The 59,557-nt window shown below is 39.1% G+C and overlaps 2 protein-coding genes across 11 annotated transcripts; one reads left to right on the top strand and one right to left on the bottom strand.

The window, feature by feature from the left end:
- Positions 1 to 10,320: 10,320 nt before the first annotated feature.
- Positions 10,321 to 21,399, bottom strand: SSMEM1 (serine rich single-pass membrane protein 1). Of its 6 annotated transcripts, none has more exons than XM_042924632.1 (3): positions 21,317 to 21,399; positions 13,640 to 13,694; positions 10,321 to 11,171 (listed from the first exon to the last, which is right to left on the bottom strand). In XM_042924632.1, exons 1-3 carry the CDS (start codon positions 21,335 to 21,337, stop codon positions 10,675 to 10,677), a joined length of 573 nt encoding a protein of 190 aa, XP_042780566.1. In that variant the 5' UTR covers positions 21,338 to 21,399; the 3' UTR covers positions 10,321 to 10,674. The 6 variants fall into 6 exon arrangements, with proteins under 6 accessions (XP_042780566.1, XP_042780548.1, XP_042780557.1 ...); XM_042924614.1 differs by having other exon boundaries at positions 13,640 to 13,697; positions 21,317 to 21,398; XM_042924623.1 differs by lacking the exon at positions 21,317 to 21,399 and adding an exon at positions 20,936 to 21,052 and having other exon boundaries at positions 13,640 to 13,697.
- Positions 21,400 to 21,606: 207 nt separating this feature from the next.
- On the top strand, positions 21,607 to 58,564 carry TMEM209 (transmembrane protein 209). 5 transcript variants are annotated; one of them, XM_042924569.1, is made up of 15 exons: positions 21,607 to 21,683; positions 23,175 to 23,311; positions 23,469 to 23,527; positions 24,703 to 24,834; positions 25,361 to 25,602; positions 29,991 to 30,192; positions 35,107 to 35,282; positions 35,898 to 35,969; positions 37,971 to 38,067; positions 44,299 to 44,424; positions 46,996 to 47,093; positions 48,544 to 48,658; positions 48,752 to 48,849; positions 51,490 to 51,563; positions 57,284 to 58,564. In XM_042924569.1, exons 2-15 carry the CDS (start codon positions 23,175 to 23,177, stop codon positions 57,336 to 57,338), a joined length of 1,683 nt encoding a protein of 560 aa, XP_042780503.1. In that variant the 5' UTR covers positions 21,607 to 21,683; the 3' UTR covers positions 57,339 to 58,564. The 5 variants fall into 5 exon arrangements, 4 of the variants coding, with proteins under 4 accessions (XP_042780503.1, XP_042780493.1, XP_042780485.1 ...); XM_042924559.1 differs by lacking the exon at positions 21,607 to 21,683 and adding an exon at positions 21,947 to 22,029; XM_042924551.1 differs by lacking the exon at positions 21,607 to 21,683 and having other exon boundaries at positions 57,284 to 57,330; positions 58,151 to 58,564.
- The last annotated feature ends 993 nt before the right edge of the window (positions 58,565 to 59,557 follow it).

Genomic DNA, 59,557 nt, shown 5'->3' with positions numbered 1-59,557 from the left:
AAACGTATCTCAGGGTATTTGTCCAAATCTATTTAGTTGTTAGGTTTGGAAAGCAAGAGTTAAGCTTATTACGTGTGTTTATGCACAAAAATGGCCTGGAAATAATATACACTGAACTGTTAGCAGTAACCACATTTGGGGTGGAATTTTCTCTCTATTTTAATGTAACTGTGTTCTGTGAGTTTCTTACAATGCACCTGTGCACTTCTAATCAGAAAACACCACCACAAAAATGTCATTTTTAAGAAGAAGATTCTGGGGCTGGGGTGGGGGGGGGGTGGGGACCTGGCTGGCTCAGTTGGGAGAGCATGCAACTCTTGAACCCAGGGTCATGAGTTCAAGCCCCACGTTGGGAGCCTACCTAAAGCTAACTAACTAACTAACTAACTAAATAAATAAATAAATAAATAAATAGCAGATTCTGGAAACCTGGCAATCTAAACATACACTATTTCAATGAATATCCTGAAGTATGTACCTATTTTGTTTGTGTATACACCTGAAAGGGTATTTCTGTTGGACCAGTTCTTAACAGTAGATTGCTAGGTCACAGAGCATGATGATTTTTTATATTCCTCCAAAGAAATTATACCAATTTTCTTTCCCACCAATACTGCTTCAAAAGGGCCTTTCTTCCCACTACTGATATCATCAAACACTGGACCTAGGCTGGGCTAACATAAGAACAATACTTTGTTTTATTTTGTATTCGTTTAATTCATTGTGAGGTTGAGCATCTTTCTGCATATCATTTAGAATCATTCACATTTCCTCTTCTGTGAACTTCCTATCCATATATTCTATTCCATAGATCATTTTGCTACTAACTAGTTTGGCTTTGTCTTCTTTTTAAAAAATCTTTTACATCCTGGGGATATTAGGGCTTGTCCTAATTTTGTGTTCCAAAAAATTTCTCAGTTTGCCTTTTCACTTTATTTACTGAGATTTTCTCTCTCTCTCCCTCTCTCTCTCTCTCTCCAGAAGTTTAAATATTTGTATGTAGCCCAAGTAACACCCTTTTCTTTTAAGACTTCTGGATTTTAGCTATATTATGCTTGGAAAAGTCTTCCCAAGACTTCCTTGAGATTAGGAAACTTTTTACTAGTGCTTTTTTTCTAGTACTTTTGTGGTTTCCTTGTTTTATCTTTTAGTTTTGTTCCATCTGGAATTAACTTTTATATAAGGAATTGGTTCTCGTCACCTTTCAGACATATTCTTCAGGAATATGTTTCTCAGCATTTTATACGTGTTCTTTAATTTTGATCTCTTTTTTCCCCACAAATGAACAGAGTCAACCGGCTTACGTCCGAATAGGTGACTGATGCTAAAATGCACCACTTCGAGGATGTCTAATGATTTCCAGCTTTCTCTCAACTGAACTAAATTTGTAAAATCTCCTTTTCTTATCGCTAACATCAACACATTCACTTTTCCATGTATACATGTCAAGAACTAAATATTCAAATAGATATATAAACATTGACGAACAAAGACGGCGATGCCATTGAAAGGAAACAAACGCAGTTGCTTAAAATGTTCATCTGTGACCTCAGGTACAAAAATCCAATTTCTAAGGAGGTTAGGCGTTATCAATGCATCATGTCCAAAAATTCCAGTTATTTGACCTTGAAACATGAGAGGAAGAAGGATGGGGGTTCTTTATAGTACGATAGGATCAGGGCTACAACAGGGGGCTTAACTGTGGGAGCCCAGCATTCCTGGAAGAGCCACAGGAAATATTTACTAGAGCGGTGATCTTTGAGATTGGTCTTAATAGCGAGGAGGGCATCAACATTTGAGGAGTCTGACATCCGAAGAGTTGGTGACTGGCATTTCAGGTAGAGGAATCAAGTGTGGGAAAGGTGGTTAGGCCGGAAGGGGCTTCTTAAAGTCCTCTCATCCTCCCCTCACCAAAGGAGGAAAGGATCCACTGTCAGGCTTCTTCTTACTGACTGATCATTTGACCTCATTCATGATAAAAGTATTGTTTCAACCCCGCATATACATTTCATACCTTAAAAGCCTTTTCCCTCCTTAAACTTCAAACAAAAACAAAGCAGAGCAGCAGATTGTACAGGCAATAACTGAATGACCAAACTTAAGTCAGGTGTGGTAGCCTTAGCTTCTCACTCCCAGAATGCCTCTCCTCGCCGGCAGGAGGTAAACACTCTCCTTTGGGTCAAGGCCTAGATCCTGCCCTCGCACAGGTCACCTTCTTCCACATCTTTCCAGTTGCACTCCCAGCCTTTTTCCCTTCCTTGGTCTGAGCCCCCTACCTCCCACGAAGTCCCAATACACCCAGATCGTTATTACACTAAAAAAAGAATTTTTCAGTATTATTTAAAAACTTAATCCTACTTGCTCTACTCCCTCAGGCCCAAGACTCTGCACATTTGAAATTAATTAAAAACTTTTTTTTAATTTTTTTATTATTATTTTTTAATTTTTTTTAATGTTTATTTATTTTGGAGACAGAGACAGAGCATGAACTGGGGGCGGGGGGGGATCGTCAGAGAGACAGGGAGACACAGAATCCAAAGCAGGCTCCAGGCTCTGAGCTGTCAGCACAGAGCCCGACGCGGGGCTTGAACTCACAGACCGCGAGATCATGACCTGAGCCGAAGTTGGACGCTCAACCGACTGAGCCACCCAGGCGCCCCAATTAAAAACTTTTAATACCAGTATTCCCAATTTAGCAACCACCAGGATATATCCCTGGACCTCCTATATAACACGGATTTTCTGCCAAGTGTGTTGCGGGCTGTATTCCTCAGGCAGTGATGTTCTGGAACCGTCTCAGACCAGCTCGCCAGAACCCAACCTGCTCTTCCCTTCCCAACTCCACGTTCACTGATGCCACTTTGGTGGCTGAAATAAGCAATAGTGGGAGTATTTATATCATGCAAATCAGCAAGCGCTACAAAATCAAGGCTTTTAACAATCAGAGCCGATTGTTAAACGTTTACCAGCACACCACTGTTTTAATGATTCTTTTGGTTTCCAGTAATAGAAACCCACTTGAGCTAGAGTAAGCAAAAAGGGGAAATTATTATAAGAATCTGCTAGTGAAGTGTCGGATGCCTATGAATGCATAAACAAAGGGGTCTCAGGAATTAACTAGAATCAGGGACTTGGAAGCCATCACATCTCTCTGCCCTTCACTATCGGTTTCATTCTTATCTTTCAGTCACTACCTGCCTTCTCTGGTTCCCAAAGTAAAGGGAACCGTGGACCCCCAAAATCTGCCGCTAAGTCCAGTCACCTGAGACTGATCTCTTTCCTGGTCCCAATTCCAAATCTGCAGGAAGGGACTCTGATAGGAAGAAAATCCTTTTCCTTCTGAAATCCATGCCTGCATGGGGTGAAAGTGAGATGGGAACAAGCAGGATCACTATGTACCGACATTCATGAGAAGCAGGGGGAAAAAGAATCTCCTGGAATAAAAAAGGAATGAGGCTGTCAACTGAAAAAGGTCCACAGCATTTATGAAGATCTTTTCTCAGAGATTAATAGTTCCCACCATCATCATCACAGGCAAAGTCCAGCCCCCATCCAAGGAGCACACACACTTTATTAGAAGTTATTTATCTTCAAGGGGCCCGTGGCTGGCTCAGTTGGTTAAGCGTCTGACGCTTGGTTTCGGCTCAGGTCACGATCTCACGGTTCGTGGGTTCTAGCCCCACATCAGGCTCTGCCCTGACAGTAGGGAGCCTGCCTGGGATTTTGTCTCCTCTCGCTGCCCCTCCCTTGCTCAGTCTCTATCTCCCTCTCTTTCTCAAAAATAAATAAACATTAAAAAAATATTTTTCTAAATTTTTTTTTAACGTTTATTTATTTTTGAGACAGAGAGAGACAGAGCATGAACAGGGGAGGGGCAGAGAGAGAGAGGGAGACACAGAATCAGAAGCAGGCTCCAGGCTCTGAGCCATCAGCCCAGAGCCCGACGCGGGGCTCGAACTCACGGACCGTGAGATCGTGACCTGAGCTGAAGTCGGATGCTTAACCGACTGAGCCACCCAGGCGCCCCCCCAAAAAAAAATGTTTTTTAAATAAATGAAAGAAGTTATTTATCTTCTAGGTGAAAGGAGCCTCTCTAAGAATCACAGAGAACAAAAAGATGGCTAAGACCCTGTATTAGCTGCAAATCACAGCAAAACCAACTTAAAATGCTCAATAAGGCTAATTTTCTTGCCCCAAAAGAAGTCGAAAAGTAGGATGTTTCCAGAATTTGTTAATTCAGCAACTCAGGTCCTAATCTCTTCCATATTCTTGCTGGGAAGTGTTCAGAGTAATTCCATTTGGATACAGGTAGCTGTCACTGTTGCAGCCATCGCGTGCAGACTAGACATCTTTCACCAAATGAAAAGGGACCACTTCTTCCCTGTGCAGGTCTTTATAAGACTGAAGAAACCTTTCTCAGCATGCCCCCCACCAGCAAACTTCCCTTTCCAGAATTAGCTGCCATGCCCACGTGTGAACCACCCGCTGACAAAGGAATGGGGGCAAGAATGAAAACCCCCACAGATGCAAAGAGACAAGACGACCCTGGCCTGAGGTGGCATTTTTCCAAGTCCCTTTGTCCCACACTCAACTCAATGACCTGTTAGTCTTACTAACTCTGGCTGCAGACCCTTCCACTGGGGCCTGGTTTCTATCTCCCTGCTTCCCTCTCTTGATTTATACTAATTAGTAACAGAGTTGGCTCCCCGCCTGATATTCTCACTGCTAAATCAAGATTTTGAGCCCATGAAACTTCATGGTGACAGAAGGCCCTAATAAATGAAGACAATACTAGACAACAGGTCCTTGTAATAAGGCAGCTTGAGGAAGCATCTATGAAAGAGGCCAAGCTCCAAAGATAAAAGGTAAGAACTAGAAGAGGGCATTGCCTGGGATTATATAACATTTTTGTTTTTTAGAAAAGTATTTCGTGCATGTCCTTTGCGCACTTAGCTGAAATCTGCAATGAGAAATAAGTTATTCAAAACAGGACAATTCTATTTTTTTTTTTCATAATACATCATTCCTCTGCCAACTCCTCGAGGTCTCTCTAATAACTTCCAGTCTCCATACCAAAAAAAGCTCCGTTTTCTGTTTTTATCTGTAGCTTCGTGAAATTTAGGTATAAAGTGAAGCTCTTCTTTCCGCTAAAAAGTGCCTATCAACCTACCGTTCGGTTCACATGCAATAGATACTTTAAAAAAAAAAAAAGTATCTTCTCCTTTTCGTCTCCTTCACCATTCCTGCATGTTTGTGCGTAATTTGTATTTCCTCTTACCCTCCCGTGCACCTCTGTGACCACATGTTCCTGACAGATAGAGAAGATCCAGGTGGCCTGGTACTTGGAAACTTGTCAGATGTTATTCAAAGCAATAAAGAACACATCACACAAGTCTTTGGTATATTGTTACAGGGAAACCCTGTTTAGAATGTACTAATTGAGAATTTGCGATCATTTGAGGAAGGGCTGGCTGAAGTTAACCTTTGTACTATCTATGGAAGAAAAAAAAAAGAGTTCGCTGAAGTTCTGAATAGCGTAAACAAGATTGGAAGGGGAATAATTATCTACTTAAAAGAACCAGTTGTTTTGAAAAGCTTTAGAAGTATCCTTTTACATACAAACAGGGTAATTATGACTTAAACAAAGGCTGGCCTGTTTCTAAGCCTTCTTTGAAATGTCAATTACAAATTACTCTTGTTTATTCATCAAGGCAAAACCCACCCCTGCTTACCAAGCAACAGTTGGTTAGCTTGCTTCCACCTACTCTATTTGAAAATAATAAACCGAAGCTCTTTTAAAGCAGTATCGTTTAATTCAAGCTTTTCACTAATCTTGACTGTTGGTCCATCCTACAGTGTGGGTGAAGAGTTACTAAGTACTAGCATACAGCAATCGGGAACGCAGAGTGACGACCGCCTTCACTAACTTGGGGGAAAAGCTGCCTGACACAGAAAATCTACAAAGAACACTACTCCGGAGCCGCGGCTTTTATTTCTCATTTTGCCAGAGTAAGAAACACATTTTGCATGGCAACTCAGTACGCACACACTGAAACAAAAACAGTACTTACCCTTATTATGCGCAGTACACTGTTATTTTCTATTTATTTTTTCCTAAATGCTAGTCACAGCCCTCGAAAATTGATTTCACAATCTATGAATGGGTTGCTGTTTTGAAAACACGAGGATCTGTTGGGAGATAGCATTCCATCCTGAGAGAAAGGGGCTGGTGCTGGGGAAGAGCTGTGGTTGCTCCCAGATTTCTTGGCTCTCCTCTCAAATCCTTGGCCATCAACCTCACTGCTCTAGTCACTACTGTCTCTTCTTGTTCCTGGATGTGCTGTGCAAAGCTCGTTTCCTATCCTCACCAGCCCTCCCAGCCGAGTTTCCAGTTCCCTCCTTTTCTTCAAAAGGCCACCCTGAGTTTCTGCCTGAGCTATCAATAAGCTGGCCACGCTCACCAATGGCAGATGAGGCGAGCTGACGCTGTGAGGTCTCTCCGCTCCACGGTGGGGACCCTCCCCAGCTTTACCCTACTGCTCCCATCTCTGATTCTTGACTCCATTTTCTATGAACAGTCTTCCTCTGGTATCTGGGCTCGGTTTGATATTTAGGTCTCCCAAGTTCTTATCTAATTGCTCTCCATTAAGGACATGGATAATGTATTACCATCACGGTGAAAACAAAAATCTTTATGGCCAGACAAAACCCAAGACCCAGCTCCCCCACACTCACCACCTCCGTGACCTCGGGTATGTCGTTCAATTTCCCTGACCCTCAGTTTCATTATCTGTGAAACTGGGAAAAACACCTATTTTGCAGGCTTGTGAATCCTTATAAAAGGGCTTATGCTGGGGGCACCTGGGTGGCTCAATCGTCTGAGTGTCTCACTCTTGAGTTCGGCTCAGATCATAATCTCACGGTTCGTGAGCTTGAGCCCCGCGTTTGGCTCTGCGCTGACAGTTCTGAGCCTGCTTGGGATTTTCTCTCTCCCTCTCTCTCTGCCCCTTCCCTGCTTGGGCTCTCTCTCAAAAAAAAACAATAAACTTTAAAAGTAAAATAAAATGAGGGTGCCTGGGTGACTCAGTTGGTTAAGCTTCCGACTTGGGCTCAGGTCATGATCTCCGGGTTCGTGGGTTCCAGCCCCACGTCGAGCTCTGTGCTGTCATCTCAGAGCCTAGAGCCTGCTAGGGATTCTGTGTGTGTGTGTGTGTGTGTGTGTGTGTGTGTGTGTGTGTGCAGCCCTGGTTTCGTGAATTATCTCCTACCTCACAGGTTCTATTCCTCTCCCATTAATCCACTTCCAACCATGCCTGGCCATGCTTTGGATCCTCCCCTACCCCATCTTTGCCTTGTTCCATTGATTCTGTGCATTTCTCTCCTTGGCTTGGGATGTCCCCCCAGCTGTGCTGGACCTCTGTTTTGGTTTCATGTATTCACAAATTTACCCTAATCTCATCTTTATGGCCCCTGGTTTAACTCAATCCTGATTCCTTCTTCTACCCCCACTATCTCCTATCCCCCACTCTAATCTGTTCTAGCCCCCATGGATAAGACCAAGAAAAGTAGCAGTCTTTGATAGAACTCTTCAGATTATAATGTTTGTATTATATAATGTGATTTAAATTCTAAACCCACAAGCAAAACATCTGAGGCACGGGTCCTCACTCTGTTATCCAGAAAATAGTCATCATATTCCTTTTCCTGGTGAGATCATGTCGCTTGGACATCACTTCTGGCTGTGTGAGAGGTGGTGATTGACTTACCTTGAAATCAAGATCTTTTAGGGGCGCCTGGGTGGCTCAGTCGGTTAAGCGTCCGACTTCAGCTCAGGTCACGATCTCGCGGTCCGTGAGTTCGAGCCCCGTGTCGGGCTCTGGGCTGACGGCTCAGAGCCTGCTTCCGATTCTGTGTCTCCCTCTCTCTCTACCCCTCCCCCGTTCATGCCCTGTCTCTGTCTCTCAAAAACGAATAAACGTCAAAAAAAAATTAAAAAAAAAAAAAAAAAGAGCCCAACCTCTGAAGCCAGACAATGCGGGACTAAATCTTGTCCCTGCAACCTGCTACTATATTTTCAGCTTGTTCCTTTGTTTTTTGTGTTTGTTGTTTTTGGGGGGTTTGGGTTTTTGTTTGGTGCTATTTTGGTAAACAACAAGCATCTTGATCATATCAAGTTAGAAACATCAGAATCATTCACTACGTCTTGGATATTGGCCCCTGTCCTGTCCCGTCTCGGCTTTCCCCAACTCCTCCTTTTTGCAGTCATGAATCCTTTTTTGTATTCATTCAGCTGCATTATTTATCTGTCATGTTGCCTGGCACTGTGCTGGGTCATAGAGATACTAAGATGACAAATCACGGACTCTCCCTTAAAGGTGGACAAATATGTATAGAGGTCAGAGGGACATGCAAAGAAATCCATTCATGAAAATGTTAAGGATGCTGAGATAGAGAATGCTGCAAAGTACGCCAGGGGATAAGGGAGTCCACAGTGAGTTCTGCCTGAGGGAACAACGTGGAAGAGGGTGTCAAGGAGTTAGGGAAGTTTTCATGGAAAAGGTTGATGCTTCAGGTGACTCTTGAAGTCCTGCTCTTCGCTCATGGCCCCAGACCTGTTCCAAAACTCAGGCAATCTGAACAAGACAGTCTCCGCAAATAAGTTCAGAAATTTCACCCATGTCCTGGATTCTAGTGACCTAGTTCCAGTGGTTGGGGTTCCCACATTGCCCCCCAGTTCCCTTTGTTGCCATCAGTTAAGAAATCTACCATCAGGGGCGCCTGGGTGGCTCAGTCGGTTAAGCGTCCGACTTTGGCTCAGGTCACAATCCCAGAGTTCGTGAGTTCGAGCCCCACATCGGGCTCTGTGCTGACAGCCCAGAGCCTGGAACCTGCTTCGGATTCTGTGTCTCCCTCTCTCTCTGCCCCTCCCCTGCTCACACTCTGTCTCTCTCTGTCTCTCAACAATAAAGGTTAAAAAAAAATTTTTTTTTTAAAGCTACTATTAGCAGGAGTAACCCCTGAGCCAAAAATCATAGCTTGTGATCATAGCTTGTGAGTCATGAAGGGCTCAGTCCCCAGTATCAATCAGGTTTCAGTCTTTATCATATATAATATCTAAGTCCTTCCCCAAGATTCAAGGCCTTCTTTGAACTCTAGCCCAGGGACTACAGTCCCTGCTGTTTCTCTTGTCCTTGCCAGCCTTCTTCTCTGGGATCCGGGGCCTCCTTTCATATCCCAGCTGGGGTTCTGCTATCCATCTGGAGAATGGTCTCCAGAATGGCCACCCATCTACTGAGACCTGCCTGAATGTCCCACTGCTGGGGTTCCCACTTAACTCAAAAGCCCAACCTCACATACATCCGGATTGTGGCTAACTTTCCATAAAGACTCTCTCTGACCAAATTTTAGTCAGGCTCCTCTGAGCCTTCTTCACACCCAGATCTCAACTTTGGTGCCCGGCCCCACTTTTAGCAAGAATCCAGCTTAAGTAAGTTTAGTGAGAGCTCCCTACCCTTAATATCTGATCAATATCCTCTTCTTCTATCTTTGATGCCTAAATCCTTGACTATCTTTAGCAAGAATCCTGTTAGGTCAGTTTGTTGAGAATCCTCTACCCTTGATGTCTCCTCTTAGTAATTTTCCATTCATTAACCCCCCCCCCCATCCTGTTCCTTGGCTGTAAATCACCCCTCGTCCTTGCTGTATTTGGAGCTGAGCTTGATTTTCTCCCCAGTGGCAACAGATTTAACCCCTATTACAATAGTCTTTTTTTCTTTTCAAGCAATGGTTGATAGATTTTTTTTTTTTTTTTTTTTTGGTAGCACTTTGTGGCATAGTTTTTTTTTAATTCTTTAATCTCAACTTTGCTGAGATATAATTCCAACTTTACTGGCGTATAACATGCATAATCTATAACATGTATAGTTTAAGGTGTATAACATGATGATCTGATACACATATATATTGTGACAGATTACCACAATAAGATTATTTAGCACTCCATCACCTTGCATGATTACCATTTTGCTGTGTGTGGTGAGAACCTTTCAGATTTACTCTTAGCAACTTTCAACGATGGCATTGTAAGAGTATTGTTAACCAGAGTCCCTATGCTGTACATTAGATTGCCCAAAACTTATTCGGGTCTTTCTCCAGGCTTTCTTCCTCCTCACCAACTGTAGCTGATGCATGTGCAACAATGCAGCTCAGATAGAGTCACCTGAAAATATGGACCTGGAGAATGTGGTCCATTCCATGCCAACCAATGTCACCGGATTCATTCAGTCAGTCAGACCGTCAAAACATACGAATACATGTAAATGGTTTGTGAACATAAGTATATTTTCAAAGAGCTTCCTTGTTTGTAGTACAGACATAAACAAAATACAAATACGCAAGGAATAATATATGTCTTCGGCTCTTTTGAAAAAAAAAAAAAAAAAAACCATAGGAGATGCAGACCTTTGATGTTCTAACGGTGCCATAAACAAATTCACTGGCCTGTTTTTGGACAAAGGATTATCAGAAATTTTACCTCTTGGGTTCCAAGTATGTTTTTGTTGTTAGTAGAGAGACTCTATTGTAAAAGCCACCCTACCTAGAGCTCTGGTGATTTTTTTGTGTTTTATTCGTCTCTTTCATTTGGCTTCGCGTAAGGTAAGGACTTGATAAAATTCAAATTTTGCTGTATTTTGTGCTAATGTCAGGTACACGATTTTCCTCTTGAATATCTGCCTTCGTGTGGGTTGTCCCTGAAGTGTTTTGAAGGAAATGGCGTGTCAACCACTCACTGGTTCTCATGGCTTTGCAGTGGAGGCAGGGCCTTTCCCTGGTTTGGTAGCTTCCCGCATTCCTTTGCCTCTGAGCTATTTTCCTCTTCTGAATACTAGCTGGCGATGGGTGATGTTCACTTTCACTCTCCTTCCACGAAGAGGCTCCCGAGTTAGATTCTTCACCGTCACACTCGGTAGAATCACTATCACGTTGGGTCTGATTCACCCGGCTGAATTGAGAATGGAGCCTGGCTCGTCTTTGTTCCAGAGAGGCGTTGACCAAAGCCAGTTCGGACTCAGTTACAGGGGTGAGTTGGCTCTGCTTTGGTTTTTTCATCATTTGTAAAGAGGCCCAGTCACCATCTTTGCTTTGCCGCTTAAAGGAAGTATCTTTGCTTGCTAACAGCCAAGGAAACAGATGAATATGTTAGGCATATTATTGGTCACCGGAACTTCATATTCCCTAAGGAAGCCTATGGCACGTGTGGACTCACTCTCAGTTGCCATTTGCCAAGCCACCACTTTTCTCCACTCACTTGCAAGTGTTAGCGTCTCCCTGCATCTATACCACTTGTACACCAAATCTCCTGAAGACCAGAAGGGTCAAATGGAAGCTTGACACACGGCTTTTGAAGTTTTGTGGGCCCCCAGTATAAGACCAAGGGAAAGGCCTCTAAGCCTTTCCAGAGAAGGACCCTTTTTTTTTTTTTAACGTTTATTTATTTTTGAGACAGAGAGAGACAGAGCATGAACGGGGGAGGGGCAGAGAGAGAGGGAGACACAGAATCCGAGGCAGGCTCCAGGCTCTGAGCGGTCAGCCCAGAGCCCGACGCGGGGCTCGAACTCACGGACCGTGAGATCATGACCTGAGCCGAAGTCGGCCGCTTAACCGACTGAGCCACCCAGGCGCCCCGAGAAGGACCCTTTTTAACCTTGCCTCGAAGTCTTAAAGATTCCAGTATGTATGTGAATGTGATTTGGGTAGCGGGAAACTAAAAAGGATCTTTTCTCTACACAGTGAGTGTGCTGGAGTTGTCTTTTGCCCAGCTGGCTGGCAAAAACAGATTGTGAAGCTTTCAGGAGTTTAATAAGATAGCTGTTAAAACACAGCCATTAGTAAAAATGAAATTATACAAACGCGCCATTAAATCAATTTAGGTTACATAAATGTGATAAATATTCAAAACTAATCACTTCCTAATTATTTTATTACATTTTATTATGAGGTAGGCTCTTAAAGCTATTTCTGTCCTATCTGGTTGGAAATACCACGTAATCATGTGCTACCCTGCATCTCTCCCCTGTAACATCACACTGGTAATTTGAAATCAGTTTTGATGGATGGCGTAGAAATCAACAAGCACTAAAAATCAGGTCTCGGTTTATGGTTTTGTGGATTGTCTAGGCTTAAAGTGATGAAAAACAGGTTACTAACATAGGTCACATTTCGAAGTGTCATGGGCAGGGCGCCTGGGTGGCTCTTGACTTCAGCTCAGGTCATAATCTCTGGTTCTTGAATTCAAGTCCTGCATTGGGGTCCTCACTGACAGTGCAAGGTCTGCTTGGGATTCTCTCTCTCCTCTCCCCGTCCCCCTCCCTCTCTCTCAAATAAATAAACTTTAAAAAAAATGAAATAAAATAAAAAATAAAAGTGTCATGGGGTGCCTGGGTGGCTCATTGGTTGCGTGTCCGACTCTTGGTTGTGGCAGGTGATGATCTCCCGGGTCATGGGATTGAGCCCCATGTTGGGCTCTGCGCTGGGCATGGAACCTGCTTGGGGTTTTCTCTCTGTCCCTCCTCTGCTCACACATGTGTGCTCTCTCTCTCTCAAAATAAACAAATAAACTTAAAAAAAAAAAAAGTGTCATCCTGTAGCCACCACATTCTGAATAGCACCCAAAAACAAGGGAAATATGCTTCCAGGGTATTCTAAAACTATTATCCAATTCAGCAAAGAAGTCACATCATTGACAACCAGGTTAAGTTCTAACATACATCTTGTTTCTTTCATCTTACTCCTTAATTTAAAGGAAAAGAACATTCATTTTGGAGCTACACTTGTTCGTCCGTTGCAGCCACAGGCCGGCCAAGGATGCAAGGGTCTGGCAAAAATCAAGGAAAGCATTTAGCTACAACTGGCGATCTATATGGAATTTACTATAAAGTGTATTACATGTTTTGTTACTTGTAAATTGTGCGACATACATCCTTCATGTCAGCGACATTTAAAAAAACCCCATGTAGACACACATCCACATTTTTGGGGAGTCAGTTGTTAAAACACTTAATAGCACACCCCAGCTTATAGGTTATTTAAAAAGATGTCATACATGGGGCGCCTGGGTGGCTCAGTCGGTTGGGTGTCCGACTTCGGCTCAGGTCATGATCTCACGGTCCGTGAGTTCGAGCCCTGCGTCGGGCTCTGGGCTGACAGCTCAGAGCCTGGAGTCTGTTTCGGATTCTGTGTCTCCCTCTCTCTCTGCCCCTCCCCTGCTCATGCTCTGTCTCTCTCTGTCTCAAAAATAAATAAATGTTAAAAAAAAAATTAAAAAGATGTCATACAAAGCTCACAGTGCTGTAGCAACCCGAACAATAAAGGTATATGAAAAGGGAGCTATGTGAAGGGAGAATGTTGAGGAATGAAGCGAGAGCTTGAGCTCTACCTACCAGTAATTTATAGCCTCTAGCGGCTCTGCAAAAGCAGGTAAGCTGTCCTGGGCTAAAGCAAGGAGCTCCCGCAAGGGGCCACCACAGGTCTGGGGAGGCCCTATAGCCATTCTGGGCTGTTCTCCTCTGTACTTTGCTTTCCACATTCAGCACATATTTCTCTCATCACAGTCCAATACCAAATATGTACCCACGCTCACCTTTACTGACCGAGGTGCTGGTCCCACTGTCTTCCTCCTTTTTCTTCTCTGACATCTGCTTCAGAAATACAGATTAGTAATAGCAATCTCGGTTGGTTTTCGCTTACATTTACTTGTAAAACACTGCTGCCCTAGGGGCACTTGGAAGGCTCAGTCGGTTAAGCGTCCGACTTCAGCGCAGGTCATGATCTCACGGTTTGTGAGTTCGAGCCCCGTGTCGGTCTCTGTGCTGACGGCTCAGAGCCTGGACCCCGCTTCAGATTTTGTGTCTCTCCCCCTCTCTCTGCCCCTCCCCTGCTCATGCTCTGTCTCTCTCTGTCTCTCAATAATAATAAATAAACATTAAAAATTTAAAAAAAAATTCCACTGCTGCCCTAGACTCTTGGACAATGTCTAATTTTAAACATTCAGTACGATTCAATAAATTCTTACTGAGTTTCCATTACAGTGATCCTTCTGCTGCCCACTGAAGATCAGGCTTTGATGCCAAATCTGCCAATGTGTTTTGAACCAAACCAAATGGAACAAAGACTTGAGAGAAAACAATACTGATAAGGATCTGTAGGTTATAAAGTTTTCCTGTATTCACATTGCAAAGACATGTTATTTAAACATCTTTTTTCTTTTTTTTTTTTTTGAGAGAGAGAGAGAACTTGAGTGGGGGAGAGGGGCAGGGACAGAGGGAGGGAGAGAATCTCAAACAGGCTCTATGCTCAGTGTTGATTCCCCTGAACCTGGGATCATGACCCAAGCAGAAATCAGGAGTCGGATACTGAACCGACTGATCCACCCAGGTGCCCCTAAATATCATTTAAAAACAGATTTGATGGTACTGGGATTGATTTTAAATTACTTAAAAAAAATTTTTTTTAATGTTTATTTAGTTTTGAAAGAGAGAGAGAGACAGACAGTGTGAGTGGGGAAGGGGCAGAGAGAGAGGGAGCACAGAATGTGAAGCAGTCTCCAGGCTCTGAGCTGTCAGTACAGCTCGAACTCGTGAACTGTGAGATCATGACCTGAGCCGAAGTCAGACGCTTAACAGACTGTGAGCCACCCCGGCACTCCTTAAATTACTTTGTAAAGGACATTTCATCAGGTCTCCTTTTCTATTATCTTTGAAGATCTTTACCAAAGTTCATAAACTTAATATCTCCTAAATCCTTCAGGAACTTTCCTCCAAAAGGCAACCATGACGCATTATCTGTGAATCTTGCAGCAAAAAAGAAATGGATTTCTTTGAAGAGTTCCAATTTCAAATATTCTAGCCCAATATTCCATAAATAAGTCTGTTCCATTGTTCAGATCCATGCCCCATTTTTTGATGCTGAACGTGATTTTGCCAAAAGATATAAATATAAAGCAACTCTTTCAGAATGTATCAAAATTTTAGAAATACTGGTAACACTTTTGACACACAATAATTCTCACTAGGAATCTAATAATCCAGGGAATAATCCCCCAAAGAGAGAAGACTATGCACAAAAATAATCAGAAAGTAATTAAGATAATATAAAACGCAAAATTCAAAAGGAGGCAATGGTTACATAAATTATGGTACAATCATCATATATAGTTGTAAAAACTATTATAATGAAGGCATGTCACAACATAAGAAAATGCATGTTATAATATTAAGTTAAATATCAAGATGCATGGGAATGCAAGCTGGTACAGCCACTCTGGAAAACAGTATGGAGCTTCCTCAAAAAATTAAAAATAGAAATACCCTACGACCCAGCAATTGCACTACTAGGCATTTATCCAAGGGATACAGGTGTATTGTTTCGAAGGGACACATGCACCCCCATGTTTATAGCAGCACTATCAACAATAGCCAAAGTATTGAAAGAGCCCAAATGTCCATCGATGGATGAATGGATAAAGAAGATGTGTATATATATAATATATATATATATATATTATATATATTATATATATACACACACAATGGAGTATTACTCGGGAATCAAAAAGAATGAAATCTTGCCATTTGCAACTACATGGATGGAACTGGAGGGTATTATGTTAAGTGAAATTAGTCAGAGAAAGACAAAAATCCTATGACTTCACTCATAGGAGGAATCCAAGAGACAAAACAGATGAACATAAAAGAAGGGAAACAAAAATAATATAAAAACGGAGGAGGACAAAACAGAAGAGACTCATAAATATGGAGAACAAACTGAGGGTTACTGGAGGGGTTGTGGGAGGGGGGATGGGCTAAATGGGAAGGGGCACTAAGGAATCTACTCCTGAAATCACTGTTGCACTATATGCTAACTAATTTGGATGTAAATTTTAAAAAATTAAAAATAAAATTAAAAAAATCAAGATGCAAATTTGTATATGCAGCATAATCACAAGTTCACTAAAAATATGAAAAAAGACTAAGCAATGTCCACAAGTGTTAGCAATGGTTGAGTTTGAGTGAAAGAGTGATAGTTTTCCTTATAACTTTTTAAGTTGTCTCCAGTTAGGAAAAAAATGAATTTTTGTAGAAAGCCCAACTTCCTTCGGGTAGAAAGTGCTGTACTTGGGTATTCATAACTACAATCCAGGACCCTTGGCCCATTCCTTTCTTAATATCTGATCTCTGCAATAGCAGGCAAGTATCTTTAACAAGGTGTCTCTCTCCTTTTTGGGTTACGGCAACCATTCTCTGAAAACCTTAAGAATGGAATCTTCTTTTAAGAAACCACTCTTTTGAACAAAAGATGCAATGGGCATTAAGGAGGGCACTTGTTGGGATGAGCACTGGGTGTTATATGTAAGTCATGAATCATTAAATTCTATTCCTGAAATCATTATTACACTATATGTTAACTAACTTGGATTTAAATTAAATATATATGTACATATATGTATGTGTATATATATGTATATATATGTATATTTAATATATATTTATTTTAATATATATTAACCTATATATTTTTATATAATATATATAAATATATATTTATAAATTTATATAGAAATTTATATATATTATATATATTTATAAGTATAATACATATTAATTTATATATAATATATATTTAATTTAATATATATTTTAATGTATATTTAATATATAATACATATATACATACATATATGTACATATATACACATACATATCCATACATATACATATATATATAAAAGAAACGACTCTTTTAGAAATGATGGGGGGGCTTATTTTAAATTGAATATGTATAGAGATAATTATTAAATGATTAGCAGTTTATAAGCCTAAAAATTATAGTAGTTAGCTATTTCCATGTAATCTGGAGTGATTTTTATTTCATTGCTTGCACTTTTCTATAATTTCTACGTTTTCTATAATGCATACTTTTGTAATGGATGAGGAAGGGGGAATGTTTAAAAACATTTATTAGGTTTATATCATTTTCACAGAAAGCCTCTATATTTGACTTAATGTCACATTAAAACATAATCACAAAATCCTGAGAAAGATTTTGCATCAAGCTAAGTGGAAACATACGAACTGTGGTTATCAAAAGCATTTTATTAACTATCTGTGTGTGACTCCGTGAGTGAAAACAGCAGCAGAGCCTGCCCTGAGGAGTAGGGTAGAACAGAGGAGAGATCTAGGCTAAGGCTACCAGGGGACAACTCTGCAATTTCTCCGATTCACTTAACACCTCTTAAACTCAGTTTCCACGTATGCAAAACAAGAAGCTTTGGACTGGCATTGTTGGGAAAAATACCGGCACCAGCAGTCTGAATAAACACTAAACAAATGTGTAAACTAAATATAGTATTCATAGTCTCTGAAAGCAAAAAAGTACATGCATCCTGAAGAGTGGCAAATCCAGAGGAAATCCCTGTGCTTCGCAGTGGAGGATAATTACCACCACATTTCCATCACACTTTTACCATTACTTCAAGGTTTGTAAATAAAGGCTCATAGGTTAGCAGAGAAAATGAAGTTCAAAGTGAAAGAAAAATTCCATCCTCCTTGACTAGCTCTCATATGGTTCTCAGATTTCAAATCTGGGACCCTTCAGAAGAAGCAGTTCAACCAATTGTAACTGCCATAAGGATACAAAGCGAAAGACGAAACCTCTAAGATAATTAAGGTTTTAATCAGCACTGAATAGATTTAATTCAACATTTCAGCTATGCTTTGAAGCAAACGAAGTATATGGCAGGAAACCATGGTCTACATCTCCTCTGTCACTAACCACTTGTGTGACATTGGACAAGTCACTTGATTTCCTTGGGGTTTATCAATTAAAAAAAAAAAAAAGGAGGGATACTGATACCTTACTCGCCTACAGAAAGGAAGCAGGACAACGTGCTCTCTTCAGGTCCTTGAAGCTCAGGACTCTGGGACTCCAAAGAGCTGACGCAAGCAAAGGAGCAGAAGAATAGCTTAGACCTCGTAAGTGGTCTTCATGAGGAAATTGCCAGGAATCAATTTCAATTTTTTGTTAATTTTCTAAAGTATCTTTCCTGGCCCATCCAGACAAATTCAATATACTTAGCTAGGGAGTTTAGGACACATATCAGCGATCACTATTCTAAATCTCCTTTTGGCAAAGTATCTACTTGAAGAAGCATTTAGACTTTAGATGAAACTTCTCGGGGGAAGAGGTGGTGAGGGGAAGAGTCTCTGATTATCATAATGGAATCCAGCTGGCATAGATAGACCAACCCTCCTGCTCTCCTTCTAGAGCTGATGCAGCACTCGGTCTAGCTGCCCATTGCCAGCCCTGTGTTCTGACTGTAATGCCAAATGATGGAGGTTTGAGTAATCATCAACCTGTATGAATGGCCAGCAAGGACTCCATGTCAGCAATTTATAAGAGCTCGGTTGCTCATAATATGTTGGAGATTCACAGTCCTGAAAATTTGGGCTATCTCCTTCCTCAGAGGATGGTATTTTCTTCTGCTAGTAGGTGGTCTAGAATGCCGACCTTCGTTCTGTTTAGTTTATTTCTACATCTTATCTGTCGGGAGAGTGTAGTGCCTCATTCTACAAACTCCCAAATCCTACAACACGTCTTCTATAAATACGACAACTTTAGTATCTTTGATTAGAATTACGTGGCTACAAAAGGAATGTGGAGGTCATTCACCAGTAGGGAAGTTCATCCCAGCGTTACATAGCCTATGGACAAACTGCAAACCTAAATGTCTCAGAATCACAGATTTGTTCTGGTGCAACCACAAGACAGTCATGCAGTCATGAGGAGTGCTGCTGTGTGAATACGATTTGAGGAAGTGTTGCAATATAATACTAAGTTTTGAAAAAGCAGGATACAAAAATATGTACAATACAATGCCGACGATGTAAGATCAAGGAGAAATGGAGAGAAATATATTGAGATAGAGAAAAAGAAAAAAAAAACTAGAATATACTCCAAAATGTTAACAACGGTTATCTCTAGAGAATAGGATTACATTAGCTTAAATTTTCTTCTTCATCCTTTTCCATATTCTTGGATGCTCTAGAGCAAGATTGCATTATTTTTAAAATAACTTTTAAAAAGTAGTTGGATCGAAGTAAAGTGAATTTATTTTATGGAAAATCCCCTATTCTACAGTAAACATATTATATAAAATGAAATCGGATAGCCTACCCAGACAGAAGCCCGCGAAAAGAACATCAGGACCAATATAATGACAAAATACCAAAGCAGGAAGCTCCCTATTGCCCCGCAAGAGTCATCCTTCTGGCATTCATAATCCTGACTTGGAATAGGAAAACTTAAAGGTAGGGGAGGAGGATCCACCTCCCAAAATAAGGAAAAAAGGTCTCCCATGATGGCTTCTCGCTTTGGAAATAAAGCATGCTCGAAAGAATGAAGATGACTGAGAAGTACTTCACTCCATGTGTATGACAATTTCCTTGGCAACCTATTATGACATACACTTCAGTAACTGTGACAGGAACCGGCAAACACTTCTTGGATTTCTAAGCTTTTGGAAGATTTACGTAAATTATTTCTACGAAAGGTTATGGTATTTACCCCCTGTGTCAATAGGGTGCATTCTGCCCTAATCTTTTTTTTTATTTTCTTGAAATTTGTATACACTGTATTTTCCTTAAATTTTAACGCCTATAAAATCTAAGTCTCTGAGGTATTCATTCATTTTTTTCAGTGTCTTTTACACGTATCGTATCACAGACCATATATAGATTAACATACGTGGGTCTAATGTGTTATAGACTGGATTGTGTTCCCCCAAATTCATACGTTGAATGAATAACCCCCAATTTGACTATAATCACAGATAGGGCTTTAAAGAGACAATTAAGGTGAGGGGCATCTGGGTGGCTCCATGAGTTAAGCATCGGACTCTTTTTTTTTTTTAATGTTTATTTATTTGAGAGAGAGAGAGAGCACAAGCAGGGTAGGGGCAGAGAGAGAGGGAGACACAGAATCCAAAGCAGGCTCCAGGCTCCGAGCTGTCAGCACAGAGCCTGATGCAGGGCTTGAACTCACAAGCTGTGAGACCATGACCTGAGCTGAAGTCGGAAGCCCTATCGACTGAGTCACCCAGGCGCCCCAAGCATTGGACTCTTAATTTCGACTCAGATCATGATCTCACAGGTTCATGAGTTCGAGCCCCACATAGGGCTTTGCACTGACAATGCAGAGCCTGCTTGGGATTCTCTCTCCCTCTCTCTGCCCCTTCCCTGCTCACGAGCTCTCAAGAATAATAAATTAATTTTTAAAAAGAGATAATTAAGGTTAAGTGAGGTCATAAAGATAGGGCCCTAATCCAATATGACTGATGTCCTTATAAGAAGAGTAAGAGACGCCCCAGGGGTATGTGGACACAGAAAAAAAAGGCCCTGTGAGGACACAGAAGTCAGTAAGCCAAGGAAAGAGGCCTCAGGAGAAAACAGTTCCAACCTGGAAAACTGTGAAAAAATTTAATTTTTGTTGTTTAAGCCACCCAGTCCAGGGTACTTTTTACAGTAACCCTAGCAAACTAATACATAATGCCAGCTATATATCAAATTTGGATAGTAGTACCATTCCTTTTTAAGCCTTCAACAAATGCACGGTAACTTAAGGACATCAAGAGAGGAACGAGGAGTCTGTTGTAAATGACATCAAATGTATACAATTTCCTAGGAGAGAGACATGGGGTGGGGAGGAACCTAGTCTTCTAATTTTGACTGTACATTGAACCCTTTCACTGCGAACCATTTTTGACTTAGTCCGTCTCAATCTAAAACTAGAGCAAAACACTACTGCTGCTAAGGCAGTCCAAAAATTATTAAAATCGCAGTTTAAAAAAAAATCTGTTAGATCTTTTAAGAGCATAGCATACCTGCAGATTCCATTGCATATTAATGATACGCAGTAAATAAATAATAATTATTATCTATTAAGGAACCAATTTTCTTCTATTTGACTTTAGATGCATTTTAGGAAACCTTTGGGTCATTGAGACGTACATGACGTAACAATCCACTAGCTTCTTGTGGAAAGGTGTGATGTTTTCATTAGGGTAACATTTCTCCACAGCCCCAACGGCGGGTCCCAGCGCCCTGCTCTTCCTGGCTGTTGGCCCTGTGCTTTAGGCCGGCGTCGCCTCTTCCAGGAAGCTCTCCTTCCGGGAGCCCATCCGTGGCACGCCTCTAGGCTCACCTGCCCCCACCTCTCCTGCCCACCTAGGTCACCAGCTGGCTGAGCTCTTCCAGACACTAACCAGGGAGCTCCACTTTCGCATCCCGGCGCGGCTCAGTGGCACAAAGTAGGCGTTTGGATTCGTTCGATGAAACCAAACTGAACTCCCCGATGAACCTCTTTTCCCCCTCGGGATCAGTTCCGAAGAATATGCAAGAAAAGGAACGATTGCATTTTTTTTAAACCTCAAAACCACTAGCAACTTTGACACGTTTGGGGGTTTCCTCTCACTGCTGCAACCTCATCACAGGGATATTTAAGAATTTACACTGGGTCAGAACACTTTTTTTGTGAGAAATGCTTCGCTGAGGCTGATGGGCGTCTGGACACATTACCACATTCTTTACCCTACAATTAGCTACCCTGCTTAATAAAATCTGCTTTAAAAAGTGAGTCCATAAATGCTCTAAGGAAGCTAAAGTTATATTAGTATATAGAAATTCAGCTTGTTACAGTTATTTCTTTTTACTGCGGGTTCAGAGCTTGGTCTGAACTTTTGCTGCCCAACCTTCTCCCCGCAGCTGAGCGGGAGGCACAAACCCTAAAGCTGTTTCCCTGGTAACGTTCCTAGCCCTGGGGCTCCCAGCCGCCCTCCCCAACCTCCTCTTCTCGCGAGAAGGTCCGTTCTTCCGGTAACTGTCGTCCGGCAAACTGGTTGCCTACGCCTTAGTGCTTGGCTTCGCGCATGTGCAGTAGAGAGTGGCGCGAGCCAGCAGCTTCCGGCCGAAGAACATGGTGGGTTTTCGGGGTTGTTTTTGTGCTTAGTGGACGCGGAGTCCACGCGTGCTGTGGGGTTTCCACGACTGCGGATCTGCAGAGGGTTCAGCCAAAGGGGGGTGTGGCCAGGCGTCCCTTCACCTGTAAAGGAAAGGAAGAAAGAAATGATAGGGGTTGCTGAAGTTTGTGCTGGGAGACCCAGGGAGGGAAGCTCTCGGGACTGGGGAAGTTTTGACTCGCGGACTGGGTGGCGGGAAGAGCGCTGCTCTGTACTTTCTGGGCAACGACTCCAGATATGGAGGTCTTAATGTTTTTCTGCCGGAGATGAGGCCTAGCGAAACAAAGGAAATATAAATCCCGCGTGGACCCAAACTGCACACTCCCCAGTCGCTCTCATCCCCTTCACAACAGGAGCGTTCACCCTTATAAAACTTCAGTCCTCACACTTTACCGGCGGCAACACAAAATTGGGATCTTTGGCGCCCAGCGGTCCGAGTGCAGAGTTGTTTACGATCTTATGCGTGAAGATGTTAAGAGGAGAGCCTTAAAATTTTTTTTTAATATTTATATTTATTTTTGAGACAGAGACAGAGCATGAGCGGGGGAGGGGCAGAGAGAGAGAGAGAGAGGGAGACACAGAATCCGAAGCAGGCTCCAGGCACTGAGCTATCAGCACAGAGCCCGACTTGGGGCTCGAACCTACAAACCATGAGCTCATGACCTGAGCTGAAGTCGGAGGCTCAACCGTCTGAGCCACCCAGGCGCCCCAAGAGGAGAGTTTTTAATGGCTTGTAGCTAATATGGAATATTTTCTCTCAGAGCTTGGTATTTTGAGGGGCTAGTCTTTGTGACATTCCAAAACAATACGGAATAATTGCACATAAAATCACCACCCTTTTAAATTACAAAATAAGACATTTTTATTCATTGGAAGTGTTCTCTGAAGTGATGAGCAAGTTCCCTATTGATTACAATATGGTGCCTATAAAGTTATAATTTAGGGCTTCCTTTTCATACAATAATAAAATTTTTTGGAAAGACATTAAAGATAAGGGAAAATATGTGCAGTTTTTAGTTCCAATTATAAAGGACACAAGTTGGATTTCTTAAATGGGGAAGTGGTTTCTCTTCGTTAATTCCTGTGCTTTTTTGTTTTTGGATAGATGCAAGGGGAGGCAAATCCTAGTGCTTCCCTTATTGACAGAACCATCAAGATGAGAAAAGAAACAGAAGCTAAGAAAGTGGTTTTAGCCTGGGGACTCCTAAATGTATCTGTGGCTGGAATGATATATACTGAAATGTAAGTTAATTAATCAAAAAAAGTGAAACTTAAAGAGGACAGTGGTTGGTTCCACAGGTTTTTGTGTTTTTTTGATTTTAGGTGTTTTCTGTTGTTTGGTTTTTGTGTTTGTTTGTTTGTTTTTTAAGATTTTGAAAAGCCTTCTTAATTTTTTCAGGACTGGAAAGTTGATTAGTTCATATTATAATGTGACATACTGGCCCCTTTGGTATATTGGTAAGTAATTAATTTTTACTGTGATTTAGGTTTGCTACCAATGAAAAACTGCATTCATGTTTAATTCAGCTTAGTATTCATTCCTTCACTCCATAAATATTCAAGTGTGTAGTGTGTTCCAAAAACTGGGAATATAGCAGGGAGGGAACAAGATCCTTGCCCTCATGGAAGGAACATTCTAGTAATTAAACAGTACAGTTCCAGGTAATCATTAGAGTTCTCTGATGAAAAATAACTTTTGGTGGTGGTGATTCGCATTTATTTTCTCTGAAATGCCTTCCCTAAATCCCTACCATGTCTCCTTTCAAGAACAATCAGATTTCTATTCCATTAATGCCTTCCTCAGGTTCCTCGTTCTGTCCTCCTCTCTACTTCTCTCTGCTCTTCAGTGTAAAGAGGGTATAAAGAGTCTTTACGGCCATTAAAGTGAATTTGTAGTCTAATACACATGTTAATGTGGAGTCCATGGTGTGGCAAGTGAATAAGCAAGAGTTTTGGGAGCACCTGGGTGGCCCAGTCGAATAAGCGTCCGACTTCGGCTCAGGTGATGATCTCACAGCCCGTGGGTTCGAACCCCACGTTGGGCTCTGCTGACAGCTCAGAGCCTGGAGCCTGCTTTGGAGTCTGTGTCTCCCTCTCTCTCACTGCCCCTTCCTTCCCTGCTCGTGCTCTATCTCTCTGTGTCTCTCAAAAAATAAATAAACATTAAAAAATTTAATAAGAGTTTTGGGATCTGCCTACCTGAGTGTATAATCATGACTTCGGTAACTAGCTGTGTGCTCTTGCAAAAGTCACTTGACTCCTCTAGTCAACTGAAGGTGAAAATGTTTATTGTACAAGGTTGTGAGGGTTAGTGATTTTTTTTTTAAGATTTTTTTATTTTTAAGCAATCTCTGCACCCAACGTGGGGCTCCAACTCAACCCTGAGATCAAGTCGCATGCTCCACCAACTGAGCCAGCCAGGTGCCTGATAATATTTTGAAATTTACTAGTAAATGCCACAGACATTATACCTAATAGACATTCATTAAATGGTAACTGTTATGAGGACTAAGAAGATAGTTTTCAGTTTTGTTGTTAAATTGCTAAAGTATGAAGGGTTTTGTTTTCCACTCACCTTTAAATGTTATCCCTTCCATCCTCCCCCTTAAAAAAAATAAACTGTTCTCTTCCAGAGCTTGCCCTTGCGTCCCTCTTCAGCCTAAACGCCTTATTTGATTTTTGGAGGTATTTCAAATATACTGTGGCACCAACAAGTCTGGTTGTTAGCCCTGGACAGCAAACACTTTTAGGGTTGAAAACAGCTGGTAAGTGTTTTATATCTTTTGCAAAGGTGGGGGAAAGGTTGGCAATAAATCTTTCTCAATTTAATTTGCCCTTTTTATAGACTCAGCTGGAAGGGACTTCTAAAGCCATCTGGTTCAACTATATTAAACAAGTCTATAATAAATTGTCTTAAGACCAATGATTATCATTCCTATTTGTATAAACTGAATGGAAATACTATTCAACAACCTCATGAAAGTTTGTTCCATTGTTTAATCACAGTTAAAATTAAATGACTAACCCTTATGGATTGAAGCTAATCTCTTACTTTAAACTGTATGGAAATGGTAAACCACTACTTTGTGTCCTTAGGTAATAATATGTAATTTAACAGCCAAGTTATTCTATTACTTTCTCTTTTCCTGAAGAAAAAGATTCATTTCATTAAGTCTGTTTTTATAGAAATTTTACTTATACATGCACACACATATTATTTATTTATTTATTTACTTATTTATTCATTCATTCATTCATTCTTTCCTTCCTTCCTTCCTTCCTTCCTTCTAGTTGTACAGACTACTCCTCCACACGATCTGGCAGCAACCCAAATCCCTCCCTCGCCACCTTCTCCTTCAATTCAGGGTCAGAGTGTGTTGAGCTATAGCCCATCTCGTTCACCCAGTACCAGCCCCAAGTTCACCACCAGCTGTATAACCGGATACAGCCCTCAGCTGCAAGGTCTGTCATCAGGTGGCAGCAGTTCCTATAGCCCTGGAGTGACTTACTCTCCCATCAGTGGTTATAATAAGGTAATGAATCTTTTTTCCTGGCCAGTCACATTATTTTAGAATTGGGAGCTACCTTGAAAATCACCAAATGAATCAAAACTCCTCATTTTCTCACTGACAGGACTGAGAAACAGTGGGTAATTGACTTGCCCAAATTGCCCATTTAAGAGCCAAGAACAGAACCCAGATCCTGATACCTAGTCAGACGTTGTGTATACCACACCCTAAAATGAAAGAAAAAAATCAGCTTTTGCAAAGATAATAGACTGAGAGTCACCCTCTAGGATCTTTCTGCAGGGTCTTTCAAACAAGTTGAGACTATGATAATTTTTTACTTTAGTTTTTTAAATCTATGTTTGCCCTCTTTCTTTGCTTGTTTATATGAAACTTTTGTGTATCTTTACAGAATCTTAATGCTTTTCATCATGTGGAATATCTCCTAAGCTAAAAACTGGGATTGTTGTGTAGTTTGACTCTTCATGATGGACACCACCCTTCATGGGATGACTAGAAACCTCCATTCCAACTTCCACAAAGTGGGTTTGATAGAAGCAGAATTGACAAATTTGAAATTGTGACTCCTGCCTGAAGTATAAGAATATAAAAGGAATGTTAAAGGGGGCATGGTCACGTTTTCAGATGCTCTCACTAGTTAGAACTACATCCCTATAGCTGCTAGTTAAATGAGGAATGTCTGGAAGTGAAATCAACACACTGCCCTTACCCGTTACATAATATTTCTTTGTAATAAATTGCATACTACTGGTTACCCAATAACAATTTTGGCAAATAATAACATTTAGAAAATTTTGTATAAGTTAAATTTTATGAGGAAATGTATATGTAGTGATAATTAATAACCCATAGGCAAATATGACTTACAGTTTTTGTTTTCATGAGAAAAAAAAATCACTCATAGTTTTACCAACCAAACATAATTTCTGTTTAATGGCTACTTAATACTCATCTAGTGGAAACACCATAGTTTACTCTTGAATATGTAAGTTATTTTTATTTCTTAAAAACTATTAATCTATACTAAATAGCTCTGTATAAACTTGGTAACATTAATTATCTTTTTTCTCCTAGACTGTAACTTTCTTGAGTACAGGATTGTGTGTTTTTATTCATGTTTGTTTTCTTAGCATAGTATATGAAATATCGATGCTATATATACATATTTGTTGAACCAAGTTAATAGCATGGAAAAGTTAATGAAACGGAATAGTAATTTTTCTAGGGAAAAAATGCCAAGATTGACTAAGAGGTAGAAAACCTAAATAAGGAAGAAAAAATTTGAACTTTAATCAAATATATCTGCAGAATATATTAGGGTTCCGAAGTTTTGTCATTGAGTTCTTTTAAGTTTTCAAGAAACTTTTCAACTTTTGATTATGGAAATGTTGAAACATAGACAAAAACGAAGGGACTAGTACAGTGCATTTCTAGAGTCAGAAAACTGGATTGAAATCCTGGGACAATCTTGAGTGAATTACCTAATCTCTCATATCTGAAATTAGTATGGTAGTAATATTTACTTATTATTGAGAGGATAAAATAAAATAATGTACATTATGCATAAGATGTGCCCCTCAGCAAAAATAAACCAATTAGTGAATAGCGCAGATATCATCATGGCATATAGAAGGATTTTAGAGAAGGGGGCATCTGGGTGGCTCAGTCGGTTCAGTGGCCAACTCTTGATTTCAGCTTGAGTTGTGATCCCAGGGTTGTGGGATTGGGTCGGGCTCCGTGCTGAGCATGAAGCCTGCTTGGGATTGTCTCTTTCCCTCTGCCCCTCTCCCTGTTTGTGCTCTCTCTTTCTCAAATAAAACTTTTTTTTTTTTTAATTAAAAAAAAAAAAAAAAGAGAAAGCAGGGCGCCTGGGTAGCTCAGTCAGTTAAGCATCAAATCTTGATTTCGGTTCAGGTCATGATCTCAGGGTCGTGAGATTGAGCCCTGTGTTGGGCTCTGTGCTGACCATGGAGCCTGCTTAAGATTCTCTTCCTCACTCTCCCTCTGCCTCTCTCTCTTGCTCACACACTCACTCTCTCTTTCACTCTCAAAAAAAAGAAAGAAATCAATGTGGAAGAGGAGTAACATTTTTCTTTTTTTTTTCAACTTTATTTCTTTTGCCACTATACTGGAGTAAGTAGTTAATAAAATAGGTAATACCAGTGACCAGTAGTTGTATTTTTTTTATTTATTTAGGTAGTCTCTACACCAGACTTGGGGCTCAAACTCACAACCCTGAGATCAAGAGTTGGATGCTCTTCTGAGGCAGCCACGTGCCTCCATATTTTTAAAGTGTTTAACTTCATAAGGAAACACAAGTTAAATGTAAATTTTTTAAAATTCTTCTATATCCAATAAACATTTTAAAATAGTGAAATGGACATATACCAAAATAGGTCCACCTGTCAACTTTTTTCTGAATAGTACTTAGCACAACATTTTCATTTAATAGAATCGGAATATGTATTAAATGTTCATATGCTTTGATCAGATCATTTCTGTTCTAAGAATCTCCTGAAGGACATTTCTCAGAAATTAAGAAAAGATTTATGTAGGGGCACCTGGCTGGCCAGTCGGTAGGGCATGTGGCTCTTGATCTCAGGGTCGTGAGCTCAAGCCTCACGTTGGGTGTGGAACTTACTAAAAAAAAAAAAAAAGAAGAAAAGAAAAGATTTATGTACAGAGATGTTAGCATTATTTACAGTGGCCAAATCTTGTAGATAATTCAAATGTATTGAATGTAAAAATAAATAACGGTACGTATGTATAATGAAATATTGTATAGCTAGTAAGAATAATATTACAGAGGATTTTTATAGGAAAATCCTTGGTTACCTTTAAAAACACAATGAGGTTTAGGGACACCTAGGTGACTCGGTTAAGCGTCTGACTCTTGATTTGGGCTCAGGTTATGATTTTACACTTTGTGAGTTCAAGCTCCACACGGGGCTGGGATTCTCCCTCTGCCTCTCTGCCACTTCTGTGCGCACACATACGTGCTGTCTCTGTCTCTCTCTCTCTCTCTCTCTCTCTCTCTCGTAGAAAAAAAGTTAAAAATGAGGTTTAAAAAACAATTGTTTTGTTTAAAAAAATATGTAAAAACGATATATTGATATAGCTATATGCACTTAAATTTTGAAAATACATAAAATATGAAAAGGGATTATATTACCTCTAGGTTGTAGTTCTAAGTATGACTTATTGTCTTCAAACTTTCCATTTTTTAAGACGTGCACATAGTGCTTTTTAAAAAAAATAGACTTTATATTTTAGAACAGTTTTAGGTTTGGGCACCTGGGTGGCTCAGTCAGTTGAGCGACTGACTTTTGATTTCGGCTTGGGTCACGACCCAAAGGTGGTGGGATCGAGCTCTGCTTTGGGGCTCTGCCCTGATGTGGAACCTGCTTGGGATTCTCTGCCTCTCCCCACTGCGCTCGCTCGCTCACTCTCTCAAAAAACAAAACAAAACAGTTTCACGGCAAAACTGAGAGGAAGGTACAGAGACCTGTCCTATACCTTTTGCCCCCCACGGGCACAGCCTTCCCAATATCAAAATCCCCCACCAGAGTGGTACATCTGTTCCAGTTGATGAACCTGCATTGGTACATCATTATCACCCAGAGTCCACAGTTTACTTTAGGATTCATTCTTGGTTGTGTACATTCTGTGGGTTTAGATAACTATATAATTCTGTATACCCACCATTATGGTACGGTATCATATAGGGTAATTTCATTGCCTTAAAAGTCCCTCATGCTCCACCTATTCATCCTGTCCCACTCCTGACCCCGATCCCTGGCAACTACTGATCCTTTTGCTTTTTCCATAGTTTTGTCTTTTTCAGAACATCATATAATTGGAATAATACAGTGTAGCATTTTCAGATTGGCTTCTTTTAGTCAGTCATGTGCATTTAAGGTTCCTCCATGTCTTTTCATGGCCTGATAGCTCATTTCTTTTCAATGCCAAATAATATTCCATTATGCAGATGTACCGCAGCTTATTTACCCGTCCACCTACTAAAGGATGTCTTGGTTGCTTCCAAGTTTTGGCAATTACGGAATAAAGCTGCCATAAATACCTGTAGGCAGGTTTTTGTACAGACCTAAGTTTTCAACTCCTTTGGCTAAGTCCCAAGGAGCACGATTGCTAATCAGATGATAAGTGTAGTTTAGTTTTGCAAGAAACCTCCAAACTGTCTTCCAAGGTGGCTGTACCATCTTGCATTCCCACCAGCAGTGAATGAGAGTTCCTGTTGCTCCACATCCTTAGCGACTTCTGGTGTTGTCACTGTTCTGGATTTTGGCCGTTCAAATGGGTGCGTTACCTTCTGAAAGTCAAAAACCAACACAAAAGTAAATTTCAATAAGAAAAAGTTCTTTTATTTTGTGTAGTTGGCAAGCTATAGTCCTTCTCCTTCTTCTCCATACCCTACAACTGTCGGACCAGTGGAGGGCAGTGGGTTGAGATCTCGCTACCGTTCTTCACCCACCGTCTATAACTCGCCTACTGACAAAGAAGACTACATGACAGACCTACGAACTTTGGATACTTTTCTTAGAAGTGAAGAAGAGAAACAGCATAGAGTTAAGCTGGGTATGTATATTTTTATTCAGATCCAACTCTCATTTTTGGTGTTGCTTTTATGTTATCCTTACCCTATTGTTTTCATTATTTTGATAACTGTACATAAATACTTCTTTTTTACTAATATGTGTAGCTTAAGAGAGAAATACATTTTGTTCTTATATTTTATAGAGTTAGAATTTTAAGTGCACCAAATTTAAGAAGTAAAATGCAGTTGAACTGAGAATTCTTGAACCTTTTATCTACATTGAGATTGAAAGCTTTTTCTATATATAAGTTATACTTTCTATTCAAAAATTGAGGCTATAAAATGTTTTTGAAGCGGTGCAGAGCAAAGCTTATTGAAGTGATAGTTGTCTCTTTTTGGTCCTTGGGAAGATTGGCATGACAGGGAGGGATAAAGGAGGGAGAACATATTTACTCCAGAAGTGCTGCTGTTTTTCAGAACATTTTCGAACTTCTCTTTAGTTTACTTTGAGAAACAGTGTTAGCAAATCTTAATCCATTTGGGGTGGATTTGATTATAACAAAGTCAATTATTTGAAACCAAATTAGGTTATTGAGCCACGTAATGATTTTTCCCCCTCAGGAACTTTCACAGAAAGCACATTAGGTGCTAAAGCATGGCCACAATGAGGAAGTCCGTTATTGGACCATGGCTCTTTGTGTCACTTGAAATCTCTCCATTGATTTTTAATTTAATTTTGCCTGAAAGTGCCAGAAATGTCAAAGAAACAAATCAATATTATCTTGTTATTTGTCGATGCATGCTTTTTTTCTTCTTGTGAAATTTTGAACTATTTCAAGTTTTCTGAAAATTACATAGAGTATAATGCAAAGAACAACCTATGTCATTCCCTCTCCCTATCTTTGTCTTATTGAGATATTTTCTGGCTTCCATTTTTATTTCCTCTTTGATCCATAGGACTTACTTAAAAGTATTATTATTGTTTAAAAGTAATATTAGTGATTGGTGTTGCTTTTAATTTCCAAACATTGAAATGAAGGCTTGATTATCTTTTATTTTTCCTCCTAAGTTAATTGTGCTACACTAGAGATTGTGACCTCTACCCTGTTAATTCTTTGGTATTTTTTAAGACTTGCATTTAGGCCTGTTGTGTGATCACTTTTTATAAATGGTTTTTGGTATGTTGAAAAGGATGGCGTAGTCTCTACATACTTGGCTCCATATTTGCTCATTGAACCAAACTTCCTGAACGTGTTCTTAAATTCTTTATCTTCTTAATCTTCATCCACTTGCTCTATTAGTAAGAAAGTCGGTTAAAAGCTCCCACTGATTGTTTTACATTAAATGTGTCCTCGTAATTCTGTTAAATTTGCTAAATGTATATGAAATTATGTTAAGTGCATATAAATTCGTGATTGTTAATATCATTCTGGTCAGTTATTTCTTTTATTTTTATCTTAAGCTTTTTGCCTTGAAATCTGTTTTCTCTGATATTAACACAGCTGTACTGATTTTCTTTTGTTAGTATTTGCCTGGTGTATCTGTGTCCATCCTTATACTTTGAACTCTCTGTGCCTGTAGGTTTTAGGTAATTCAGTATTTATATAAATTAAATAGTAAGTATTTTTGTGAGGAGCTACTTTGAGACTATATAAGTATCTTCTTCCTCATCAAATTTGACTTACTGGCTTTAACATCCTTTTAAGTTTCTTTTCAAAATTATTACTGTGTTGTAGTGGCTATCTCATTCCATCATTCCTTCTATATTATTCCCTTTTACATTTTTAAACATGTTTTGTTTAAAACATGCATAAGGTTTTGTTTAAAATTTGCTTAAATTTAAATATTTTGTTTAAAATATGCATAAGGTTTACCATTTGAACCATTCTTAAGAGTATAATTCAGTGGTATTCACATTGTTGTGCAACCACCTTTTACGTTCATTTGTTGGCATTCTATTGCAAGGTAAGAACTTTTTCTTCTCCCCAATTATGTCATTTATTTTAGTGGTTAGATTGTTTCAGGTTTGGGTAGTGGGATCCTCTGGTTTCTGGTTTTTGTTTGTTGTTTTGTTTTACTGTCTAGCACCACAAGATAGTCCAGGCTTCTCTTGTACTTTCCTGATTAACTAGCTCTGGAGTCAGTCCATTTCTCCAAGGGGACCATGATTGCTTTTAGCGGAGAATGATGTTGAGAAATTAATGTCTGGGCACTGGATATGTCATTGTTGATGGGGTATCATTACTCTAGGTCCTCTCAACAGACAGCCAGGAATATATATGTATATATACACACACAAATACACCTATATGGGTTTCCATATCCATCCATCTATATATTAAAAACCATGAGTACATACTGATACCTCCAATTGCAGTCCAACTATGCAGGGTTTATTCTAGCCTCCTCCCTTTTCATATTTGTAACTCCTTTCTCCAATAGTAAGAAACCAGACACTCACATTTACTCTTTCTCACACACTTTTTTTGCTGCCTGGTCACTTCATCCTTAACTATTTCGAATGCATCTCCCAAGAATGTGAACATTTTCCTTTCTGACTATAGCGTAATTACCATACTTGAGATACTAGTGTTATTCATATTCACATTTCTTCCAATTGACCCAATAATGGCCTTTGTAGCTTTTTTTCTTTTACTGGTGCAGTATCTGATCAAGGATCATTTTTCCATATTTAGCTGCCATGCTTCTGTTGTCCTTTTTAATCTAGAACATTTGTGCTTCTTTGTTTTGTTTTTTTATGACATTTACATTTGAAGAAGTCAGCCTAGTTGTTTTGCAAATTTGGATTTGTGTGATCATTTTTCATTATTGGATTAGATAAGAATCAGTTTAAATACGATTTTTTGGCAAGACTACAACTTAGGTGGCAGTGTGCTCCTTTCAGCATATCACATCAGGAGACTCATGATACCATTTTGTCCCTTTATTGGTGAGATTAAATTGGATCAGTTGGTCAAGATGATGGCAACCTTGGCCTTTCCCTTTTGTAATTAATAAATAATCTATAGTGCGATACTTTGAGACTTGTGAGTCCTGTTCCCCAACAGCCTTTTACCTGGTGGTTTTAGCATCTGAATGAGTTAACGCAGTGGTGGTTGCAAAATGGAGACTTTCTAATACTTTCATTTCTTCTGCATTTAGTAGTTTGGCATTCTTCTGTTGTCCCCCTCACCCCACAGTTTGTGCTGCTGGTTGGTTCTTCCATTAGCAGTATCTAACCTGCTGTTTAACTCACTGAGTTTTTTCGTTTGTTGTGGGTGGGTTCTTTTTTTTTCTCCAGTTTTCAAGGTTTTACTTGGTTCTCTTTCATATATGCATGATTTATTTTAGTGTATCTTGTTTTGTTCTTAGGTTTTCAATTTTTTCCTATCTCAGTCACTTTAAACATGACTTTCTAAAAGTCTCTGTCCTGTAGTTCAGTTATCTAAAGTTCTCGAAGATTAAATACTCACATTTTTTTTTTTTTTTTTTTTTATTATTTATTTTTGGGACAGAGAGAGACAGAGCATGAACGGGGGAGGGACAGAGAAAGAGGGAGACACAGAATCGGAAACAGGCTCCAGGCTCTGAGCCATCAGCCCAGAGCCTGACGCGGGGCTCGAACTCACGGACCGTGAGATCGTGACCTGGCTGAAGTCGGCCGCTCAACCGACTGCGCCACCCAGGCGCCCCAATACTCACATTTTTGTCTTGTTGATTCCTTTGCTTGGAACCCTGTTTCCTCTTGTGATTTATGTATTTCTTGTTTGTTTTTGGTAAGTTTATCTGCAGTACAGTTCTGTCTGTGCTTTTCTATCCTGGGCAGGCTGGATACAAGCCTTGTCTCCTAGCAGTTTTGTATTTGCCTCTGCCAAGTATCTAAGGAGTATTATGACCTTGAACTAACTTAGGTAATTTCTGGGCTAGGAGGTTCCTGGATTTCACAGGTAGTATAAATGGGTGTTCTAAACCCATATGTAAACGGATAATTTTTAAATCCCCATACAACTTAGATGAGTTTCCTTATTATCTCCTGGTGCCAGTGGACAGATTTTTTTCTTATCTACAAGAATGTGGCCATTTGAGGTTCTTGGCCCTGTGCTGGCTACAGGGGATAGAGGTAGGAGAAAAGGGTCTGAGTCCAACCCTACCTCTCCTTTGCCTCATTACCATTTCCCACTTGGGCAGTGAAATCCAAGCTGATAGGTTTCCCAAAGCCTACTGAATTCTCCAGAGCAGCCACAGCATCAGCTCACAGGGATGCTGGGGAAAAATAATATTTCCTGCCCTCAAGGAACTCAAATTCTGTTTGGGTAAAAAGACAGACTGTAGCCTTAAAGTGTAATAACTGCTCTGGTAGAATCCTCTAGAGGATTAAGTCCCCATATTAACTATGAACATTTCCTAAAAGTAAATTTATAAATTTAAAAGTGTAATCGGCAGTCTCTTTGAATGCAACGCGGGAATTATTACAGGCTAGAAAGAGAATGCAGTGTAGTACAGGGAAGAGTGAGTGGAGCTGCTGGCCCACAGAGTAGTTTATTAATAGGAAGCTGTAGTCGTACCATTCAGAAAGAGCTACTAAAAATTCAGGCAGGGAACTTCCTTAGCCTATTTATTTCCTGAGGAAATTTGTCTTTTGTTTGTTTCTTGCTGAGTCATTTGAAAGTCTTAGAGAATGAAACAAGCTTAATTTTACAACAAAAATAAACAGATACTTTCAACCACTTGATTGATATTGCTCAGAAAATGTTCTTTTTAATTTTTAGCACAGGCAGTCTGTGTTCTCTAAAGAAGAGGTAATGTCAGGGAGGAGGGGAGAGAAGAGTCCCTTGGGGCTTTGTCTTCCTTGATTGCCATCGCCTAGGTGCCCAGATACCCAGTGTTCGTGTGCTAACTCTAAGTGTCACACTTACTACAGCACACACTGATGCTCTTTAAATTCATTATTGTAGGGAGTCCAGATTCTACCTCGCCTTCCACCAGTCCTACCTTCTGGAACTACAATCGTTCCATGGGAGATTATGCACAGACTTTGAAGAAGTTTCAGTATCAGCTTGCCTGTAGGTCTCAGGCCCCATGTGCTAACAAAGATGAGGCTGATCTCAGTTCTAAACAAGCTGCAGAGGAGGTAAATGGAAAATAAAAATGACTTAATATTTCTGATGGCAGATTGTTAGAAAGTCTCTTCTACTTCTGGAACATTTTTTGTCTGTAGTCTTCACTTTCACTGGCCAGAAACATAAATCTGGCACACATTAAACACTGGAGAGACTCCTATGTAACTTCGTGTATCTAAAACTGAATTGTATCGTACGTTTTATTCTTCCTTGCGTACAGTTGACATTAGTATCCTGCCTAAAACATTTTTCTGCATTCATTTATAAAAAGGTATCTCAAGTATCTATTTGTACTTTGTATATACAAGACTCCTGCTTTTAAAATACATTTGGATTAGAACATTTGAACTTTATCAGTTTAATACCAAAAATAAGATTTTTGTTTTGTTAAAGCAGGAATGTTTTTTAAACATAGCAACGTAAGGAATTTTAAAGATCTATCTGTGCATGAATAGCAACCAAGTGGGTAGTAAGAAAATTCTTGCATATTAATTAGATGAATATCAGTGTTGATGAAGTTGTTTTTCAGATTTTTTTTCCACATATTTTTGAGAGTTGAGGAAAGTGACCAATTTCTGACAAGATTTTTCCTCACTGATTGTTCATTTGAAACATATTTTTAATAGGTTTGGGCAAGAGTGACTATGAATAGACAACTTCTCGATCATATGGATTCGTGGACAGCTAAGTTCAGAAATGTAAGTTCTGACATTACTCTTCAGACAATACTGTTGCCTCTTACTATGCGAAGTGTGTTATTAGAATATTATTTAGAGGTGTTAATTACTAATTAGAGTATCAGAATTAATTATTATGAAAAATGCAATATGGATGGCACACATGTAAGGATAAACATGACATTTACCTTATGGTGTCTGTTTTCATCAGATTGTTTTTCTCTCCATATTTAGTAAATCAGTTTCTTTGGAGTGGATAAAGAAATAACATATCTAGTTATTAAGATCTTCCCAACAGCGCAGTTTTATTTATTTTTTTTTCAAAAATTTTTTTTCAATTTTATTTTTCAAAGAGCTTTTCTGGCAGAACCTTTTATATGTCTGGAAATATGAGGGAAACAAAAATGAGGTCCTTGCCCTCAGGGAACTTTTAAGTTAGAGAGAGAAGGTAATATATATTATAAGCTCCTTCAGAATATTTCAGTTTCTTCAGTTGTTTTAGAGAAGAACCCTCTTCTCTTTGGCCAATTCATACAGAATAAGTGAGTTCCCTTGTTTCAGCCCTGCCTCTTTCTGCCCCTCTGTAGTCTCTGTATGTCCCAAGTTCTGTTGGACACGCTGGCCCCCCTCCACTGCAGGTAGTTCCGCTTGGATTCCACGGAGGCTGCCACTTCTTCCACTATTTCACCCTTCAACACTCATCCACTCACTCTACATCTTCGAGAAATACGTTGAAATCACTTGTCTACTTTTTTATTCTTTTACTATAATTTTAATTAGGTATCAGGAGGGAGTAGTGAAAATAGCAGCCTGTTTTCTTGAACCAGAAGCACTGGATGGCTTTCTAAACATAAAAATTCCCTCACGAGGATGAAAGGTACAACATAGGGAATATAGCCCTGAACCCCTTGGGTAATTTTGTTGCAGCCCAAGGGTGGCTCGCGAGTAGAATGCATTGAGTAAATGTTGGAAGAATGAATGAGTAAAATGATGTCCTAGTACTGTACTCTCTTTTATTTCTAATTACAGTCTTGAAAGTTTCAAGTTTTTTGGATATTTTTTAAAAAGCAGTGTGCATATAGCATATAATATTGTGTAATACTACTTACTAGCAGAGTCTGGTTAGCACTCGGTGATCAAAGACATCAATATTTGTAGCAAAACATGTGAATAGTCACACTAAGTGTGTAAATAGCCTCATTGGAATTTAGTTCAGGCCTTGCGGTGTATCTGATTTGCTTGCTAAATGGATTACTGAAAAGTTTTGTTTTTATAGATTTCTTAATTCACAAATTTGTATAAGGAATTGTAGACTTGTATTTCATCGGAAACTTTTTCACCCTTCCATTTTATAGTTAAACAGAAGCATGGAAACAGAACTAAAGTAGCAGTTAAAGTTGCCACGAACACCTACGCGAAACACATAACACACGAACAACTCAAATGGGGTGTTTCCTTGGACAGTCTTTTCACATCCGGAATTGGATTGATGTTAGCCATCCAAAGTGGCATTTGAAGTTCTAATCCTAAAGGAATATTTTAATATGCATAAACCAGTATCAAATAGATCTGTTTTCCACGTAGTTAGCAAATTGAGTAAGCCTGCTGAGTTAATTATGTTAGTTTGAAAAACTATCTTATTAATTACAAACCAGTATAAACACGACATGGATAAATGTATGATAATTGCTGTAGAAATGTAAATCGGAGATTATCCTTTTTTAGCTAAGTATAATAACCACAGGAAATTTTGAGAAAAACTTAACTAAAATTTTTTCTATTTTCGTCAGCAAAAAGCAGGCATATGTGCTTTAAGAGTATAACTTTTTACACTCTGCTGGCTTGCTTACTTCACTGTCTAGACTTCAGGTAGCTGCTACTTCATTTTCTTTCACTATATTCTGTTTGACAGAATATTCAAGTACAAGACAGTAAAAATATTCTTAGTGTTTCATGAATATCATTATTTGAGAAATACTTTAGAATTATGTGTGTGAAATCTTTGCCTTGTTTCTTCCCTAGTGGATCAATGAGACAATATTAGTGCCACTGGTACAAGAGATTGAGTCTGTCAGCACACAGATGAGACGAATGGGCTGTCCCGAGCTTCAGATAGGAGGTATGTGAAAATAGAGAGCAACATTTGATTTTCCTTCAGTGAATCTGCCAAGTAGAAATTTTCTTTTTTTATTGGGCTGTTTAACAACTTCCTTTGTTATCTTGAGGTGAGGACAAAACTAAATGTTTATGATATATGTTAGAATTTACTTGCCGTACAGTTCACCCCTTTAAAGTCTACAATTCAGAGATTTGAGTTGTGCAAACAGAATCAAGTTTAGAATATCTCATCACCCAAAAAGGAAACCCCACATAACCTTTAGCAGTCACCCTGTTTTCCCAGTAACGCATTCCCCAGCCCAAGGCAACTACCAATCTACTTTCTTAAAATTTTTTTTAATGTTTATTTGTTTTTGAGAGAGAGAGAGTGTGAGTGTGGGAGGGATAGAGAGAGAGGGAGACACAGAATCTGAAGCAGGCTCCAGGCTCTGAGCTGTCAGCACAGAGCCTGATGTGGGGCTCAAACCCACAAACTGCGAGATCATGACCCGAGCCAAAGTCGGATGCTTAACCAACTTAGCCACCTACGTAGCTACTTAGGCGCCCCCCACGAATCTACTTTCTATCTCTATAGATAAGTGTGTTCTAGATATTTCATATGAATGGAATCGTATAGCATGTTGTCATTTATGACTGGCTCTTTCACTTAATATGTTTTCAAGGTTCATCCATGCGTGTTGTGACATTTATCATTGCTTCATTTCATTTTATTGCCAGACAATATCCTGTTATATTGATCTACAACATTTTGTTTACCCATTTATCAGTTGGTTGACATTTGAGTTTTCACTTTTGGGCTATCATGAATAATGCTGCTGTAAAGAGTTGCATGCAGGTGTTTGTGTGGACATAGGTTTTAATTTCTCTAGGCTAGAATGACTGAGCCATGTGGTAACTCCATGTTTATTCTTTGGAGGAACAGCCAGGCTGTTTTCTAAAGTAGCTGTGCTGTTTTACATTCCCACCAGCAGCGTATGAGGATTTCAGTTCCTCACATCTTCACCAACACTTGTCTATCCTTTTTATTATAGTTATCCTAATGGGTGTGAAATGGTTCCTCATTGTGGTTTTGATTTGCATTTTCCTGATGTCTACTGATGTTGAGCATCTTTTCTTGTGCTCATTGGCCATTCATACATTTTCATAGGAGAAAATACCTTTTCCGGTCCTTTACCATTTTTAAATTCAATTATTTGTCTTCCTTTTTAAGTTTGTTTATTATGAGAGAGAGAGAGAGGCAGAGAGAGAGAGAACGAGCAGGGGAGGGATAGAGAAAGAGGGAGAGAGAGAATCCCAAGCAGGTCCCACACTGTCAGCACAGAGCCCAACATGGGGCTCAAACTCATGAACCAAGAGATCATCACCTGAGCCAAAATCAAGAGAAGGACGCTAAACTGACTGAGCCACCCAGGTGTCCCTGGGTTATTTGTCTTTTTATCATTGAGGTGTTTTTTATGTTCTAGATACAAGTCCCTTGTCAGATATTAATTCCAAAGTTGTACAAAGCATAAAGAATGTGTAACAGTGCTAATTGAAAATCACCTATTTTCAACTCTTTTACCTGCAAAAAATGAAACTATTAAGGTTCCATATAATTTGCCAAAAATATATTTACCATAACTTATTAAGGGTTAAGTAATTAGGTTTCAAAATAAAAAGGAATATCTTAGTCAAGCGCCTCTTTCTTATTTTTTTTATTAAAAAAATTTTTTTATTAAAAAATTTTTTTTAATGTTTGTATTGTTGTATATTTGAGAGAGAGAGAGAGACAGAGCATGAGCAGGGATGGGGCAGAGAGAAACGGAGACAGAATCTGAAGCAGGCTCCACACTCTGAGCAGTCAGCACAGAGCCTGACACAGGGCTCAAACCCACGATCTGTGAGATTATGACTTGAGCCAAGGTCGAATGCTTAACCGACTGAGTCACCCAGGCGCCCCTCAACCACCTCTTTGTAGAGAATAAATTTTTCCTTGAAATATTTAAGTGCTTTGGATTGCACATTAGTACTTTCTACTTAGTTTGCATGTCTTTTATTTATTTATTTTTTTACTTTGGGTGTCTTTTGATCAGCCTTTATTCTCTGGAGACTAAGAATAGAATTGTATATCCCAAAGGTGTCTATTGAGTATCTAAATGTTTTGTGTAATTTGTATAACCCTCACATCAACCTTGAAAGCTAGCTGTCAGTGTCCCATTTTATGGATGAGGCTGCTAAGACACAAATTAAGTATCTTGCCCAGTGTCAACACAGAACAGTGTTTTGAGGCCAGAGCTGTTAGACTGCAAAGCCCAGAATAGTTACTTTCTAGATCTTGGTAATGTTATTTGAACCTGTGCTTGTTCTCTTTGAGCTTTCTTTAAAAGCTATAAAAATGTTATTTTCTACAACATTTTACCAGTGTGATGTGCTTTTTAAAAAGAACAACATTGCTGGGGCGGCGCCTGGGTGGTTCAGTCGGTTAAGCGTCTGACTTCAACTCAGGTCTTGATCTCACGGTTCGTGGGTTCAAGCCCCACATCAGACTCTGTGCTGGCAGCTTGGAGCCTAGAGCCTGCTTCAGATTCTGTGTCTCCCTCTATCCCTGCCCATCCACCCGTTCATACTCTCTCTCAAAAATAAATAAAAACTTTAAAATAAAAAAGGACAACATTGCTTTGTGACTACAAAATGCAGTGTATGTGATGTTCATTGTAGAAAGGCTGGAAAGTAGAGACAGAAATACACAAGAATATTACCCATAATTCTGCTTCCGGAGATAACAACTATCAATTTTAAGTCACAATTATTATTTTTGACTATGATACTAACTACATATATGTATATCAATTGTAAGTTATACCATAATATAACATTAAAATTTAAAAACTGTATATTTAGGAGCCGAGGACGTATATCACACATGTACATTTCTTTTTTCAATATATGAAATTTATTGTCAAATTGGTTTCCATACAACACCCAGTGCTCATCCCAAAAGGTGCCCTCCTCAATACCCATCACCCACCCTCCCCTCCCTCCCACCCCCCATCAACCCTCAGTTTGTTCTCAGTTTTTAACAGTCTCTTATGCTTTGGCTCTCTCCCACTCTAACCTCTTTTTTTTTTTTCCTTCCCCTCCTCCATGGGTTTCTGTTAAGTTTCTCAGGATCCACATAAGAGTGAAAACATATGGTATCTGTCTTTCTCTGTATGGCTTATTTCACTTAGCATCACACTCTCCAGTTCCATCCACGTTGCTACAAAGGGCCATATTTCGTTCTTTCTCATTGCCACATGGTACTCCAGTGTGTATATAAACCATAATTTCTTTATCCATTTGTCAGTTGATGGACATTTAGGCTCTTTCCACAATTTGGCTATTGTTGAGAGTGCTGCTATAAACATTGGGGTACAAGTGCCCCTATGCATCAGCATTCCTGTATCCCTTGGGTAAATTCCTAGCTGTACATTTTTTTTTTTATGTTTATTTTTGAGAGAGAGCGCTTGTGTGTGCAAGTGGGGGAGGGGCAGAGGAAGGGGGACAGAGGATCTGAATCAGCTCTGTGCTGACAGCAGAGGGCCCAGTGTGGGGCTTGAACTCATAAACCGCAATATCATGACCTGAGCTGAAGTCACACGCTCAACCAACTGAGCCACTTTAAATTAGGGTCATACATGAATGGATAAAGAAGATGTGGTATATATACACAATGGAGTTTTACTCAGCAATCAAGAAGAATGAAATCTTGCCATTTGCAACTACGTGGTTGGAACTGGAGCGTATTATGCTAAGTGAAATTAGTCAGAGAAAGACAAATATCATATGACTTCGCTCATGAGGACTTTAAGAGACAAAACAGATGAACATAATGGAAGGGAAACAAAAATAATATAAAAACAGGGATGAGGGACAAAGCATAAGAGACTCATAAATATGGAGAACAAACAGGGTTACTGGAGGGATTGTGGGAGGGGGGGATGGGCTAAATGGGTAAGGGGAACTAAGGAATCTACTCCTGAAATCATTGTTGCACTATATGCTAACTAATTTGGATGTAAATTAAAAAAAAAAAAAAAATTAGGGTCATACAATTTTGTTGACTGCTTTTTCCCCCAATTTTTCTATTTGTTAAATATTCTCCAGTACTGGTTTTGTGGCTAGATTGTATTTTTTTTTTGTATGTGTAATACATTGTATTTAACTGATCTTGATTATCTAAAATGTAGGGCTTTTTCCCTTTGTTGTTATTAATAATGCTGTGAGTAAATACCATTTTGCCTAAATCTTTGTGTACATTTGTAATGATTTCTTGGGGATAATTTCTTGGAAGTGGACTTGGGGCACCTGGGTGGCTCACTTGTTTAAGCGTCTGGTCTTGGCTCAGGTCATGATCTCAGGACTTGTGAGTTAGAGCCCCGCATCGGGCTCTCTGCTGTCAGCGTGGAGCCTGCTTCAGATTCTCTCCCTGTCTCTCTGCCCCTCCCTCACTAGTGGGCACACACACATTCTCTCTCTCTCAAAAATAAATAAACATTAAAAAAAAAAAGAAGTGGTTAGTTCAGTAGGAATAAATACATCAAAGCTTTGATGATGTACCTAACCCTTTGAAAAGCTTATACCAGTTTATACTCTAGCAACCATGTCACATAGAAGAATGCCTTTTTCCCTAACACTGGATATTACTAGGAAGGTTGGACGTTCTGAAAATTTTTGCTTATTAATTTCTTTGTATAGTTGTGTTTCCTGATATGATAAGAGAAATCAGTGTCATAAAAAGTCTCTGCTTGTCAGTGGCTTAAGAGGCAACTTTTTTTTTTTTTTTTTGAGAGAGAGAGAGAGCACTTGAGAGAGGGAGGGGCAGAGGGAAAGAGAGGGAATGAGAATCTTTTTTTAAGTTTTTTTTTATTTTTGGCAGAGAGAGAGAGAGAGAGAGAGCGAGCATGAGCGGGGGAAGGGCAGAGAGAGAGGGAGACACAGAATCCGAAGCAGGCTCCAGGCTCCGAGCTGTCAGTACAGAGCCTGACGTGGGGCTTGAACTCACGGACTGTGAGATCATGACCTGAGCTGAAGTCGGACGCTCAACCGACTGAGCCACCCAGGCGCCCCGAGAATGAGAATATTAGGCTCCATGCTCAGCAGGAAGTCCAACACTAGACTCTGTCTCATGGCTGTGAGATCATGACCTGAGCCAAAATCAAGAGTTGGACACTTAGCTGACTGAGCCACCCAGGTGCCCCAAGGGGCAACTTTTAACTCAATGTGATTTTTTTTTTTAAGTTTATTTATTTATTTTGAGAGCGAGCGAGCGAGCAAGCACAAGCGGGAGAGGAACAGAGAGCAGGGAGGGAGAGAGAGGGAGAGAATCCCAAGCAGGCACTGTCGGTGCAGAGCCCGACGTGGGGCTCGAACCCACTGTGAGATCACGACCTGAGCCAAAATCGAGTTAGACACATAACCAACTGAGCCACCCAGACACCCCTCAATGTTTTTTTTTTTTTTTTTTAATTTTTTTTTTAACGTTTATTCATTTTTGAGAGAGAGAGAGAGAGAGAGACAGAGCATGAACGGGGGAGGGTCAGAGAGAGAGGGAGACACAGGATCTGACACAGGCTCCAGGCTCTGAGCTGTCAGCACAGAGCCCGACGCGGGGCTCGAACTCATGGACCACGAGATCGTGACCTGAGCTGAAGTCGGCCGATTAACCGACTGAGCCACCCAGGCGCCCCTCAACGTTTTTTTTTTTTTTAAGTGTATTTATTTTGAGAGAGCTCTCACAAGCTGAGTAGGGGTGGGGCAGAGAGAGAATCCCAAGCAGGCTAAACTGTCAGCGATGAGCCCTACACGCAGAGCCCCACTGGGGGCTCAAACGTACCAACTGAAAGATCGTGACCTGAGCCGAAATCAGAGTTGGTCACTTAACCGACTGAGTCACCCAAGCACCCCAGCTCAACCTGATTTTGAAAGCTATCGTGTATCTTTTTATACATAACCCTACAAAAAAATTTTGTATTAGTTGTTTATAGATTTACCAGAATGGATCTGGCTGCTGCTTTTGGCATGTGTGTGCATGTGGTGTGTATGTTTATAAATCTGGCCACCATGCCAGAAATAAAATAAATTGTAGGTAAAGGAGATAATGCTCATGGTGAAAATAAACTATTCTATTCTTACTCTCACTTATTCCTTCAACGCCTATTGAAGAACGCCACATGAAGAATAATCTGTGTCCTATGTGTTTTGTTTTTAACAGAGGCTAGCATTACTAGCTTGAAGCAAGCTGCTCTGGTCAAAGCTCCTCTCATCCCGACTTTGAACACGATTGTGCAGTATCTAGACCTTACACCCAATCAGGAATACTTGTTCGAAAGGATTAAAGGTAATTAGTAATTTGAAGAGGAAAAAAATTTCACTACTTTGAGATTTTGTAAATAAAAGTAACAAGGGGAAAAAAATTTTAAGTATCACTTTTTTTTTTGTTTTATGAACATATATTTAATTAGGGCTTAATTAAGGCTTATTATACTTGAATAACGTTTGGGTTTTATATTTCATATTGCCTAAGAATTGTCAAAATGATGTAGTTAGCCTTAAATGTGCTCATTAATTGCATTCTGTAGAGGGAAACTTAAATGTGAGCTACATGGGCTGCAGTAAATATTTCACCTATTTTCTACCCTTAAACCACTAAGAACGGGTGCCACTGTGACATTCCTTATCATTTTAGCATGTTGGTCCTTCTTTCTTTCAATTCTTGTAATGTATATTTAATGTGTTGCTACTTTGAATTTCTGTTATATTCGGATTATTTGGAGGGAAATGTGATCTTCTGAGGAGACGGACTTGAGAATCAGGAAAGTTAGCCTCCCTGATACTCCCAAACTCTCTTTATGCTTCCCTGCTTTTATTTGGATAAACTGTAAAAATTTCTCATCAGTAAAAAAAGCTTTAGAAATAGTATTTCACTCGTCAGATTTATCATAAATCTTAACTTGAAAACATTATGGTACCCTCTCTCCCCCAGGTTTGGACTGGGGTTCAGAAATAAGCATTTTTCATGACTTTTTTTTTTTTTTTTTTCAACGTTTTTTATTTATTTTTGGGACAGAGAGAGACAGAGCATGAACGGGGGAGGGGCAGAGAGAGAGGGAGACACAGAATCGGAAACAGGCTCCAGGCTCCGAGCCATCGGCCCAGAGCCCGACGCGGGGCTCGAACTCACGGACCGCGAGATCGTGACCTGGCTGAAGTCGGACGCTTAACTGACTGCGCCACCCAGGCGCCCCTTTCATGACTTTTAAAAAAACTCTTTATTATCAGGAGAATTCAGATATTCCTAACACTAAACACAACAGTGTGCTCAAGCCTCCTGTACACAGCCCCTGGGCCTGGCAGCCTTTAGCCTCTCGGCACCCCTGGCCCTATCTATATCCCCATCTACCTGCTCCCCTCCTGTGTTATATATAGTTCTATGTGCTGTTGTCACTTCATCTGTAAACAGCTTTGTATGTGTCTCAAAGATAAGGCCTTTTAAAAACATAACCTCAGTACAATTATCACACCTATTATTTAAAAAAAAATTTTTTTTTAATGTTTATTTATTTTTGAGACAGAGAGAGACAGAGCATGAACGGGGGAGGGGCAGAGAGAGAGGGAGACACAGAATCGGAAGCAGGCTCCAGGCTCTGAGCCGTCAGCCCAGAGCCCGACGCGGGGCTCGAACTCACGGACCGTGAGATCGTGACCTGAGTTGAAGTTGGACGTTTAACCGACTGAGCCACCCAGGCACCCCCACACCTATTATTTTTAAAACAATTTCTCTATATCATGAAATATATAGCCTATGTATGTACGGATTTCCATCCATCCATCCATCTCATAAAATGTGTAATTACTTTGTTTGGTATTGCTTGAATTGGGATTCAGATATTATCATATATTGTGACTAGTTGATACAGCATTTTAGTTCCTTTTAAGCTATAGGTTTCCTGTCCATCCTTTTTTTCATTTACAACTTATTTGTTGAAAAAACTGGATTGTTTGTCCTGTAGAGTTGTCCACGTTGTGGATTTTACTGAATGCATGCCCATGGGGTATGGTTTTACACGATCCTCTGTCCTCTGTATTTCGTGTAAATTCAGGTTGCAATATCTTGGCAAGATTGCCTGATAGATAGCAAGGTGTTTGTATATCCAGAAAGAAATGTGTGTGCACACATATATACAAAGTACATATAAAGTATTGTTATATTCTAGATCAAATATACAAAAAAGCTTAAAAAAATTGTACTTAAAAAAGTACAATGAACAGATAGAGGCCTTCTAGATTAAACAGCAACATTTTGCTATAGTTGATTCTCTTTGTCTACATATATACACACACACTTTTTTTTTTTACTCTACCACTTGAAATTCATTACAGACATCATTACTTGTTAGTATGATAATTCCTAAAAATGAGAACATTCTCCTACATAAACCTAGTACATTTAACAGACCTTTAAAATTACCAATATTTCTAAAATCATCTAATATATAATTCATATTCAAGTTTCCCAATTGTCCAAAGAATGTTACTCTTTTTTTTTCCTAACCAGAATAGAGTCTGGTTTCACACATTACCTTATGGTGTTTTATCTTTCTTTGGTCTCTTTCTCTGGAACAGTTCTGTCCCCCTTTTCTCCCCACATGACATAGACTTTTTTAAGAATCCCGAATGGTAGTTTTATTCTGTGTTTTGGAATTGTCTGGTTTTTTTTTTTCATGGTGATGTGTGAGTTACTATTTTATATCTTGTGTTTATGTTAGGGTGTTTTCATCAGGTTTTGAAGGTGTTATGCTTCCCTTATTGTAACCCCTTAGCCTTTTCTTGTTCTTCTTCTTCTTCTTTTTTTTTTTTTTCTTTTTTTTGCATATTTTTGGCTTCTTAAATTTCATCTTTGTTGCTTCAGAACTTTCTCAGGGAGGCTGTATGAGTTCCTTTAGGTGGAATAGAGGTGGAGACTTCAAAGGACGGAAGTGGGATACAGACCTGCCCACTGACTCAGCTGTAAGTCACTACTTCTGTTTTCTTGGTTTACCATTTTCCCATGTTAATTGGATTTATGTGCTTTTATTTTCCATTATAAAAATAAATATTAAAAAGAACTTAGAAACTAAGAAATAAAAGTTTAAAATTGTACCAGCATCTGTCTTAACCACTGCCATCTATCTCAAACCACTTAATAGTTTGGTGGGGTTTTTTGGTTGTTGTTGTTGTTGTTTTTTTAATTTTTTTTAATGTTTATTTGTGAGAGAGAGAGACACAGAGTGTAAGTGGGGGCGGGACAGAAAGAGGGAGACACAGAATCTGAAACAGGCTCCAGGCTCTGAGCTGTCAGCACAGAGCCCGATGCAGGGTTCAAACCCACGAGCAGTGAGATCATGACCTGAGCCAAAGTTGGAGGCTTAACCGATGAGCCACCCAGGCACCCCCTGGAGAGAGAAAATCTTTTAAGCAGGCTCCACACTCAGTACGGAGCCTAATGCAGGGCTTGATCTCACAACCCTAAGATCATGACCTGAGCCAAAATCAAGAGTCATATGCTCAACTGACTGAGTCACCCAGGTGCCCCAAGATTGTGCTATTTTTTAATGTTTTTATCATAGTTGTTATTATCCCATACATAAAATTTTGTATCCTTTTTTTTTTTCACTTTTGTTGTGAAAAAAACAACACGCTCTGTCTCTCTCTGTCTCTCTCTTTCTCTCTCAAAAATAAGTAAACATTGGGGCGCCTGGGTGGCTCAGTCGGTTAAGCATCCGACTTCAGCTCAGGTCACGATCTCACGGTCCGTGAGTTCGAGCCCCGCGTCGGGCTCTGGGCTGATGACTCAGAGCCTGGAGCCTGCTTCTGATTCTGTGTCTCCCTCTCTCTCTGCCCCTCCCCCGTTCATGCTGTGTCTCTCTCTGTCTCAAAAATAAATAAACGTTAAAAAAAATTAAAAAAAATAAGTAAACATTAAAAAAAAATTTAAATAATATTGTAAGGAATATCATGGTTCATGTTTATTCTTGGGGATTATGGCTTTAAGAAAGATTCCTAGAATTAAGATTTATGAAATCAGTTACACTCTTATGAAAGAGTGTAAAGTTTTTGAACATTTAAGAGTTTCAAGATCATGTTTTTTATTTTTTAATAGTGACTGTCAGTGTGGAAAACAAAGCTTCAAATGATGATATTCAAATTGAGAATGTATGTCTATTTTTATCTTGGTTTTTTGTTATTAACTATATGAGTATGAATGATCCACTTAACAGAAGACTTGGAATGTCTTGCTTTGTCTTTTCATTTTATAGATTTCATCTTATAAATATAACTACTTGAAAGCATTTTGCTAGTTCTCTCTTTAGAGAAACATTTAAAGATTGGAGTCATCATAAACAGCAGTGTTTTTAAAGGGCTTATATCTATGATAGATTTTCATGCTGATTTAAAAAAATTGTTTCCTCATCTTCAGATCATCATGCATGTATTTTGCACCTACCTTGATTCCAGATTGCCTCCCCATCCTAAGTACCCTGACGGGAAGACATTTACTTCTCAGCACTTTGTTCAGACACCAAATAAACCAGGTATAAACCTCCTAACAGAATGAGTTGAGATTTTCACATGAGATATATCTAGAGGTTTAGCTTGTTTTTTAATGTAGCATATTTCCTTTACAGATGTGACAAATGAGAATGTTTTTTGCATCTATCAGAGTGCTATCAACCCTCCTCATTATGAGCTAATCTACCAACGTCATGTGTACAATCTTCCAAAGGTACTTCTTTTTAAAAAAAATTTTAGTGTTTATTTATTTTTGAGAGAGAGAGACAGAGTACGAGCTGGAGGGGGCAGAGAGAGAGGGAGACACAGAATCTGAAGCAGGCTCCAGGCTCTGACCTGTCAGGACAGAGCCGGACGCAGGGCTTGAACTCATGAACCGTGAGATCATGGCGGAGCCAAAGTCGGACACTTAACCGACGGAGCCCCCCAGGCGCCCCTAAAGTTACTTCTAAATGTAGAAATGGCTATTGAGGAAGGTCATGGTGACTTGCTTTGATGATATTTTTTAAATTAAAGTCTCTTGTCTAAGGAACAGGTAAACTGTTTAAATTAGGGAAAATGAGTTTCTTAAATGTCCCTTTTTTAAACTATAAAAGTAATATATGCTTAATTTGGGAAAGCATAAAGAAGAAAGAGCAGGGGCACCTGGGTGCCTCAGTCGGTTAAGGATGCGACTTCGGCTCAGTTCATGATCTCATAGCTCACGGGTTTGAGCCCCACGTCGGGCTCGGCATTGGCAGTGCGGAGCCTGCTTGGGATCCGTGCTCTCTCCTCACTCTCTGTCCCTCCCCCACTCACACTTTGTCTCATAATAAATAAATTCTGAAAAGAAAGATCACTCATTCCATTACTTAAAGGCAGCTATCGTTAACATTTTTGTTGTATTGCCTTTGGTAAATTTCATTTTGGCCTTTTCTCTGTGCTATTTTATGGGTTGAAATCGTATTATTTATGTAGTTTTATTTCCTTTTAAAAATTAACTTCCTTAAAGAACTCTTTTGCACTGGGAATGCAAACTGGTGCAGCCACTCTGGAAGACAGTATGGAGGTTCCTCAAAAAATCAAAAATAGAACTATCCTATGACCCAGTAATTGCACTACTAGGTATTTATCCAGAGGATACAGAAATGCTGTTTTGGCGGGGCACATGCACCCCAATGTTTATAGCAGGGCAATCAACAATAGCCAAAGTATGGAAAGAGCCCAAATGTCCATCGACAGATGAACGTATAAAGAAGATGTGGTATATGAATACAATGGAATATTACCTAGCAATCAAAAAGAATGAAATCTTGCCATTTGCAACAACATGGATGGAACTAGAGTGTATTATGCTAAGCGAAATAAGTCAGAGAAAGATATCACATGATTTCACTCATATGTGGAATTTAAGAAACACAACAGTTGAACATAGGGGAAGGGAAGCAAAAATAAGATAAAAACAGAGAGGGAGACACATCGTAAGAGACTCTTACAGAGAACAAACTGAGGGTTGCTGGCTGGGCGTTGGGTAGGGGGATGGGCTAAATGGGCGACAGGCCCTAAGGAGGACACTGGTTGGGATGAACACTGGGTGTTATATGTAAGTGATGAATCACTAAATTCTATTCCTGAAATCATTATTACACTCTATGTAACTAACTTGGATTTAAATTTTTTTTTTAAAGTGAATGGTAGAAAAAAAAATCTTTCTTAATTTAATTAACTTAAATATAATTTTCCATCCTATAAAAATATTTCATAGAAATACTTTTTAATGGCTATAAAAAAGTTATCATTATATGGGGTGCCTGGGTGGCTCAGTCGGTTAAGCATCCGACTCCGGCTCAGGTCATGATCTTGCGGTTCGTGAGTTCAAGCCCTGCATCGGGCTCTGTACAGACAGCTTGGAGCCTGGAGCCTACTTCAGAATCTGTGTCTCCCTCTCTCTCTGCCCCTCCCCTGCTCACACTCTGTCTCTCAAAAAATAAATAAGTGTTAAAAAAATTGGGGGGGGGGGGAGGGCGGCACCTGGGTGGCTCAGTCGGTTGAGCGTTCGACTTTGGCTCAGGTCACGATCTCACAGTCTGTGAGTTCAAGCCCTGCATCAGGTTCTGTGCTGACAGCTCGGAGCCTGGAGCCTGCTTCAAATTCTGTTTCCCTCTCTCTCTGCCCCTCCCCTACTCATGCTGTGTCTCTCTCTGTGTGTCAAAAATAAATAAAAACATTAAAAAAATTTTTTTTCTGAATTGTTTTAAGTTTATTATAAAATTGTAACATAATTTATTCAACCGTTCCCCTACCATTGAACATTTTGGATGTTCTAAATCTTTGTTTTAGAAATACTGCTGAATATTCATCTTTATGGATATAGCGGTCTACATTTTGGGTAATTTCGTTAAAGTCCAAAAGTGGAATTCTAGGTTACAGAATATTTTCAAAGCTTTTAAAATATATTATCAAACTACTTTTATACAAAAGGTTATGTACCAGTTTACATTTCTATTCAGGTATCTTACTCTTAACTGCAGACTTCAGTTCTATTGATGAGCTTTGTAGTTATTGTTGTTACCAGCTTCTTTACAAAAAAATTTTATATTGACTATAATCATAAATCGTGTTCTCCATCAGATTTCCTAGAAGAGAGTATTAATTGCATTTTTTTCAAATTTAATATTCCAGCTTTATAAGTGTTAATATTTTGGGCCATTGAAGTTTCTGTACAAATCCATGCAAATGAAAGTCTGAATTACACGGAATTCTGAGTTAGTAGAATGTGAATTGATAGGATCTGCATTTATCTTTTTGTTTGGTTTGTATAATCTTTGGCTTGGCTTGGTTTAAATCTTGCTGTCTTTTTTTGTCTTTGTTCCAGGGCCGAAATAATATGTTTCATACATTGTTAATGTTTCTCTACATCATAAAAACCAAAGAGTCAGGAATGCTTGGGTAGGTATTGATGCTTTAAAAATGCAAGTACTTAACATTTACTGTTTTTCTTCCCATGTTAAGATTCTGCAGAAGCAGCATCATATATTGAAAAGATTGTGGCCCGAACAAGAGATGTGGCTTTTGGCACTGGCTCAGCCCTGTCACTAACCAGTTCTATTCTCTCGGGCAAATCCATTGATTCCTCACCAACCTCCATTTCCCTACTGGTTTCCCTCACTGGCTTTACGGTTGTGTCCCTCAAGAAGCAACTCTGAGGATGTATATCAAGCTCTTGCCAATTTAAAATTTATCAGCAGAACAAAACAAAAGCCATCCCATTTCAGACACAGCCTTCTGCAAAATGTTTATACTTCTAGAGAGACTGAGTCAGCACCCACTCCATAATATTATTAACTGGGACGGAAAAATGGTCAGTTGAAATTGTTTACTTTGTTGTTCTAAATATTTAGAATGAAGCTCACGTCCTGTTTCAATAAATTCAGAATTGTCATATGGTCATTTTGGTGATACGAAATACTAGCGTATCAAATAATATTTTGAAGCAGGAGGACTGGTTAAGGCTGGGGAAATCTCGTAATGCAAGGTCTAGAACTCTCAAAACCTGAGGTTAAGAAAATGTGAAGGGAAAGGCTTGGAGTGGAGAACGTCTGGGGTCCATTCCAGTTCTGATATGCATGCCTCTTTTCAGTTTAGCTTAGGCGTCCTGTTTTATATGTGTTTTAGAACTACATTGTCTGATAGAGCAGCCATCCATCACATGTGACAATGAGCCTTTGAAACAGGACTAATCTGAATTGAGATGTTCTGTAAGTGTAATGTATATATATAGACCAGAATTTGAAGACCCAAGAAAAAGGGGGGTACAAAAGATCTCATTAATACTTTTGTGCATTGATTACCTGTTGAATTAATACATTGGATATATTGGATTAAATGAAACATATTACTGAAATTAATTAAACCTGTTTCTTTTTACTTTTTATAAAAATTTTAAGGGGCGCCTGGGTGGCTCGGTCGGTTGAGCGTCCGACTTCGGCTCGGGTCGTTATCTCACAGTCTGAGTTCGAGCCCCGCGTCGGGCTGGAGCCTGTTTCAGATTCTGTGTCTCCCTCTCTCTGACCCTCCCCCACTCATGCTCTGTCTCTCTCTGTCTCAAAAATAAATAAATGTTTAAAAAAAAAAAAAAAAGGGGGGCGCCTGGGTGGCCCAGTCGGTTAAGCGTCCGACTTCAGCCAGGTCACGATCTCGCGGTCCGTGAGTTCGAGCCCCGTCAGGCTCTGGGCTGATGGCTCGGAGCCTGGAGCCTGTCTCCGATTCTGTGTCTCCCTCTCTCTCTGCCCCTCCCCCGTTCATGCTCTGTCTCTCTCTGTCCCAAAAATAAATTAAAAACGTTGAAAAAAAAAAAAATTAAAAAAAAAAATTTTTTTTAAATTTTAAGATGTCTACTAGAAAATTTAAAATTATGGGGGCATCTGGCTAGCTCAGTCAGTAGAGCTCACGACTCAATCTCTCAGGGTCGTGAGTTCAAGTCCCAGGTTGGGCATAGAACCCACTTAAAATAAAATTTTTTTTAATATAAATAAGATTAAATGTAAACAAATTTAATAAATTAAATATAAATAAAATTAAATATAAATAAAATTTAAGAAGTAACAAAAATAAAAATATATTTAGAAAAAAATTTTAAATGATGTATGTGGTTTGCATTTCACTGACATCACATTATATTTCTACTGGACAGTACTGCTCTAGAGAAAGCCAAGTTCTTGTCCTTAAACATATTAGATTCAAAGATTTTTAAAAGACATAAACAGTCCAAAAAAATTTTTTTTCACCAAATCAGTGTATGGTTTTAATGTGATTCCTATCAAAATCCTAGCAAGTTTTTTTTTTAGTTCTCTTCTTAATTTTATTTTTTTTAATTTACATCCAAATTAGTTAGCATATATAAAAATTTTTTTTTAATATTTATTTATTTTGGGGATGGTGGGCAGAGAGAAAGAGACACAGAATCTGAAGCAGGCTCCAGCCTCTGAGCTGTCAGCACAGAGCCCAGTGTAGGGCTCGAACTCCTGAGCCATGAGATCATGACCTGAGTTGAAGTCAGATGCTTAACCGACCCAGCTACGCAGCATCCCCTTTTATCATATATATACATACATATATACATATATATATATATGTATATATATATGTATGTATATATTTTTTTCTTTAATGTTTATTTTTGAGAGAGAGAGAGAACGAGCAGGGGAGGGGCAGAGAGAGGAAGACCATCTGAAACAGTGTCCAGGCTCCGAGCTGTTATGACAGCACAAAGCCCGACAGCGGGGCTCGAACCCACGGACTGTGAGATCATGACCCAAGCCGAAGTCTGACGCTTAACTGACTGAGCCATCCATGTGTCCCATTGTCATATATGTTCTAACGTAAGAAAGATTAAATAGGAAACTCACTTTTGTGAAGCATCTAAACTAAATATTCTTTTTTCCTTATTTTTTAATTACAAAATTTTAATTTCCTTATTTTTTAATATTCTTTTTTCCTTATTTTTTAATTAATTTTTAATACATGCCCAATATGCGAATACTTAAATGCTACAGCAGTGTATAGACTAGAAATTGAAAATTCCCGTCTGGTCAGCCTCTCAATCCCACTGCCTCTGAGTACCCAATGTTAGCAGTTAAAAGTGTATGTTTATAGACTACTTTCTGGGAATAAGTTGATCTGGGTTTTATTTTTCATTTTGTTTAAACATGTATTGTGCCTAAACATATTATCCTATGCTTTTTTTTTTAATCTTTTTTTTTTTTTTTGACATTTATTCATTTTTGAGAGACAGAGCATGAGCAGGGGAGGGGCAGAGAGAGAGAGGGAGACACAGAATCCAAAGCAGGCTCCAGGCTCTGAGCTGTCAGCACAGAGCCCGATGTGGGACTCGAACCCAGGAACCGTGAGAGATCATGACCTGAGCCGAAGTCAGACGCTTAACCGACTGAGCCACCCAGGCGCCCCTGTGCTCTGCTTTTTAATCTCACAGTTTGTCTTAGACATTCTTCCATGTCAGTAAATACAGACCTTTTTCCTAAAATTTCTAGCAGTATTTAATTATAAATATGTGCATGAATATGTATTAGAAATATGGAATATGTTATAAATATAATGTTTTATAATTATTCCTCACTTAATGCTTCAGAAGGGCTATTTTGAAGCCAAGAATTAATTGAAAAATACTTTAGGGGCGCCTGGATGGCTCAGTTGATTAAGCGTCCGACTTCGGCCCAGGTCATGATCTCAAAGCTTGTGGGTTCGAGCCCCAGGGCTGACAGCTCGGAGCCTGCAGCCTGCTTTGGATTCTGTGTCTCCCTCTCTCTCTCTGCCCCTCCCCTGCTCACGCTCTGTCTCTGTCTCTCAAAAATGAATAAATGTTAAAAAATAAAAAATAAAAAAAAATGAATAAATGTTAAAAAAAATATTTTTTTTTATAAAAAAAAAGATATTTTAAATCAACAGCAAGTGTTTGCTTAATGTTTACTTATTTTTGAGAGAGAGAGAGAGACAAAGTGTGAGCTGGGGAGGAACAGAGAGAGAGGGAGACACAGAATCCAAAGCAGGCTCCAGGCTCTGAACTGTCAGCATAGAGCCGGACACAGGGCTAGAACCCATGAACTGCAAGACCATGACCTGAGCCCAAGTCAGACGCTTAACTGACCGAGCCACCCAGGCACCCCTCGAATGTTTGGTTTTAATTGAAAGTTTATCTTGTCCTCTCTAGATCCAAATTGACATTTTGATGCATTAATGATTTGTCATGATAGCTTGAAGTTTGTGTTGAGTGCTAGGTATGCTTTGTCCACATAAAAATGGAAAATTTTCAGAAGTATGTAGGAGGCTGGCTCAATCTGTAGAGCATGCAACTCTTGATCTGGGTTATTAGTTCAAGCCACGTGTTAGGTATAGAGCTTACTTAAAAAATAAAGTAAAATAAGATAGAAATATTTAGTGGGGTAATGACTTACTTAGAGGCCAAGAAGAATTCATACAATTTTTAAAGTGCGTATCTTATTGAGCAACTTAAATGTGGAAAAGAAACATTTCAAACTAAAACTAATACATCTTTTATTTATTTGAGATTTTTTTCTTAACCAAGGGAAAAACTTTGAAATTATTAACTTTTTAAATGATTGATTAATCTACTTGATACATTCTAAAACAATCAAATGCTTAAAAACTATCCTATAACTTAAAGGAAATAAGCAAGTGGCTCAAATAGAGTCCATTTGGAATCATGCCCATAAAGCAGCAGCAGATTGATCCAAATACATTATCCAGTCAATGCCAGATATTTGTGCAGTTCCTGGAATGAGATGACTGGTTTACTTCCAAAAGGGGGACAAAATCTAGACAGAATTAACTGCACAACAATTTAAGTGTTCTGTTCAGCAAATAAACCATAAATAAAGTTTAAAGCTACAACTAAATGACAAACTGAAACAAAATTTTATAGTTGCAACAGATATAGCAAGTCCAAGCTAATATCCATCATATGTAAAGAGCATATATAAATTCATTAGAAAGAAAATATATAGAAAATGGTCATAGACATGAAAAACTTACCCAAAAAAGCTTTGTGCCTATGGCTAACAATCACAAAAAGATGCTGGTTAGCCTCATATAAAACAAGCCAAAATTAAAACTTTTTTTTCTATCAGATTGACATTTAGCATTTGCAGGGTTTTTTTGTTTTGTTTTTTTTTTTTTTTTGAGATTCTTTTTTTTTTAAATATACCAACATGGGACTCTACACCCAACATCACAACCCTGATACCAAGATTTGCATGCACTACTGATTGAGCCAGCCAGGTGCCCCTCTCATTTGCAGTTTTGGTGAAGAGTTCCTTGAAGAAATGGGAAAAGCCATTTAATATATAAATGACCTTTTTTGAAGGGCATTTTTGTAATATGTATATATATTTTTGAAATTTTTGTCAAAAGCAATAACTACTCATAATTTTACAAGTCCTGTGGTGCTAGAAGTTCATGACAGAAATAACCAGTTCCCTGTTCCCCAAGCCCACTAAAGACAGCCACTTGAAACTCTCTTAGCCTTTTTCTTCTGATATTATTATAGTTCCAAATAATAGAGGCATGCAGCTGTCTTTTGATTCTTCAGTTTGGGACATCGGAGGTTGATTTCTTACTTTGTCAGATGAAAATCTCTTTCTCTTATAGTCCTCTCCTTTGTACTTTGAATACTGTATAGTACTCTCTAGAGTAGAAGTAGATTTTTCTTTTTGTTTATATATAAGTAGGGTTTAGTTTAAGCTATATTAAGAATTCCCATGTACAAATTCACTAAAGCATCCATAATAATTAGTAAATTCTTAATTCGGGTTTAATAGGTTAAAATTCTCTAAGAAACCTAGTAGCTCTATATCATATCCTCCATGTAAAAAATTTAATTGCTACCTCTACTTTAATCTTGCTAAAATTATTCTGTAATATTCCTTGAGTTTTCCACACCCTGTAAACGCATTTGTCCTAAATTGGGGTTTTAAGCCCAGTGAAGAAAGCAATTACTATTGCTAGGGTCCACCTGATAAGTCACAGGTAACATAACTCATTACAGAATGGCATAAATGTTATCAGTTAAATATGTATTCCTTTATGTTTGGAAATCAATTCAACTAAAAAGTTTTTTTTTTTTCTTTTTATAGGAGAGTTAATCTTGGTCTATCCGGTGTGAATATTTTGTGGATTTTTGGCGAGTAATGTGGGTCGTTTTTAATTCCAAACATTAGGACTTTTATTTGATGGAACCAGGAGTTGAATCTAAGCATCTCTGAGTCACTGTGTCTTTTGAAATAAGATACATATGTGTGTGTTAACAGACTCTTTTAGATTTAACGAAAAATTAGCTATTTTGAAACTTCTTGTTAAAGTATTTCCTGTGTTCTCTACACCAAAAGACATTACCTTCACTTTTTTTATTACCTTTCAGATTTTTCAGTTGTCTGTGAAACTGCAAACCTTCAGATATTTGTTGACCCAAAACTGCAATTTCCCCTTAATTAAGAAATTTGAGTCCTTTTTCATTGTAACCTACAAATGAGAATCATCCACCTGATTTTTCCCCACAAAAAAATTATTTTTTTCAATCGCATTATTTGGTGTAAATACTTAAAAAGAAACAAGGAAATTGCTAATTCACCTTTTTTATCTCTTTACTTCCCTGTTGTTCTATAGATCAGCCCAAGGCCCACATGTAAAGAGATGAGATCAACTTGTATTAGTCCATGTGCATCTTTAAATAATATTGAAAGAGGTTTGACAGTGTTGGCATGTTTAGAAGTCAGCTCTCAGATTAACTCACAGAGTTAAACTATCTGGGTCTTAGGTTAAAAGGCTGAAGACATTAAGAAACTCTTGCTTTTTTAATAATTCAATCTGACTGTTATTTTAAGAGTTCTCTTTTAAGATCATACAATATCTGTTTAAATTTTTTTAGATATGTTCAAAACATCTGGAGAGTAAGAAGTGACTGAGTTTTGCTTGACTCTATTTTCTTACATATCTATGTATAGGACCTTGAAGGCTAGCTAGCAAGTGTGTTTGTTTTCCGGATTGACGTCCTGTTAGAGACCACTTCTGTCACCTTACGGAAACCTGGAAACAAAACTAGAATCTTCTGAGTAACTGCATTTTGGTCCTATATGTGCATCCCGTTTTTAATAATTTGTAAATTCTGTTTTTCAACAAGTCGTTCCTGTGTTTTGAAGGTCCTATGTCCAGAGGAAAGGAGGTTTCTTTTCACTGCTTTTGATGTATGTTGAACATGTTTGCTGTGGTATTTTAGAAGAAAATGTCAATTAAACATGTTAAATACGAGAACATGTGAAAATCTAAGTACTGTTTCAAAACTTATTGAAGGTGTCACGGAATAACAGTTGTTACATGGTTAACATTCTTTATTAAAGGGAATAAGGGAAAAATTTTAACACGTTAAGACAAAGGTTTTTTTTCTTTATAGGACTTATGGCAGCTTTTAGTCCAAAAATTCAAAGCTATAATATTTTTATTTTGTGACTATCAAGAAAATATAATATGTGGGAAATATACATGTAAAAAGACTAGAGAGACATGCTAAGAAAGAAAAGCTCTTTTGTTTGCATACTGTGAGTCTAGCGTGGGTTACTATATTCTCGGTAGTTTTCCTATACTGACTAGTCTCCACAAGTGTTTGAGCCAACTTATACTTTAATGTAGCCTTTATTAAAAATACTTTGATAAATTAGTTGGCATTCACACGTCAGGAAGACAGTGCACTGCAAATGTGGTAAAATTTTTTGGGTCTTTGCGTTAAGATGAGTAAATACCTACTTTAATTAAATGTTATTTATAGGGTATTTTTCACGAGTTTTTCTTTTCATTGCTTGACTCATCCTTGTGGGATCAGATCCACCAATTATGTTGATTTTAGATTATGTTCTCTGTATCATTTATCCTTTTTCCCCCCCCCGCTATGAATATCAGCCTTTACTTCAGCCAAATTTGTTTTAGGGGCGTATCTAGGTGTTCATAATTTAGTTCCCACGAAGACATAAAAATGCTGTGTTGCTTGGCTTTCTCGAACTGATATATGGTACACTTTAAACTGATATTTCCGTGGTGAAGACATGTAGCATATGGCTGGCACTTCTAAACCCGGCTTTGGAACAGAAGTCCTTTATTTTTTTAGAATATCCATCTTCTAAATGTGGACCTTTCCTCAAAGGTCAGTCTTGGTCCTGTGTTTCCCTGTCTCTGCTTTTCCTTAGAGATCTCATTCCCTCCACAACTTCGTTTATCACCTCTCTGCATCTGATTCCCATGTTTACCACCAACCGTAACGTCTCTCCCGCCTGAGCTCTGGCGTCCGACATTTCCATTCGCGTGTCCTGTGGACTCTGCGACCGGAACTGAATTCACATCTGCCAAAACCCGCTCGCTCT

Source organism: Panthera leo, chromosome A2, assembly GCF_018350215.1.
Source record: "Panthera leo isolate Ple1 chromosome A2, P.leo_Ple1_pat1.1, whole genome shotgun sequence".
NCBI lineage: Eukaryota > Metazoa > Chordata > Mammalia > Carnivora > Felidae > Panthera > Panthera leo.
This window is presented reverse-complemented; position numbering and strand designations above follow the sequence as displayed.

Excerpts from the sequence above, each read along its gene's own strand:
- TMEM209 (XM_042924559.1), top strand. Across the intron at positions 23,528-24,702 it reads CTGGCCCCTTTGGTATATTG|AGCTTGCCCTTGCGTCCCTC; the intron begins GTAAGTAATTAA and ends GTTCTCTTCCAG. Across the intron at positions 51,564-57,283 it reads AAAGAGTCAGGAATGCTTGG|GAGAGTTAATCTTGGTCTAT; the intron begins GTAGGTATTGAT and ends TTCTTTTTATAG.
- SSMEM1 (XM_042924596.1), bottom strand. The coding sequence starts at position 19,413 with ATGGGAGACCTTTTTTCCTTATTTTGGGAGGTGGATCCTCCTCCCCTA. Across the intron at positions 13,698-19,230 it reads TTTCGCGGGCTTCTGTCTGG|CAGATGTCAGAGAAGAAAAA; the intron begins GTAGGCTATCCG and ends GTATTTCTGAAG. Across the intron at positions 11,172-13,639 it reads CAGCACCTCGGTCAGTAAAG|CAAGCAAAGATACTTCCTTT; the intron begins GTGAGCGTGGGT and ends CTTGGCTGTTAG.